The sequence below is a fragment of the Salvia miltiorrhiza genome, chromosome 6, assembly GCF_028751815.1.
Source record: "Salvia miltiorrhiza cultivar Shanhuang (shh) chromosome 6, IMPLAD_Smil_shh, whole genome shotgun sequence".
NCBI lineage: Eukaryota > Viridiplantae > Streptophyta > Magnoliopsida > Lamiales > Lamiaceae > Salvia > Salvia miltiorrhiza.
In genome coordinates, this window is record NC_080392.1 from 37310211 (window position 1) to 37376090 (window position 65880).

Here is a 65880-nt window from a genome sequence, read left to right on the forward strand (position 1 = left end):
CACACTCAACTACTTTATTAAAACTCGTGCCTAGGGATGTCAATCGGGCCAGCCCACTCGGTTTCGGGTCAGCCCATTCAGTTTTGGGTTATTTTCGATTCGGACTAATCGATTTTTTTATTTTTCGGCTAAAATTTTTCGACCCTAACCCTAACCCACTCAGTTTCGAGCTAACCCGTTCGGGCCTGCAAGTTTACGATTTTTCTATATGTTTAATTTTTTTATAGATAATCATATTCTTATAATAAAAAATATGTCGTATTTTTTAAATCAAGACACTTCGCCTTGTTTTAGATATAAAAATAAGTATTATTTTAACGTAAGTTTATATAATATATAATGTTAACTTCATTTCCGATAAGAATTCGATATACATTTAACATAAATGACTATATTTCTTTGACTTTTATGTCATTTAGCCGTTAGAAAAAATCAAAAACACATTCTACAAGCATCAAAATGTTATTATCACATTAAAATGTAAAGTACTCCATCCGTCCACGAAAGAACTTCCTATCTTTCCTTTTTGGGACGTCCACAAAAAAACTTCCTATCTATTTTTGGACTATACACCACCACTTATAATTACTCTTACTTTTCACTTTTCACCACTCTCAATATTAATTATTGTTAGGTCCGAAGGGTCTCGAATAGGTGTATGGGAGGGGGAATACACCTATAGGCTATTTTTACTCAAAAACCAGAGGGATCTCAAGATAGAGATCAAAACGGAACTTTACACGCAAACTTAGACACCTGTTAACTGAAAGGAGTTTTGACCAAACAGGGTTGACGACTGATACTGAAATACTCTTCAGTAAAGAGTTATCAGTTAAGTCACTGGAACTTAACTGATGCACGTTAAGGCTTCAGTCGAGTTTGCTAAAACAGAGATGTTACAAGTCTTGCTGACTATCAGAGGATAGATCAATCAGATTGATAACATACGCAACAAAAATAACTTTATTTCGAAATAGCCTTTGTTGAGCACGTTGTTAGTCTTAGGTTTCTCTTTGCATTTAATCAGTATTCAGTTTATCAATTGAAAGAGCACAAGTAAGAATGTAAAACTAAAAGTTGTAAATAACACAAAGATTTTTACGTAGTTCGGAAAACACTGCCTACATCCACGGTCGGTTGATCAGACCAACAACTTTACTCCGCAAGTGCTTTTACTGGTGCACTGTAAACCTATCTGTGTGCTTAGCCGGGTGCACACAACAGAATCAACTGAAGATCCAATCTTCAGTACCAACACTTCACTCGCGTTGGATTTTCCACTCCTAGCATGAACCTGCACTAGGATCTCACGCAGTCAGAGTACCTTCCTGAACTCATTTTCAACTCGAACACTCGATTCTATCTATTGAATGGAGGTTTGAAATCTTGCCAACTAAACTTCAAAGAACAAGTTCTTTGGAGTTAGTTTTGACCTAGGCTTTGGGTAAACAGAGGTTTGCCTAAGGTCTAAGAGAATGTATGTAATCAGCAGTGACTGATTTTTGGCTTTGGTATTCTCTTCTTCGATTCAAGCTTTGGAGAGATTTAAGCTTTTGGCTGAGAAACAATTTTGGCAGAGTTTCATCTTATGTTGTTGAATCGGTGAAGATTGAAGTGATCCTCGAGCGCTATTTATAGGAGAGGTCTTGAATAGATTCGTTGGCGGAGAACGTCTTCAAGATTTCTTCCGTTGGAGAGCTTTCCGAATTTGGGCTGAGGCTTCAATCTTCGAGGTTCCTTGTTTGGTGAGAACGGCTATGTTGAAGAGCAGGAAATGTGACGTCTCTGATAAAGTAGCCACCAAATAGGAATGACCTCTGCAGAGAGGGATGATCCTGAGATCTCTGCATTTAATGCGGCTGTACTTTTGGAGTACGTGGCTTCCTTTGAACGTTGGAGGTTCAGTCCGAGGAAGAATGTTTAACTGATACTTGACTTTAGTATCAGTCCGCTGAATCTACGTGGCACACATTTAAGTAATCAGTTTCAGACTGATTCTTCAACTGATACTTCAGTTGGTATCTTCAGTCTTCAGTCCTCAGTCCTTCGTCCTTCAGTCTTCAGTCTTCAGAACAGCAAACTAAACTAGAAAAGAACTCTAACACTTGAGTTCGAACAGTTCTAGTCTATTACAATTAAAGCCTATGGATTTTGGTATCATCAAAACAAGGATTAGGATATTTCAATAAGTTCCCAACAATTATAACACCTTTTCACCACTCACAATACACCCAACTATTTTTTTTCCACTCTCAATACACTCAACAATATTTTTTCTTAAAACTCGTGCCACTCCCTCCTAGGAAGTTCTTTCATGGACGGAGAGACTATTAAAGTTTAAAAATTTATAATTAAGAAAGTAAAAAAAAAAAGTGTTTGGTTAATAGGGCCAACCCACTCGCTTTTCGGGCCAATCCTATCGGGCTATTTTCGGTTCAGGCCATTCGGGCTAAATTTTTTTTGGGTTAAAAATTTTCAGCAGTAATCCTCTTTGTTATCGGTCTATTAGGACCGACCCGTCGATTTCGAGCTTTTTTGACATCCCTACTCGTGCCACTCTCAAATGGATAGTTAAGATTGGTACGGAGGGAGTATAATAATAATATCCAGTTTTATTTAAGAGAGAAAGAAATGAAAAAAAAATTCGAAAGGGGACCTAGAAAAAACCTTTGAGAACACAGATAGCAAATTAAGGGTCAGGCCTCATTAAAATATTTTTAATGAAAACCCGAAGAGATTCTCAAAAAAAAAAAAAAAAGCCCCCAAAAAAAATTAAGAAGAAAAAGAATAACTATCTAAAGAAGAGGAAAAGCAAAAAGTCAGATGAATACGTTTCATGAGCTTCAGATTAACCATCACCCTAAAAAGACACTGAAGCACCAATAATCCAATAAAAAAAATTACAAACAACTAGCACCAACATAAATCTTCTCCTAAAACAACACTTTTCTCAATTTACATTTATTAAATATATTTCAAGTATACGTATCCGTACACTGAGCTCGTGGCCGTTAATTGCACCAAAGAAAATCTTTAACTGGCTTCCACTTTCTATATATAGAAATAATTCATTTGTCTTAATCACAATTTGTCGACTAGTTTACATATCTACGTCACAAAAAGAAATTATTTAACTGGCTACCACTTTCCATACATAGAAACACATTTGTCTAAGCTCTCTATGCCCACCACTTTGTCGAGTTCATGTGATTATTTTTCTACTTGTTTGTATTCAAAAAAATAAAATAAAAAAAATTTACTTGTTTGCTCATGAAGTCAAACCTTTTGCTTTCTTTAGTAATGGAGTAATGAATTAAATCTAGTTTATTAGAGCACTAATTTTTTTTAAACAAAATATTGTCAAATGAATACTTTATCTAAATACAAAAGTTATACTAGTAATTAAGTTGACTCTCAAACAACAAATTCAGAGCATCTCACACTTGCATAAACTAGAATATCTACCTAATTAGAAGATGGGAAAACTCATTCGATATTATTAATTATCTTTTGGATAAATCTATTAGTACTGATTAGATATTTTTTTTGATAAGTAACATCATAACATGTACTTCCTCCGTCCCACGAATCTTGATACGTATTCATTTTTGGGCTGTCCCACGAATCTTGACACATTTTAAAGTAAGGTAATAATTATTATCTTATATCTCCTACTTTATCACTTTTATTATCTTATCTCTAATACTTTATCACTTTCATTACATTCTCTTTCCTACTTTATCACGTTTATACTTTATTAACTACACACTTAAAATATTAATTTACGACTCCTTAATTCTCGTGCCGAAATCAAACGTGTCAAGATTCGTGGGACGGAGGGAGAACCATTTATGTTAGTTGTATTGGTTATTAATTATATACATTTTTTTAATTTTGAAATAAAATCTCATAAATTATATCACTTCAGTTTCATTACACTTGGTCCACATATATATTTAATGTACGTAACGTAAAGTGATTACTAAAAAAATAAACATATCAATAAACAGCTCAAAAAGAAAAACAAATCAACTTTTTTTTTAATAAAAAAAAAAAACAAATCAAATTTAATGATACGAAACGAATAGTACTACATTAAGATTTTGGATTTTGTGGTTTGCAAGTCGCAGCCTTCATATCGTGGGCCCCAAATATTTGACAGGTCAACGGCTGATGAATGATGATATTTAGATGACCTTAAATCTATAAGAAAATATACAAATGTGTGGACAATAAAAAAATGCTAATATTATACTCCCTCCGTCCCAGCTTTTTGTATCCACTTTTAGTTGTATTTACAACTAAAAATACAACTAAAAGTGGATACAAAAAATTGGGAGTATTTACAACTAAAAATGGATACAAAAAGTTGGGACGGAGGGAGTAATTAACTATGGGCTTCCGAAATAAAGTATTGGTACTTACTTTAATACTTGTCTAAAGAAAGTGAAACCATAGTAGTTATTTTGAAATAAGTGCAAGTTCTTTTAGTTTAATAATTGTAAAATCATTATCATGTATGCATGTATAAACACTTGCATCATGAGCCCCTGTATATAGGCTAAATTTAGATAAATGATAAAGATGTTGATCGAGAATTAAATTAAGAAACAATGTAGTCAAATGACCATAATGAAGATTGAAAATCAATTTTTAGCCCTTAATCTTAAAACATCAAAATATGACCATTAATTAGGTGGTATGTCTAATTTGCCCTTTTTACTCGGCCGCTGGGGTGATTGCTCGGCCGCTGGGATGATTGCGCGGCCTCTGGAAGCTTATGGGTGAGTTGCGCGCTCGCGGGGAAAAGCCAGCGCCCGCTGCGCGTATGGCACTTATGGCACTAATAGTGTCATAAGTGCCATACGCATCATTTTATTAATTGATTTTATTTTGGATTTCCGTTGGCACTTATGGCACGAATAGTGCCATAAGTGCCAAAAGGACCATTTTAAACACTTCTCCGTAGGGTTTAGATGTTCCATTTATGGTTTAGATTATCCATTTAGGGTTTAGATGTTCGATTTAGGGTTTAGATTATCAATTTAGGGTTTAGATGATCCATTTATGATTTCTTGATTCTATTACTGTTGTTTCTGTTGCACGTATGATACTTATGGCACTATTAATGTCATAAGTGCCAAAATGACCATTTTACTTGATTTTATTTTGGATTTTCGTTGGCACTTATGGCACTAGTGCCATAAGTGCCAACGAAAATCCAAAATAAAACCAAAGTAAAATCTTGGCACTTAAGTGCCTAACCCAACCCGACACGCGACCCACGTGCCTGATCCTACCCGGTCCGCCTCATTAAACGTCCAAATCAATAAAAATGACCAAATTTTATGTTTTTTCAATGTGTGACCATAAATTGTGTTTTATGCTTCATTTTGGCTACTTCAAAATTTTACTCTTAAATTAATGCCTGAATTATTACAGGAATATAATACATATATATTTGATATTCTATATATTCTAGTTATATTAGGACGAAATTATGTATTGTTAATTGTAGAATCTGAATTTACATACTTTTGTATATATATTAAAGATTTGTGTACAGTTATGAGTGTTTGAGAAAATGAATTACGTGCATATGTGTGTGTGTTTTAATAATAATAATAATAATAATAATAATAATAATAATAATAATAATAATAAAAATAATATATTTCCCATTTAATAATATTATTATTAAATGATGGGGCACATAAATCTCAAGTGATCTGTCTGTGCATCATTCCACATGATTGCAACTTTTCTCAACTAGTATTTTGAGACACTTAATTGGGACTTGCACCTTTTTCCTTCTATTGTGCGTCAAGCATTTAAGTCTTTCGATTTTTGATTTTGAATTTTGTAACATACTACATATTTTTATATGAGAAGTTGCACCATCAATTAAATTATATAGGAATAATTGGGCTTAAATACGCAAGTTTTGATCTTATTATAATTTTATTTATGAACTAAAAATTATGTATTTTAAATATATGAATTTTTAATTATTTTAATTTTTCCCATAGTTATCAGTTGGCCTAAATAATACTGAAATGAACGCTTAAAATATCTATATATATGGCCAATGAGACCTAGTTCAAATGGCAAAACTTAGACACTTCAATCCCGCCTCCGTGCGGTGTAGTTTTATCACTTTTGTGTCGGTAGTGTTTCCACAGGTAGTGGTTCTGCCTACATGTAGTTATTTTTCACATTTATGTGGTGTAGAGATCTCGTCTGCGTGCAGATTGCTTATTTAATTATATTAGATGCCTCTTGTAATTCTAATTCAAATATATATATATATATATATATATATATATATATATATATATATATATATATATGGGGCCGCTCCAATGAGACCCCCTAATTTTAGTGAGATCTAGGGCACGATCTGATGCGTTTATTTTATTAATCCTATGGCTGATATTGTATCTGCAAGGTGATTTTTTTTTCGCAGGGTTCGAATCCTGGAAGGAACAGAATATTTTAAATTTTGTTATTTATCAGTATATACTGCATTGTTCATCAGTATATACGGCCATGTTCATCAGTATATATATCTTATTCATTACGAATTTTTAAAATTTTATTTTTCATCAGTAGATACATCTTGTTCATTATATATACGTTTTGTTCATTGTACTCATGTTACACGAAAAATAGGGGGTCTCACTGGAGCGCGCCCCTATACATACATATATATATAGAGAGAGAGAGAAGGGTTCAACAAAGAAGCTAAATATTGTGGAGAATAGAGAATTCGTAAAATCAAAACGAACAGATCTATAATTTTAATGAACAGATCAATGTACCGCATGAACAACAATTTGCCCCGGGTTTGAATTCTGCTGGTGGCGAGTTTTTCTATATTTTTACTAAATACGTCTGTTCATTAGTTATGTTGATCTGTTCGTAAAATATATAAATTTGTTCATGATGAATAAAAAGATAATTCTCTGTTGAACTCAACCCTATATATATATATATATATATATATATATATAGGCTAAGGTTCAATGAAGAAGTTCTAAATGTAAGAGAGAAGAGAGAAGTAATCTCATCCGTTGATCTTATCTAATCTAACGGACATGATTTACTCACGCCATGTTCAACGGATTTTCTCGTTGAACATATGGGGGGTCGAACCCCAGAACCCCCAAAAATATTGTATATGTTCAATATATTTGATGAATGTTCAACAAAAAAATCTGTTGAACATGGCGTGAATAAATCATGTCCGTTAGATTAGCTAAGATCAACAGATGAGATTACTTCTCTCTTCTCTCTTACATTTAGGCCTTCTTCATTGAACCTAACCCTATATATATATATATATATATACATGGCTCAAACATCCAGTGTATAAAACGACGTACTTGAACCTCCCCATAACATTCCCCTAAATTTGCCACTGTCCATAGCCCATTTTGTACTATTTAGATCTAAGTAAGAGGAGATCTCAAGAAGGTGCAAAAGCACAACATTAGGTGAAGATGACACTATTATACAAATACTAGTTACATGAAAAATTTGTATAAATTGTGTAAGCATGTAATGACATATTTCATCCGTTCTTAAATATTTATGCATATTTTCTTTTGACCCGATTTTTAATAAAAATTTATCTAAAGTATTGATAGTGGAAACAGAATCACATATTAAGGATATTGTTAAGTAGATTGCGGGTAAATAAGTATAGTTATAAGGATAAAATTGTTCAAATTATGTGTGAGGTTAGTGTCTAGAAATATGGTGTGCATAAATTTAGAGGACATACCAAAAAATAAATGTATGCATAAATATGAGAGATGTAGTGAGTAATAGTAAAAAAAGACTACTATTTCAAGTTTTTTTTTAATCTATATTGATAGAATTTCCTTTTGCTATATGAATAATGTTAGAATTGGATATTTTATTCTTCTTCTTCTTCTTTTATAAGTGTAAGATACGGTCAATTTAGCAGTATATTGCAACAATAGAAGATACAAGTTGTAATTGCAACTTTCTAAAAATCTATACTATATAAAAAAGGGAGTTTTCAATTTCAAATTGATTTCAAATTAATTTCAAAATTAAGTGACAATTTTGTAGTTATAATAAAATTGAAGGTTTATTTATAAGTTATACATCTTTTTTTTCTTTTCCTTTAACTTCTTATTTTTCTATTTTTTTTAAATTGTGAAATTCAACTAATTATAAAATATTTGATATGCATATCAAATTAAAGTTCATGACAAGAGCTTTAATTTTATATATGTTATGTAAATATCGGATTTAAAATATAAAATTATATTTATTTAAAGATTAAAACTTAAGAAAATTCTCTCTCCTCTCTCCTCTTTTTTTTAAATAAATTTATTTTTTTCCCATTATCTTTTAACTTATATATATATATATATATATATATATTTACAGTATCAATTTTTATTAATATGAATTATTCTTCATTATTTTTATACTAAACTAAAATATATTTATCTTAAATTATAGTATTTTTAATTATATTTAATTTTTTTATATAATAATCAAATTAATATCAATTTTACATATAATAAAATATAAATATATTTTTTATGCGTTGCACGAGTGCAAATGGTAGTCGCGTGAAAAGTGCAATTTAAAGTAAACGTTGTGTTATTTGCGGCAATTAAATATCCTTACTTTCCAGAGTTATACTATAATTCTTGAAGCGCGTAGTGAACTGGATTGAATATTGATTGATTTAAACGAATAAGGCATATTAATCGATAAATTTGGGACAATTAAAATGGTTTTGGAAAGATAATTATGCTTTTCTTGTTTTTAAGTCTTTCTAGCGTGCACTCAATTTATTTTTTTCTTTGTATTTACAAGTTATTAAGTGACTTTTTCATCACGCGGATTTGCATTAATCTTTTGACTCCAAATATGGTTAGAGTGAGAAAGCGTGTTGTATATTAATAATGTAGTGTTATATGACTTCTGTCACAATTAGGTATGCTTTAATATAATTATCATTTAGTCATTTCCTTATTTATATTGGTATGTTTTCTCTTACTTTGTATAGTTTGTGAATATATATATATATATATATATATATATATATATATATATATATTATACAGAAACGATCATCTACCCACCGTGAAAGACTCAAACCTATGATATTTGGCTACATGCATAGATGCACTAACACTCTGCCACTAGGCCAACATAAGTTTGTGAATAATTTTAGGTCAATAAATCAATATATATATATATATATATATATATAGAGAGAGAGAGAGAGAGAGAGAGAGAGAGAGAGAGAGATAAGTTTCATTGACAATAATAAATATATTGAGAATTGAGAATTTGTCCAAACAATTGTGAACATGTCATTTCATTTTGATGAACAAGTCAATAATTTTATGAACAAATATTTTGATTTGGGGTTCGAATCCTGTAGGTGGCAAAATTTTCAATATATTAAATAGGTGCATCTGTTCACCAATCATATTAATTTAATTCGTAGAATTGAATTTATTTATTTTGTTTATTATTCTCATTTCTAACAAAAAATCAAAATTCTCGATAGAACCTAATTATATATATATATATATATATATATATATATATATATATATATATATATATAGATAGATATAGGGTTAGGTTCAATGAAAAAGGCCTAAATGTAAGAGAGAAGAGAGAAGAAATCTCATCCGTTGATCTTATATAATCTAACGGACATGATTTATTCACGCCATGTTCAACAGATTTTTTCGTTGAACATTCTTGAACATATACAATATTTTTGGGGGTTTTGGGGTTCGACCCCCCATACGTTCAACAGAAAAATTCGTTGAACATGACGTGAATAAATCATGTCCGTTAGATTAGATAAGATCAACGGATGAGATTACTTCTCTCTTCTTTCTTATATTTAGGCCTTCTTCATTGAACCTTGGATATATATATATATGGGTGCATTCGATGACAACCACTCCTCTAAATAGAGAATAAAGACCAAATCAAGGTCATTCATTGAATCCCAATCAACGATTCTGATTGCATCCGGATGTAATTTTTCATGTAATTAAAAATAGGTGATTAGCATTTATTTAACAAATCCCGAAAATTCCTCTCTTCTCTTTCTAGGACCTGATCTATTTCCAGGAACGTATCGATGAACATTAGTATGTTCATTTGTTTTTATACGAACAAATCGACGAACATTAGTATGTTCATTTATTTTTATATGTTCATTTGTTTTTATAGGAAAATATCGACGAAAATTAGTATGGTCATTTATTTTTATACGAACATATCGACGAACATTAGTATGTTCATTTGTTTTTATACAAACATATCGATGAACATTAGTATGTTCATTTGTTCTGTGAATGCATTATTTACGTAACAAATGGATATTTCATAAATATAAGATGTTATTAGATATATTTAGTGCAATAATTACATACCTACCTTTATTAAATAAAATAACCAAAAATTGATAATCTTAATCAATTGAATGATCATCATTAGATTAAGCAAAATCGATGCATAGGATTTGGTTTTTATTCTTTATCAAAGGGAGTGGTCTCCATTGAACTCTCCCTTATATATATATATATATATATATATATATATATATATATATATATATAGGAGTGCTAGGGTAAAAACAACTCTTACAGTATAAGATAGGAATAGATCTACACCATTGATCTACCAATAATCTAATGGTTGAGATTTAATCTTAAATAAATCGTATGTAGATGTATGTGTAAAACTTGTATGAATTCGATGTGTAATCGTATCAATTGCGAAAATTAAATTTTTGCTACCTATGAGATTCGAACTCAGAACCATGAATTCATCCAACAAGGTGATGAATCAACCGTAAATCTTGATGATCTAAGGGTTGAAAATGGTTCCTATTTTATATTTTAAGAATTGTTTTTATTTTAGTCCACTCCTATATATATGTGTGTGTGTATATATATCGGGGTAGGTTCTAGTGAGATTGCTATTTTTTCGTGAGATGTGAGACTAATGAAGCTAGTATGTAGTGATGAATAAGACAATATATAATATTGAATAATGATATTCAAAAAATTAGTAAAATTTTCGCTCCCTCCAGGATTCGAACTAAGTAAAAATTTTCCCTCTCCAAATAAATATGAGTCATATGATACATTAAATCAGCACCTACATTCTATATATATATATATATATATATATATATATATATATGAAGTGATTCAAATAAGTCCATGTATTTACAGTATAAAATAAAATTATTTTTAGGCCTTAAATCATGAAGATCTACGGTAAACTCATGATTTTGATTAATGCATTTATAATCTAGGTTCAAATCTCGCAGATGGTTAAAATTCTATTCTTTTTTAATTAATACGCCATATGTCCCATAAAAACATGCATAGTATGGGACGACACAAGTTTTAAGAAATCCTGTAAAGTATAATGTGAGTGGAGAAAGGGTCTCATATTGATTGTGATGTATAGAGGGAGAATTATTACTATAAATAGAATATGCGTGTTTTTATAGGACGTACGAGAAAGGAAAATTATGCATGTTTTTGTAGAACGAAATGAGTAATTTTTTACATCGAAGTCATAATCTTTATGTTGAGTCGGGTTTGATCCTCGATAGAAAAATATTGAGCACGAGAATTGAGAATATTTGAATTTGAATAAGTATTAATGTAAAGAAAACCAAAGAGTTTTCCATTCTAGGTTAGGAAATAATGAATAATCTAATAATTTGAACATAAAGTGCATATTTATAGGCTACAAATTAAACCTAACACCAACTCTAATTAGCAAAGAAACTTTGTTTAAGTCTTATTAAAACGTACTATCTACGTCCACAATGAGTATTTAACTTTAGGTTTGACACGAATTTTAATAAAATAGTTGATGGATATGTGTCTAGTGGATAAAGGGTCACACCATGTAAATATGAGTTGTTGCGATTGAATTGAGTGTGGACCGGTGATGGTTTTATGGTAAAATAAAGAGTATTTGTAAGGATTAAATATTGAAAAAGAAAGTGAAGTCGTGTCCAAAAAAGAAAAATAGTATTCTCTTCGTGAACGCCACATATGATAATTGTTGTGTACACTTTGTGGACGGGGGTAGTATAAGTCAAAAATTCAATAAAAAAAAATTCATTTTAGAAAAGAATTACTTTGTCTAAATAATAATATAAATACAATTCAGTCTACATTCATTAATTTTTTGTCTTTTAGAGTTGAGTTTGGTAGTCGGAAGTTCAACTTTTGTCTTCTTTAGTGATGAGGATAAAATATGCATTCCAGAAATATCGGAGGAAAACAACAATGAAAGAGAGAGATTCCCGGAAGACACCGCTGTTTAGCCTAAAACAGCACTGCCAGACCCCAAACAGCGCTGCTGACAACGGAATGAGCCTGATTTCACGGAAAAGACATTATCTCAAAGAGTCCAACGCCCACAATAAACCAAGTCCGAAGTTAAGATTATAATGGATATATAAAGATCAACATGAGGAAGCATAATCCGATTATAACGCAAATATGAGTCATTTTCCTACTAGAATTTATAGTTATTCACCTATAAATACGTGTAAAACCCAAGTGTAAAATCATTGACTATCATTGTTCACTTACTTTCAAAGTCTTACGCTAAAGTAATATAAAGTTCAACGTTTCAATGCATTTTTTCGTGTTTTTGTTACTTTCTGTTACAAAGGTGTTATTTTTTGGCACAACAATTGGCGTCATCTGTGGGAAGTCGTTACCCGAGTTAGACATTAGACTACTTTCCACTATTACCGTTACTTTTGACGATCAACACCAATTAAAGCCATGGAGAAGGAAAACGACAACCTCGACATCAAGCGCGACCTTAATGCCGATTTCAACGAATAAAACGCTAGCCATCATCGAATAATGGATTTAGCAGCTGGAGCAATCAATAACGAAACCACCGAACGAGTTCCTGTTAACACCACCGTTAATAGTGCTGCCATCACCAGACCAACTGGAGACAGCTCTGCCCCAAATTCTACTGACGCCATGTCGCAAACCCTTGGTTTGCTCCTGATGAAACAACTCATGAACATGGCGGGGACATCAAATACCCTGTTTGCTACACCAGAGACATAAACCAATGCCCCAGGAAAGGATCTTCAGACACAACAAACCAATGAAGGAAGTAAAAGAACCAAATCCACCCGTGCTGGAAGAACAAAAGAAGGAGGGCACCTTATTATGCAGAACAACCCTGCCAACGGAGGAGATATTGATCCCCAAGATCGGGTGATAATAGATGATGAAGAAGAATCAACACCAGAGGCAACAGAAAACTTGCGTCCTAATAATAGGGCTTAAACAGACCTACTCGCTCGATTGGAAGAGATGCAAAAACAAGTGAAAGACTTACAAGCAGCGCTGCAAAACCAAAAAGAGCCAGGGTATGAGGTAGAAAACTTGGAAATCCTTATAATCCCGCCCAAGGAACGTATGACATGTAATAGGAAGCAAGAAACCAGGGAGAAACAACCGTTCAAGAGGCTTGCAAACAGTGCCTTTACAAGATAATGCGAGGCACGAAGTCCATTCTCTGATGAGATCTTAGTAGATGTATTACCCGCCCACTACAAGTCCGTAACATTAGATTATAATGGGAAGGAGGATCCCGAAGTTCATATGTCCCGTCTGAAGGGCTAATGACATTGCACCAATACAGTGAAGATATTCGGTGTAGGCTATTTTCGACGACCCTGTTTGGTTTAGCCCAACAATGATTTCGTAAGCTAAAGCCTGGATGCATTCACAACTTCGACGAATTGTATGATTTATTCATGCATCAGTTCGCTAGTTCAAAGAGAACAGAGAAAACGGCGATATCGTTGATGGATATACAGCAAGAGCCACATGAGACTTTCTGAGAATACGCTGGCCAATTCAACATGGCCTCATTGGAAGTCCCTGAAGCCGAGTCAATGATCAAAGGATACGCTTTCATTCGAGGACTCAAACCAGGACCCCTTTTTGATGAGCTGCAGATTGCACCTCCAAAAGACTTCGATGACTTACTATCTCGATTACCAAGATACATACAATTAGAAGGAGCTAAAACAGCTAGAAAGGCTAAGGCCGACATGAGTAAAAGTAAAAAAATAGACCGAGGAGAAGAACGAAGGAAAACTTGGTATCTTGACAGATCTGTAGCCAGAGCACCTTGACGCGACCGTACTTCGGGTTTTAAGCGAAGCTGTCGTATTGGTCAACGTACAAATAAATTTATAACCTTGCCCAAAACAGGCGTAGTGCCTAATGGTAAGCAAAGGTCGATCCCTCATGGAGTTGGTGCAGCTTATCTCTTGTCACAAACAAAAATAAGAAAATGGTGGGATGAACTATCGTCCTGGTCATGAGACACCTCTCGAGACTAACCTCAGTTTGACTCGAAATAATGAAAATAACTGAAAATACTTAAACATAAATATCAGATATAAAAGGCAATCTGGTCAAGATGTCGAATCCGTTGATAATCTCTTACACTCGCTCCTTGGTCAAGACGTTCATTACAATATTGTGTCTACCGGTTATAACATACCAATGGCCTGTGCCCTCATTCTCACTTGTCACGTGCACATCCATTGTCTAAGAAAATCTATTCTTAAGTGTGTTTAAGATAAAGGACTCCCTGTACCATTAAATCATCTCGACCTAACCATGCAATAGGACACCTTAGAGCATGCAATTAAACCGAGAAACATTTAGCCCTAGATAGACCCAATATTGAACTTAGGCAGACCGTGGTCTACCTCAACCTCTCGTGCCCGTAAATACTCTCAAGACGCACAGTCATCTCACACACGCTATAATCTTAATTTATTGGTGATCTAAGTCTACTCAATTAATTAATGGTCTGTTAACTAATCAAGTCGATTTAAGACACTTGGTTATAATGCCCAGTACTTTGGGAACACAACATGCAATAGGACACCTTAGAGCATGCAATTAAACCGAGAAACATTTAGCCCTAGATAGACCCAATATTGAACTTAGGCAGACCGTGGTCTACCTCAACCTCTCGTGCCCGTAAATACTCTCAAGACGCACAGTCATCCCACACACGCTATAATCTTAATTTATTGGTGATCTAAGTCTACTCAATTAATTAATGGCCTGTTAACTAATCAAGTCGATTTAAGACACTTGGTTATAATGCCCAGTACTTTGGGAACACAACATGCAATAACTTAAGCACACAATTAGACCTCACAAGTTTATAAGTTCATATCCACATCATCTATGCTTTGTCCAGATCGATAAACTTAGCTAGACATAATATAAATTGCGTAAATAAAAGATAAATAAGACATGAAAATAAAATAAAATAACTTACTTTAATACGGGAAAATAGGCAGGATGCTACACTACCAACATAAAGCATAAACTAAACGTCTTGCCCAAACGGGACTTTAACTACTAAAATGTAGAAAAGTAAATATTATTTTTGGTACTCGCCATACTCCTTACACCCTACGTACTGCTCACAAAATCCAACCCTAAAAATGAAAGGAGAACAAGTATTTATAGGATTCCAAGCGTGGGCCGAAGGCCAACACACAGCTAGGGTTTTGGAGAGTCCAACTCCGGTTGGAGTATTCTTCTTCTGCCCAAGATAGAGTCCACATGTGTAAGGACTCTACCTTTGATAAACTCCAGCCTTTGATCGGTGCATATCTTCAAGCTTTCATCCATATCTGCTCAGCGCATGGGAAAATGAATATTCTCGCGCATCTTCTTCTTGCATCGGATCTGCCACGTCAGCGTCTAGCCCTGGACGCCTAGTCATGATGGATCCTTCACTATTCACCATTCCTACTTTAGTCTTGCCATTCCTCATGCCCTCTCGTCATGCTCTAGGTACCTAGGTGCTGGTCTCCGAGCGTAAGTTAGGCCAACCTCTTGGTCAGTGGCATATAGCCTTTGCTGCAACACTTTCTCCCGAAGACTGCTCCAAATGCCCAGGGTCATTAGTTCTTTCTCCTCCGAGCGGTACTATATGCTTGGTCAACATCATGCCCTTGGTCTAGCAATAGTAACTACCGCTCTCGGTAATTCATCTAGACCAGGGCGCCGTTAGACTTGACCGTTGAGGCGACTTCCTAGATCCCTTTGGAGTACTCCCATAATGCCCATTTCGGCTTCCACAAGGTCTTGTTCCTACAAGTGTCCTCCCAGACACAAAAGAAACAAAAATCGCACACAAAGACTCGATCTAGACATAGACACAACAAAGAAAAAGAGCACAAAACTTGGGCTCATCACACGCACACACTTTAACCATGATTGTCCTCAAGCATGCACGCGCAACTTGCCCGAAAGGACAAGACAATGAAATTCGTAGGCCCTCCGTGTATGCAACTTATACGCCGTTGAATCAAAGCCAGGAAAACATCTTTCATGATGTTAAGCACAATGACTGGTTTCATCCCCCAAGATCATATCAAGAAGGACCACCCCAGCCGGGACCTAATGAACTATTGTGCGAGTTCCACTATAGATTTGGTCAGACCACCAAAGAATGCTCATACTTGAAAAATAAGATTGAATTATTGATACGCAAGGGCAGGTTGTATTAATACATACGAGCGGAATGAGCAGCGAAACCAAGGGAACAAAGAGAACATGGACTGCTACCCTCACCGCTGAGGTTACCTAATCGAGAGATACGAATGATCACTAGAGGAGAAGTGGACGTGACATCCAACAGGGCCAGAAAAGCTGTAATCACGGCTGTAAGGGCCAAAGCAAGGCAAGTAATGGCGATTACTAATGCCAACAAGGATGCTGAAATTTCTTTCAGACCAACCGATGAGAGACCTTTAATAAGACCACACAACGATGCATTGGTGTGTACAGTAGAGCTAGCCAGATGTCTAGTGCACAGGGTCCTCGTGGATATAGAGAGCTCAGTCAACATACTGTATCGAGAATGCCTGCATGCGATGAACATAGATGCTCAGCTGAAATCAACGACAGATCCTCTTTATTGGTTTGCAGGGGAGATGGTGATGCTTGTAGGACAGATTGAGCTTCCTCTCACATTAGGAAGTCCATCGGCATGGAAAATCAAGATGGTGGAATTTCTGATTGTAGAACAAAGAAAGCCTGCATATAATGCCTTCAGAGCAGTAATATCAATGTACTATCTAAAAATGAAGTTCCCAATCGAAGGCGTAGTGGGAGAATTATATGGCAATCAAGTCGCAGCCAAGGAATGTTATGTCCGTACACTAAGCCAACAAACGGATAGGGTCGAAGAGGCAACACTAAAAATAAAGAAACAAAAAACAGGGGCAATATCAGGGTCCAAAGAGGACTTCTTGGAACTAAATGAGCATTGTTACAATCCGAAACAACCCCTTATCACACCTGGAGGACAATGTATCAGCATCGAACTCATACCAGGAAAGACAAGGTTCAATACGAAGATTGGAATGGACATGAGTCCCGAGGTACAGAAAGAAGTTATAAACTGCCTAAGAAGAAACGCGGATATGTTTGTATTCAGCACTACTAATCTGAAAGGAATCGATCGAAGCTTAGCAGAGCACAAACTTAATGTGGATCCGACGGTGAAACCAGTAAACCAAAAATTACGTTCATTCGGGGTCGAAAAAGATGCTGCCATCAAAGAACAAGTCCAAGCACTTCTCAAAGCAGGACACATAATCGAAGTACAATATCCTTCTTTGATATCTAATGTAGTGTTAGTAGCTAAGAAGGAGAAAACATGGAGAATGTGTATTGTTTTCAGGGATCTCAATGCTATCTATCCAAATGAACATTACCCGTTGTGACGCCTCAATTTCCTTATCAAATAATAAAAGGTACTTTGAATAAAATATTAAGGTTCGAACATTTAAAATAACCCAAATCTCATTTGCAATGGAAAATATTATTTAATTAATGATCAATTGTTCAAAAGCTCCTTTACCAGCCCCTATCTCAAATGTTTGGGACCCGAGAAAACAGAGTACGACTTGATAGAAATACATCAAGGTTGTTGTGGTAATCATGCAGGGTACAAAGATCTAATAAGGAAAATCATCAGAGCAGAGTTTTACTGGCCTCAGATAGGTAAAGATGCCCAGAATTTCGTGAAAAAATGCGTGAGCTGTAAGAAACACACACCAAGGATAAACGTACCAGGAGAGGAAATGAGAATCATGCACTCTGCATGCCCTTTTGACAAATGGGAAATAGACATCGTAGGTAAATTGCCAACAATGTTAGGAGGAAAGTACTACTTGATAGTAGTCGAGCACTACTTCTCTATGTAGGCAGAGGCGGAGGCTGTTATGAAAATTGATGATATAACGGTGGAAAAATTCATCTGGAAAAACATATGCTACAGATATAGAGCGCCAAGGATACTGATCTCAGACAATGGAACACAGTTCACAAGCAAAAGGATACAGGACTTCTGTTCCCGCATGGAAATAGAACAACGCTTTGTGTCTGTAGCACAACCACAGGCCAACGGACAAGTAGAATTAACCTATCGCACAATTTGCGATGGAATCAAGAAAAGGTTGGAAAAGTGCAGAGTCAAATGGGCAGAGGAATTGGATACAGTCTAGTAGGCATATAGGACAAGTCCTAGGACAGCAACAGGGCAAGCCCCATTCACATTGGTATACAGCTCTAATGTCCCTCTCATCGAATTTAAACGTCCAAGGAAGATCAAAACGAAGAGCTAAGAAAAGCAGAGCTAGACATGATTGACATGGAGCAACATTCAGCTCAAATTAGGGCTGCCAAGTACAAAAGCATCATCAAAGCAGGGTATGACAAAAGGGTAAACCCTAGAAAATTCAAAAAAATGGATCTAGTCCTAAAAAAGGCAGACGCGTTGAAGCCCGTCGAAAAATTCGAGCAAAATTGGGAAGTGCCCTACATTGTTACAGAGGCACTCAAAGGAGGAGCCTATAAACTCATAAACAAAATGGGATTTCCCCTACCACGCCCTTGGAACATTGTTATGCTCAAAAAGTTCTTCGCATGAGGAACCCCGAAGTCGCAGTCCCAACGGGTAAGATCCAACAAACTTAACAAACCTGCCTGCTTTACTTTCACTGTTTCCTTTTCATAGCAAAGTTTTAAATTTCTTTGTTGTGTTAGACCGGACACTCTTTTTTTGAAAGGCTTTAATAAGGTCCGGGCCAGGATGTTTTCTTCCATAAATAAAATACTCTGGTTTAAGTGCAAAGTTCTAAACTCTTTGTCTTGCTCATGGGTAACATGTTCGTCCAAACACTGCACATGTCACCAAAAAAGGGGTAGGTGAGAAGAATACACATAAACCCTATTTTCACAGGACCAACGGGAGCACTGCCAAAACCTAAATAGCGCTATCAAAAACCCAAATGGCTACACAGTATTCAAAGTACAAAAACCCGAATGGGTACAAAGTATTCAAAGTATAAAACCCCGATTGGATACAAAGTATTCAAAGTACAATAATCCGAATGGGTACAAAGTATACAAAGTATTCAAAATATAAAAATCCGAAAGGGTACAAAGTATACAAAGTACTCAAAGTATTCAAAGTACAAAACCCCGAATAGATACACTCACACACAACATTCAAAGCATACAAGGTACTTAAGGTACTAAAAGTATCCTAGGACTAAAGAGGATCAAACGAGTAAAATTTCAACCCAAAGAATAAACAATGCCCTAAAATAAATACGAACGTCTGCTTTTGCAGAACTAAGAAGCCAAGAACAAGAATAAACTATAGTCAAGGCAAAAACGACGTTGTTAAGTTCCAAACAACTTGCTAGGTCCTAAAAAACTAGCAAAATCTTGAACAACGCTATTGTACTCAGGAAAACCTAACATGATCAAAATGACTAAGGCAAAACACACTACACCTATCAGGCGCAAATCTGCAGTAGCAAAACAAAAGCATAGGAACAAAATAAGGCCAATGATCTAATAAACACATGATAACCAAATGATACAAAAAAATAACAAAGCAATAGTTATCGATATCAAAAGGCGAAAAAATGCATAGTCGTCAAGTTAAGAAATGGTGGTAAAATTAGAGTTTACAAAGCAAAAATAGATCTAAATATCATGGAGCTGGGTTTGAAACAGCCTGATCCTCAGCACCGCTCCCCACTACAGACTTCTCCGGAGCATCATCTGTCACGGCTTGGTCCTTGGTCACTTAGGCAGTATTCTCATTGGAAGTCTCAGAAGTAAGGACGACTATATCCACCGCCTAAAGAACAGGAGCCCCAGCAGAACCAACCCCAGGTCCTACAAAGTACCAAGAGAAAAAGAAAATTAATAGGACAAAGCTAAAGAACAGAGAATAAAAAATCTTATACTCAAAGAAATACCTTCAGCCGCTGGCGACAGCACTTCCTCCGCAAACTGCAAGGCCTGCTCATGAGAGACCTCAGTAGAGGTAGACTTGGGAGCAGACTCAGAGGCTGGCTCGAGAACAGCCTCGGGAGCAATCGGCTCATCAGAGGAAGCTATAAACAAGTACGAAGTCAGAAACAAACATAATATAAACAATTAATCATCAATGAAACTAAGACGTACTAGCTAGAAATGCAGGGCTAACATCAGTCAAGAAGGACAGACAGAAACGGGGCATGGACCTAAGGGACGCTGAACTGAGGTGTTTGGTCGAGACAACATCCAATTCATCGAGGAAAGAAGTCTGGAATATGGCCTTCTCCGGCAAAGGCACAAAGTCATCCCCATCAACTAATCCTTGCTGATTTATGCCTAATTGTTCTTATTTTCGGGGGTTTGTTTGTGCTATTCTGAGCTTATTTGTTCTAGAATCTAGTGCGTTTATGAGTCTGTTGATGTTTTGCAGGAGATTCTGATAAAATAGGAGAAAGAATGCTATGTTGGAGATTTGGATCAGAAAATTGCTTATTTGGGCTCAAAGTGGTGCTCAACGCTGGCAATCCCTCGCCAGCGCTGACAACACTCCCCAGAGCGGTCGAGGCATCCAGAGCTAAACAAGCTCGACAGAGCTGAACTTCATTAGCCAGAGTAGACTTCCAATGCCAAAGCTGACCAAACTCGACAGAGCTGAATTTCATTTGCCAGAGCTGACCAAACTCCACAGAGCTGCTTACGTCTTCAAAGCTGACTACTACTCCAGAGCTGCCTACGTCTTCAGAGCTTACCATATCTAGAGCTGACAATAGCCAGAGCTGATCGCATCTAGACCTCACCGTATCCAGAGCTAGCAATCACGTGTCCAGAGCTGGCAATCACGCGCAAGGCCGCCAACACTAATCCAGAGCTGGCAATCACTCACCAGCGCTGCCGTGACTTGCCGAGCACTTTTTCCCAACCTACACTCTCCTGTGCGCGCATGACTCTATCTTTTAAGCCCAAATTTGATGGGCCCTCTTGATTGACGTTAGGGTTTGATGAAAGGCAGTCTATAAAAAGGGCTTATTTGCGCTTAATCAGAATCATCTCAGCCTCCGGCACCAAAATAGTTTAGGGTTTTTTTGGTTTTCAAAGTTCTTTAAGTTTTCCGAGAGTTTGTTCTAGTTAGCTTCCCGTTTCTGTTTTGATTTAATTTTCCGTTTCGAAGTTGTAATCAGTGACAGTGATTCAATTCTCGCGACGATATTGGTATTTTTATTTACGTTAATCTTTTTGAATCTGCATGAGTTATGTTTCACTTTCAATTTGCAATTTCTTTTATGTCAAATTAGATTAGAAGTTTTTATTTACAGTTATTTAAATTCATAGCGTAGTAGCTTTTAATTCTTAGTAGTCTTGACTTTATCGCTTTTAATTCTGCCTAGGGTTTAATAGTTTACTAAGTTGAGTTTTAATTACAAGCATCAGTTTAATTTTAATAATCAAAGTTAATTTTTACTGCTTGCGTTGTGATACAATTAGGACCCTGTTGAATCTTCCTTGAGAGACGACTTGGGTTAGCTTACACACTGTAATAGATCTCGTTCGATTGCGAGTCAATCTAGCATAGTGTTTAGGTTTAGTCAAATTTTGGTGCCGTTGCCGGGGAAGGTTTTAGGCGTTCTAATTGTGTCACTTTGTTTTATGTTTTTATTTGCTTTGTTTTTTTATTTTTCTTGTTTTTGTCACTCTCTCTGGCCGGTGCGTTTGATCCGTTTGTTAGTGTTGTGCATGCAGGGTCGCCGAAGCTTAAAACACGAATTGGTGCCCTACGTGGATAACATTAATCGAACCAGTGGTGTGTTTAGAAAGAACATCAAGGAATTATTTCCTAACGAACGAGAGGAAGGATTTGAGTCTGACTCTGCAGGAAAGGAGCGCGACAGAGCAGACACGGGATCTGAGTCTGACTTTGAAGGAAAGGAGTGTGCCAGAGCAGACGCTTGCTACTCTGACACTAGTCTGGAGGATACAGCGGACTCTGATTCTGACCATTCAGAGCAGTCCCTAGAAAAGGAGCAAGAAGAGATGGCGTAGAATATGCAGTATATGGGAGACTTCACCCGGCCCGTCATAGGGAACACTAATACCTCGGCTATTGTGCTTCCTACCGCCGTAAGAAATTACAACTTGAAGCCAAATAATTCAAGTTTGCTCCCTCTTTTCTACGGGATGCCAAATGAAGACGCCCTGCAGTTCATTCGTCACTTTTGCACTCAAGTGCAAACCATCCCACTGCTGAATCTTACGGAAGATCAGTTAAAGCTCAAGTGCTTGCCTTATGCACTTAAGGATAGGGCGAGGACGTGGCTGCTATCTCTACCGCCCAATTCCATAACACTTGGGGGGAGGCGTGTGAGAAGTTCATGCTGAAGTATTACCCGAATCACGAGACACGGGAGATCAGAGCTCAAATCATGAACTTCATCCAAAGAACGGATGAGCCTTTTCATGAGGCCTGGGACAGATTTCAAGAACTCCTCCGCCAGTGCCCGCAGCATCAATTGACTAATGTAATGTTGATGCAATTTTTCTATGACGGGCTGGTGCAGACTGCCCAATTCATGGTGGACAGCACTGCAGGAGGGAACATTGCTAGGAAGACTGCAGACGAGCTAAAAGAAATATTCAAAACCTTAGCTGAGAGCTCCCAGCAGAAATCAGTCTGTGGAAAGAAGGTTGAGGCCAGTGCAGTGGCACCCCAGTATGAGCTGCAGAAGTAAGTAGCCGAAATATGAGAGAAATGCAGCAGATGAAGATGGGTAGGGTAGAACCACCTCGTACCCATGAGCCTTATGTAGAGAGTTGTGGCATATGCGGTGAGTTTGGTCATGGAGTTAATGAATGCCACGGGATGGGTGAGTACACACCGAGGGGGAGGCTGAGGTGTATGCTGCCCAGGGGTACCAGGGAAGACCACCATTTGAGCAACGCCCTATATACAATCAAGGGCAACAGGGCTCAAGTATGGGATGGAGGAGTTAGCAGAACTCGGGATGGAGGAACCAAGCTCCTGGCCAAGGGCCAGGATCCAATCTAAACAACCAGTTCCGCCGGACTCCACAGCAGATGGGCTATCAGAGTCAACAACAGTTTTACCCACCTCAGCCGCAACACCTTCCTCAGCAATATCAGCAGCAGTACCCCCAGCAGTACTCCATGCCACAAGGGAACTTTCAGCAACCGCAGCAGTTTCAGACTGCTCCCCAGCAATTTCAGAAACAGGTTCAGCCCCAGAAGTCATCCTTACAGGACACTATGCAGTCTTTCATGGAGATGACCAAGCAAAACATGGAGTCTCAGTCCGCTACTATCAAGCGCCTTGAAACGACGATTAGATATCCTCGTGGGATAGTAGAGGATATTTTGGTGAGTGTTGCGGGATTGATTGTCCCCGTTGATTTTGTGGTTCTTGAGATTGGGGAGGTGCACGAGAATGGTAGAGAGCACAAACTACTGTTAGGAAGACCATTTATGGCGATCACTAACACATTGATTGATGTTAAGGACGGAACTATTAAAATGACTGTGTTAGGGGAGTCTGTGTCTTTTTCTGTGCATAGTTGTCGTGCAATGCCATCTGCAAATTTTATTAACAAATGCTCATATATAGATGCTACTGATGGCTTGGTTGAGACGGTATTTGTGCAGGAACAGGAGTGTGTGGAAGTTTTTGCAGGATCAGCCGATATGGAGGAGTTAGCTCGAGAAGCCGAAGAGATGGAAAAGGCTACACTGCCTCTTGATGAACCAGTGGGATCCAAGAAACCTGAGTTAGAGCTGAAGGAACTCCCTGCAAATCTCAAGTACGTGTTCTTAGAAGAAGGAGATGAGAAGCCGGTGATCGTATCAGTTGCGCTGTCTCAGGAGCAAGAAGGCGCGTTGCTAGAGGTGTTGAAGAGAAACAAGGCAGCGTTTGGATGGAGTTTGGTGGATATTCGTGGTATCAATCCAGCCACGTGCATGCATAGAATCAACCTCGAGAAGGAAGCTACGCCAAAACGAGATGGCCAACAAAGATTGAATCCTGTTCTTATGGAGGTGGTGCGCAAAGAGCTTCTTAAGTTGTTGGTGGAGGGGATTATCTATCCCGTCGCTGACAGTGAGTGGGTGAGCCCGGTGAATGTAGTGCCGAAGAAAGGAGGTATCATGGTCATTCGCAATGACAAAAGGGAGTTGGTGCCGACTCGTCCTATCACGGGATGGCGGATGTGCATTGACTATAGGAAATTAAATGCTGTCACGAAAAAGGATCACTTTCCCCTCCCTTTTGTTTATCAGTTGTTAGATCGTTTAGCTGGTCATGATTTTTATTATTTTCTTGATGGTTTGTCAGGATACTACCAGATGGCGATCGCACCGGAAGATCAAGTCAAAACAGCCTTCACCACTCCATTTGGGACTTTTGCATGGCGGAGGATGCCTTTTGGGCTATGCAATGCACCCGGGACGTTTCAGAGGTGCATGATGTCTATCTTCGCGGAGATGATTGGTAATTTTGTGGAGATTTTTATGGACGATTTTTCTATGTTTGGTCAGTCTTTCAAAGATTGTCTAATTAAGATTGATTTAGTCCTACAGAGGTGTGTTGAAAGTGACCTAACTTTGAGTTGAGAAAATAGTCATTTTATGGTGACTAATGGTATCGTTTTGGGTCACGTAGTGTCTAAACACGGAATTGAGGTTGATAGAGCTAAGGTTGAGGTAATTCAAAAATTGCCTCCTCCTGTTGATGTGAAAGGCATTAGAATTTTTTTGGGTCATGTTGGGTTTTATCGGCGTTTCATAAAAGATTTTTCTAAGATTAGTCAACCGTTTTGTAAACTACTAGCTCAGGATGTACCTTTGCATTTTGATGATTCTTGCATGTCTTCCTTTGAATTGCTTAAATTGAAGTTGAGTACTGCACCTGTGGTGATTGCGCCTGATTGGTCTTTACCTTTTAAGATCATGTGTGATGCTTCGAATTCTGCTGTAGGAGCTGTGTTAGGTCAGCGTGTGGACAAAATGTTGCATGTGATTTATTATGCCAGTTTAACTTTGAACAGTGCACAAATAAATTACACCACAACTGAAAAAGAGCTGCTTGCTGTGGTATTTGCTTTAGATAAATTTTGTGCTTACATTATTGGATCTAAAGTAATTGTTCACAGTGACCATGCTGCTTTGAGATATCTGATGACTAAAACACAAGCTAAACCGCGTCTGATTCGTTGGATTTTATTACTGCAAGAATTTGATGTAGAAATAAAGGATAGAAAAGGGAGTGAGAATTATGTGGCAGATCATCTATCACGCTTGGAACATAATGTAATAGAATCTGGTCACAAAACTATTCCTGAATCTTTTCATTTTGAGCATGCTTATGAATTAACTTTTGTGCCTTGGTATGCGGATATTGTGAATTATTTGGCATGTGGAGAATTAAGGCCAGATCTGACATCCCAGGAAAGGAAAAGGTTTCTTGCTTTGTGCAAGCACTATTATTGGGAAGTTCCACAGCTATTCAAGCTTGGAAAAGATGAAGTCATTAGAAGGTGTGTCCCGGCAGAAGAGCAGTCGAAGGTTCTGAGTATGTGCCATGAAGTTCATTGTGGTGGACATTTTGGGGGACAGAAGACAGCGCACAAAGTCCTGCAATCTGGTTTATTCTGGCCCTCTCTGTTCAAAGATGCACACACGTTTTATTTGGCTTGTGATAGGTGTCAGAGAGTAGGAAATCTTGGACGTAAGAATGAAATGCCTCTCCATAATATTTTGGTTGTGGAAATTTTTGATGTGTGGGGCATAGATTTCATAGGTCCTTTTCCTGTCTCTTATGGTTTTGAATACATTCTGCTTGCGGTAGATTATGTGTCCAAGTGGGTTGAGGCTATCCCCACACGGACATGTGATGCTAATGTGGTGCTTAAGTTTGTTCAGGAAAACATTATCTGCAGATTTGGATTTCCCAGAGCTATTATTAGTGATGGAAGGAAGCACTTCTATAACAAGCTGTTTGCAAAGCTCATAAGGTGGGCAAACCTTATCACCCGCAGACATCTGGGCAAGCTAAGACAAGTAACAGGCAGATTAAAGGCATTCTGGAAAAGACCATCGCGCAAGGATTGGTCTGCCAAACTTAATGATGCACTCTGGGCGTACAGAACTGCCTTCAAAGGTGTGCTCGGAATGAGCCAGTACCGCCTCATTTATGGCAAGGCGTGTCATCTGCCGGTAGAGATTGAGCACAAGGCATACCGGGCAATTAAAGCAGCAAATTGCGATCTGGACACTAGAGTGAAGCAGTACATGCTGCAAATGAAGAAATTGGATGAGCTGCGCAATGAGACGTATGAGAACGCCCGGATTTACAAAGACAAAGTGAAGCGGCTGCATGATCGCCGTATTTCTCACAAGAAACTGTGCCCAGGAATGAAGGTGCTATTGTTTAATTCAAGATTGAAGTTGTTTCCTGGCAAGTTGAAATCTAGATGGAGCGGTCTTTTTCTGCTAAGAGAGGTGTTTGAACATGGTGCAGTAGAGCTGTACAACGAGAATACGAATGAAAGTTTCACAGTCAATGGTCATCGCGTGAAGCCGTATTATGAGCACCAGAGCTCTCCGATGGTGGTGGAGTCTCAAGCTCTTCACAATCCTGACTGTTGAATAAATGTAGATGTCGAGCTCTAGACTTTAATCAGAGCGCTTTGTGGGAGGCAACCCGTAGTTTTTTTTATTTCCTTTCTGCTTGTTCTTTGCTTTTCTTTTGTGTGTTTCTTGTTTTGGTGCCCGTCTGGTTGGTTTGAATTTATGTTCTTGCTTGTGCTGCAGAGGATGGGAATTACAGCGCTGCTGCGTTTTGCAGAAGAGTTTATTCGCCAGAGCTGCCAAGGCCGCCAGCGCTAACGACGGCTACAGAGCTGACAAACCACTTCGTCGCTTCTCACGGTGGTTTTGTTTTTCATTGCCAATATTCAGGGACGTTCTTCTAACTCTTTATATCTTTTGCCCTGAGAATATGGCTTTCTTTTTGTGAGGGGGGTGTCTTGTTTTGATGAGTGCATGATGTTGATTTTGGGCGTTTGGTCCCCTTGTGCTTGCATGTTTTTGATTGGGCGATTGGTCTCCCTGTTCTTAGCTTGTTCTTGGTTGCTTGCTAATTTTTATGAATCTGTGGAAGAGATGGTTTTTTATGTGAATTTCGGGTTTGTGTTGATTGGTGGTTATTCTGGTTTTACTTTTTGATATATGTCTCTTGTTTGTGCAAAGAATTATGAGTTTTGTTGCAACACTGTTGTAAGTAAGTGAAACGTGATTTGTCCGGTAGATGCTAGAGCAAGTGTTGTCATTGTGATTGCCTACGATCGTATCCTTATATGTGTGAAAAGTTGAATGCTGAAAAGTTTGACAGCTCTGAGTCTCTGCTCCTCTAGTTTATCTATGAGCATGGGAAACCACGTGAGAAGACTTTGGATTACATCCAAATGGCTTTATTTCACGAATTATGGCTTAACTGTTGAAATCTAAGTGAATAAGTCTTAAGCACACAAAGTGTGAGAAAGGAAAAGTTGTGAAAATGAGATATTGACTATAAAGGCGATCACATTAGGGAATTCACCTCTAGCGGAGAATTGGGTCTAATCGAATTAATTGCATTACTGTTGTGTTGCTTCTTAAACTTTAAGTTACTTGCATGATTTGAGAGACATGTGTTGATTGGAAAATTTTGAATTAGCTTGCTGAATGTTTGGTGAAAATAAACATCGTGAAACGCTCTCTTCCTTGGATTTGTATTGATTTTGCTTGAGCACAAGTTAAAGGCTAAGTGTGGGGGGGTTGATTTATGCTTAATTGTTCTTATTTTTGGGGGTTTGTTTGTGCTATTCTGAGCTTATTTGTTCTGGAATCTGGTGCGTTTATGAGTCTGTTGACGTTTTGCAGGAGATTCTAATAAAATAGGAGAAAGAATGCTATGTTGGAGATTTGGATCAAAAAATTGCTTATTTGGGCTCACAGTGGTGCTCAGCGCTGGAAATCCCTCGCCAGCGCTGACAACACTCCCCAGAGCGGTCGAGGCAGTCAGAGCTGAACAAGCTCGACAGAGCTGAACTTCATTAGCCAGAGTAGACTTCCAATGCCAGAGCTGACCAAACTCGACAGAGCTGAATTTCATTTTCCAGAGCTGACCAAACTCCAAAGAGCTGCTTACGTCTTCAGAGCTGACTACTTGTCCAGAGTTGCCTACGTCTTCAGAGCTCACCATATCCAGAGCTGACAATAGCCAGAGCTGATCGCATTCAGAGCTCACCGTATCTAGAGCTGACCATAGCCAGAGCTGATTGCATCCAGAGCTCACCTTATCCAGAGCTGACTGCATCCAGAGTTGGCAATCACGTGTCCAGAGCTGGCAATCATGCGCAAGGCCGCCAACACTGATCCAAAGCTAGCAATCACTCTCCAGCGCTGCTGTGACTTGCCGAGCACTTTTTCCCAACCTACACTCTCCTGTGCGCGCACGACTCTATCTTTTAAGTCCAGATTTGATGGGCCCTCTTGATTGACAATAGGGTTTGATGAAAGGCAGTCTATAAAAGGGCTTATTTGCACTTAATCAGAATCATCTCAGCCTCCGGCACCAAAACAGTTTAGGGTTTTTCTAATTTTCAAAGTTCTTTAAGTTTTTCGAGAGTTTGTTCTAGTTAGCTTCCCGTTTCTGTTTTGATTTAATTTTTCGTTTCGAAGTTGTAATCAGTGACAGTGAGTCAATTCTCGCGACGATATTGGTATTTTTATTTACGTTAATCTTTTTGAATCTGCATGAGTTATGTTTCGCTTTCAATTTGCAATTTCTTTTATGTCAAATTAGATTAGAAGTTTTTTTTTACAGTTATTTAAATTCTTAGTGTAGTAGCTTTTAATTCTTAGTAGTCTTTACTTTATCGCTTTTAATTCTGCCTAGGGTTTAATAGTTTATTAAGTTGAGTTTTAATTAATAGCATTAGTTTAATTTTAATAATCAAAGTTAATTTTTACTGCTTACGTTGTGATACAATTAGGAGCCCTGTTGAATCTTCCTTGAGAGACGACTTGGGTTAGCTTACACACTATAATAGATCTCGTTCGATTGTGAGTCATTCTAGCATAGTGTTTAGGTTGAGTCACTCGCAATGCTCTATCGATCACGGGAATCATCCATTCCTCATAATCCTCAGGGATAGTAGTGTCTATCCCCGCCACACGACAAAGCTCTCCAAAGTATCGACCAACTTGGCAACATCAAATTTAGCCCGCTGCTCTGGAGTAGCTTCTACCTGATCCAAGGCCTTTTGGCCTGAGTCCTCGACAAGGAAATAAATTCCCTCATCAAAGTCAGACGGGAACTGGGAAGTACGCCAGTAGGCCTCCAATATGCCATGGATCAAAGTAGCGAGGAATTGTTGACCCTGCGGAGACAGCAATACTTCCCTCCGTTGATCTCGAGCCCCAGCCAGATAGACCTGTTTTCTTTCCAAGTCAACCCCTCTCTACAATCGCTCCGCCTGAGCATGGAGCTGCTTGGTATGTTCCTCCTGCAGTCTTGAAAGGGCTGCTTCTTGTTCTGCTTGCAACCTCTACATGGTTGTCTCTCGCTTCCCGCAATCGTTGTAGCTCAGATTCATACGACTGTGGGCGAACACTCAAGTCAATGTTCTTTGCCTCCGTAATCTCGATCGAGCTCCATCTCGAGATCACTTAGTCATTTCCCCACCTTGACCAAATCTTGGTCACGTTGTTCTAAATTAGCCTCAGCCGTAGCCAAGGCCTCCTTCAGTTTTTGCCCCTCTTGGGCTCGTTCGAACAGCTCACTGAATTGATCCTCTTCCTGCAAAGGTTAAAACATGTAAATTTTAATCAAGGCAATATCACTATTAAATCCAAATTACACAGAATTCAGGGAGTGAACTCAATCCATATCTACTCACGAAGTCGGGCGATGCTCGAGCAAAGTCCAGTGTTGCTCGCAGCTTTTAACAACGAGCTTCTGCTTTTCTTACTCCGGCTTAACAAATGCCGGAGTGAATCATCTTTATCGGCTTTGCTTGAGCCAGTCGTGCCTTCTCGAAGCTCTTGTCCTATCGTCGCAGACGAAGGCTGGCTCCTCAAAGCGTACCGTCGAGCCTTTCCTGATGGCTGCTCTGAAGAACCCGCAAGATCTGCAGAGGCTTTCCTCTTGCCAGAGGGATCCACCTTCACCACTCATCACGGAGAGATCAGAAAACGTTCTACCCAATCTGGGGCATAGACGTAAACAAGATCCCGGGCTGAACGCCACCCGGGGTCACCGGTGTCTCTACACCCCTGCTCTGCGTAGGGGTAGACGAATCGAATCGAGTCGAATATCATAATTTCGTATTCGTATTTGAATACTAACCGAATCAAATCGAATCGAATATTTATATTTCGAATCGAATATTTATCGAATACGAATATCAAAATTCGAATATCGAATCGAATACGAATTATTTGATTAGTTTACAATCGCAATGACGAAGCGCGACTTGTGATGGAAGAATGACTTCAATTTAAAATTTTGATTTTATGAATTGTAAAGTTTTACTTTTTAAATTGTGGAAAATTACTTTAATGCATGTATATTATGATTCTTTGCATTTTTCATTTTTAAAATTGTCAATTATTATATAATATTATAATTCTTATATATATAATTAGATATTGATGAATATAAAATTAAATTCATCCAATAAAGTGATAAATCCACTATAAAATTTACAATCAAATGGTGAAAATTAGTTCATAATTTATTTTAGCCCCTCCACACACACACATATATACATATATATATATATATACATATATATATATATAATATTTAAATATTTAATCATGTATCTATGCGAATATCGAATCGAATCGAATATCATAATTTCATATAAGTATTTGAATACTAATCGAATCGAATCGAATATTTGTTATCGAATACGAATCGAATAATTTTGAATACGAATAACACAATTTCGAATCGAATCTCGAATCGAGCAAAAATATTCGATTCATTTACAGCCCTAGGTAGATTGGGGAACAAATGAGATAGGAGTGGCACTGATTGCCCCCCTGCAGCCGAATCAACCCCTGGAGGTGTAGACCCTAAGCTAGTAGAGTCGCTGGCAGTCTTTGCCACTCCCTCGGGTGAACTCGCAGCAGCCAACACCTTCAACTTGAGTTTCATTTGGCAGTTCATATCTGAACAATGACAACAAAGATAACACTAATTAAACGAATTGAAATCCAACAGAGCAAATCAGAGCAAAACACAAAGATAGGGCAAAACCATAGGTGATAACGTTATAATGCAAAAAATATATTTTGAAAAAATTACCAATGGATTCAGGGGAAAAATAACCAAATAGCCCCGAGGCTGCCAGAGCATAATTATTTTGACCAATTTTCTTGAGTGCAAAGGGCTCCTTCGTCTCAAGATCTTTGAGTTCTTGAAAAAGTTTTCTAACCCATAAGGAGGCACGATATTAGGGACTGTGTGACTCTCTTTTTCTATTCCCATCGAGTTTGGTAAATACCAATGTTTCGCCTCCAATCCCCGGAGTTCACTTCAACAAAAAAATATTGGGATTTGAAGTCCCGATCGTAGGTATTGAAGTAGTCCAGGAAATGGATGCCATATTTAGACAGGGAAGAAAAATAATAGAAAACTCCAGATTTCTTCAACAATTGAGTCTCATTGAACACACAAGTTGTGTCCTCGACCCCATAGAAATTTAGAACGACATGGAAAGCAAGAGCGCGACGGATAGCCAAAGGAGAAAGTTGGAAGAATGGAATATTGAAGTTTTGCATACATCAATTAGAAATTTTGGGGGAGGCAGACACAACCCACATCTAATTTGGGATTTCAACAATGGATAATGTAGGGGGAAGGTCTTCGCTATCAGGCTTTTTTAAATCCCTAAACTGGGTATGAAGAGTAAAATCATTAGAAGAAAGGCGAAGAATTTCAGCAAAGGTTGGGAGCTCGGTTTCATGAACAGTGGACGAAGGCAAACTAGCACAGTGCATTCTGAGGTCGGAAACCTTCGGAGCCATAATTTAAAAATAAAGTCGGGGAAGAAGGAGGTACCTGAAATCTAAGGCTTGCAGCAAAAAGACTGTTTCTAACGACGATAACAGCAAAGGGAAGTGCGAAGAAGACGAAGACGCAAGGAAGACGAAGGGTAAAAAGTAAAAATTCAAATGGAAGGTAAAAGGGTTTTGAGCGAAACCGCGTTAAAATTAATGGCTAAGAATATAGCAATGGTGAGTACAATTAAATGCGAGTCTAAAATTATGCGCGTGAGAAGGCGAATAGTTCCCACGCGCGGGAACGTAGCGAGACATGCGGCACAATCATAGACGTGGTTTGACTTCGTTAAGAAGACTGTCAAAAAGCCTTGCATTGCAAATTTGAGGGAAAGAAATCACTGTTGTCATTTAAAAATCAGCTTTGTATCTGGCGAGACATCCCATTTTATGAAGGAACATTCCCTAGAAGCTGCAAGATATAAAAACTAAGCTCAAGAACACCCCCATGATGATTCCAACCGCGCTATTTGAACTCTCTAGTCCAACCAAAACACCTAACTTATTGCATTTTGACTAGACAATAGGGGAGGAGCTTATGAGGATAAAAATATTCGTTCCAGAAATATCGGAGAAAACATCGATGAAAGAGAGAGATTCCCGGAAGACAGCGCTGTTTAGCCTAAAACAGCGCTGCCAGACCCCAAACAGCGCTACTGACAATGGAATGAGCCTGATTTCACGGAGAAGACCTTATCTCAAAAGAGTCCAACACTCACAATAAACCAAGTCTGAAGTCAAGATTACAGCGGATCTATGAAGATCAGCATGAGGAAGCATAGTCCGATTATAGCTCAAATATGAGTTTTTTTCCTACTAGAATTCATAGTTATTCACCTATAAATACGTGTAGAACCCTAGTGTAAAATAATCGACTATCATTGTTCACTTACTTTCAAAGCCTTACACTAAAGTAATACAAAGTTCAACGTTTCAACGCCTTTTTGTGTTTTTGTTTCTTTCTGTTACAAATATTTTTTTTTTGGCACAACATTTAGGTCAAACTTTTGTAACATATTTTTCAACTTTGACGAGCCTTTTAGGTCTACACTTCATGTTTAACCTTTATCACTTCTGAAATGATTCATAGATATTTTGGTTGTTAGTTTAGGCTAAAAAATGGAATGCATTAAATCGTTAAAGTCAATTTCATCACAAATTCATAATGGATTCATTTTATATGATAAGTGTGATTTGTATGATAACCACTTTCGCTATACATAAATATACATATATTTTAATGAGTAGATCTTATGCGAACATCTACACAGGAAGATACTTACAAGTATCTTATTTGAGTATGTAAGTGTTCTATTAAAATATTATGTCCGTCCACGAAAGAACTTTTTATTTTTTCTTTCTGGAACGTCTACAAAAGAATTGCCTACCTATTTTTGCACTACACCCCATCACTTATAAATATTTCATTTATCCTTACTTTTCACAATGCTCAATTAAAATATTTTTTTCATAATTTTTAATGCACTCAATAATTTTTTTTCACTATCAATATACTTAATAATTTTTTTCTTAATATCCGCGTCATTTCCTCTTAAAAAGCTTTTTCGTAAGTGAAAGAAGTAGCTAGATCAGTGATCAGCACCGTGTACTGACATACGCACACTCATAAAAATTTATTAAGTATCTTTTTATTATGAATTTTTCGAAAAGAACAATTAGTATATGTCCTCACTCGCTTTTAATGTAGGGTTGTCAATCGTTATATTATCTTGAATTGATAAATATAGTAAAATGTAAAATATAACAAGAAATTTCGTACAAAAAATTGGGAGAGGGCGAAGGGAAAGGCTTATCGTGACCGGTCCATTATTTAATTTCCCATCTATATATGTGTGTGGAAAATCTGTGCATATGCATGGCGTCGACAGTTGGGATTAAAAGGAGGATAAGTTACCATAATTTCAATACAAGACATCTAAGTTAGTCAAATCATTGGGAGTTCGATTTGACATCTATACATCCATAATTTATCCCTCCAAATTTCTTGTACGAGTAATTAACTATTTGGTACATCTTTCATTATTTCTTTTGGTACATCTTTCATTATTTCTTTTTTATCTTTTGATGATAAAAGATTGCCATTTATAGCTTAAGAGTTGATCTTCTGTGAAATTAACTGCATAAATGAAATTGATTCTGACCCAATTCGACCGAAGTGCGGCACGAAGTTGAGGATACGGGAGGGGGTTGAGGGAGCAGCGGAGGATATGCGGGCACAGGACTGGCAAAGCAACGGGGGTACAGGCGCAGAGCTGAGGAGGCCGGTGGCTGGCAAAGTATCGGAGGATACAGGCGCGGAGCGAAGGACGCAACAACGGTGTACTTATTTTGATCAAGTAATTATTGTTGTTAGAAAAAGTAATTATTGATATAAAAAAATGTTTTCAAAAATATTATTTTTCTTCATGTCGATTATTATTTTTCATTACAATAATAATTACTTTGAATAATTCATATTTTTCAATCAGTTCTGATTGGTAGAGCAACGGAGGGTGCGGAGGCTGTGTACGTATTTTGGTCAAGTAATTATTATTGTAACAAGAAGTAATTAATGATATAAAGAAATATAATATTTCAAAATATTACTTTTCTTCATATCGATTATTACTTTTCATCACAACAATAATTACTTTGACTTATTAGGCCACGATGTGCGCTAAAATCCGCCTCGACCCGCGCCCAAATCCACGTGAGCTATTCGACGTTTGACTCGATAAAAGCTCGATTGGTAATTTAATGAACAACTCGTTTAGCTAAACAAGTCAAGCTTGAGCATGACGATACTCAGCTCGTTAGCTCGTGAACAAGCTCGTTAAGTGATTTATCTTAAAAACAGAAGATTATTCATTAAATGTCTTACTACTATAATTAGTAATATTTGGATTAAATATCTAATTAACATCATTTATTTATAAGAAAATGGTAAATATATTATATTTTTGTGAATAAAATAACCAATATATTTGAAAATTAACTTATGTATTAGGAAAATAAAATTTTAAATAAAAATTTAAATTTAAAAAGCTCGATTAGGCTCAGCACTTTATTCGACTCGATTAAAGCCCGATCGATAATTAAGCAAACAGCTCGATTAGCTAAACAAGCTAAGCTTAAGCAAGACACTATTCGACTCGACTCGACTCAATTATACCCCTAGCGACTAGACCCGCGCCCCAACTTTGACACAACCCATCTCATCCATACACTCAATCTCATAGGAGATTTTGCAATAGTTGAAATATTGTTTCTCTGCACAATCGAATACATATATATAAATAAACTAATACTAGGTGATAAAAATTAATAAATTAATTTATATGTAAATTAGATTAAATATTTAAAACCTTAAGCAAAGTCATAGAAATCGAATATAATTCACCTTATAAATAATTTGTTAAAAACATTACTTCTATTCATATCGATCATTACTTTTCATCAAAATAATAATTATTTTGAATTATTCAGTCCAGATCTGCCCCGATCCGCTCCCAGACCTGCGTCCAACTCCACTCTCCAGCCTCGACCCGACCTGTCTCATCTATACATGCTATCTGACAGGAAAATTTGTGATTAATTATTCCTTAGAGCATTCACAATTATGATATCCAATTCTTAGTTAGGTACCAGCTTGTCACGTTACCTCAATCTTTATTTTGGGACGAATGGAGTATTATTATAGATTTTCATTATTATGACCATTGTACATAGGCCATAAAATATTTGGTAATATCTATTGTCTATTTTATACACATATGCTAATATTTGTTGAAGTTGATAATTAATAATTAAAAATAGTATAATATTTATTTATTTTGTATAATTATTATTTTTTGAGAAATAAATCATGTGAAATAAGATGTTAGACGTGTAACGCGCATGCTTTCTGCTAATACATCTAAACTAACCTAATGTTCGAATTTAATTAATTAATTAATTCGAATGTGTGATGATATATAGGCATAAATATTAGTGACTTCTTCCTCTCTCTCTCTCTTTAAAGATATTTTCCTTTTTCTGAAATCACATTTTTAACTTCTTCAGAACCGCCAACACTCGCGTACCTGCCACATGTTTGTAATAAATTGCGGTGGAATATAAAATTAAATATATAGAAAAAAATATATACTATATAACAAGATATAAAGTTAAAATCGAAGATGTACTATCTCTAAATTTAGAAATGGAAGGGTATACATAGTATTTTCGAAAGACTACATTAGTTCTATAAATGAACTTAATTAATAAGTGCCTGTATAGAAATGGCTCGAGATATTTTATTGTAACTCGGTAGCTATACTTCAATCTAGCTAGCTAATAGCCTATTAGCTTAGATATAAGAAATAATTTAGATTTAGGGTTTTATAAGTGACACGTGTGAGGCAGATGGAAAAACGTATCCTCGTACCATTTAATTGACTAGTACGATGTAAATACTCTCTTTTAAGAGAAAAAGAGATTTCATTACTTATGTAAATCACAATATACAAATATCTCTCGTATATACTCCCTCCGTCCACTAATTGTTGGCCTAGGGCAAGTGTAATTTACACTTGCCCTAGGCCAACAATTAGTGGACGGAGGGAGTATATGATTATTGAACCCCTTAAATTTGGCTAGTGGTTATGGGATGTGTGATCACTAGTCAATCACGTGATCAATATTTAATTACGATTAATAAATAGAGTATTAATACAATTACATGATCGTCATATGTAATTAGGGATTAATATAGTTAGTTACTCTCTCAATGGTTTATTCATAAGAATATATGAGACCCTAATAGTAAATAATGTTTTATAACTATAACCAAAATAATTAAAAAAACAAATTATTCGCAAATATCATCAAAATATATAGTACTCCCTTCATCCGTCAAAAGTGGGGCACAATTACTATATCGGGCGTCCGCAAAGAGTGTACCACTTTCCTTTTAAGGGAATGGTCCCACCATCCACTTTAATCTTTTAACCTTCCAAACACTCTTTATTTACAAAAAAATTCACTACAAATTCAATCTCAACCACATATCTCATAAAGTGGTGGAACCCTTACTCCACTACATCAAAATCATCACTAATTTTATTAAATCCTGTGCCCACCTAAAGTGCCCCACTTTTGGCGGACGGAGGGAGTAGTAAGTTTCTTGTGTGTAGTCAATGAGGCCTATCTTAAGTGATAAAACTAAGCTACCTAAAGACTTTCCCGCCTACGTGCGGGTAGTTTTCCATTTTTGTGTAGATAGTAATCTCATCTTTGTGTGGGTAGTGGTCCCGCCTATGTGCAGTAGTTTCTCACTTTTGTGTGGTGTAGAGATCTCGTCTACTTGCGGGTTGCTTATTTGATTATATATTAGATACCTCTTATACAAATTATAAAGACATGTTTGCTACCTAAGATTCGAACTCTTAACCATAAATTTATACAATAAAGTCATGATCATAAATCTTCCCGATTTAAACCACTCTCTACACACATAAAAGTCTTCTTATTTTATACGATAAATACCTAGATTCATTTGAACCACTCTCTCCCTCTCTACACACACACACACACACACACACACACACACACATATATATATATAGGGGCGCGCTCCAGTGAGACCCCCTATTTTTCGTGTAACATGAGTACAATGAATAAGACATATAATACTAATGAACAAAACGTATATCTAATGAACAAGATGTATATACTGATGAAAAATAAAATTTAAAAAATTCGTAATGAATAAGACATATATACTGATGAACAAGGCCGTATATACTGATGAACAATGCAGTATATACTAATGAATAACAAAATTTAAAATATTTTGCTCCCTCCAGGATTCGAACCCTGCGAAAAAAAATCACCATCCAGATACAATATCAGCCATAGGATTGATAAAATAAACGCACCAGATCGTGCCCTAGATCTCACTAAAATTAGGGGGTCTCATTGGAGCGGCCCCCTATATATATATATATATATATATAGAGAGAGAGAGAGAGGTTCAAATAAGAACCACTAAATAAAATTAAAACAGAGAACCATTTTAAACCAGTCGATCATCAAGATCTACGGTGGATGCATCATCTTGGTGGATGAATGCAGATCATGGGTTCGAATCCTGAAGGGAGCAAAAAATTTATTATTTTCGGATGTATTAAATTTAATAGCGAATGCATTAATTTATATAGTAGATGCATTGATTTTAATGGTTCTTATGTTCTCACGATAAGTGTGGTTCTCACTATAACCGCACCCTATATATATATATATATATATATATATATATATATATATATATATATATATATTATGTCGATGTATAATATTTTTCAATTTCTTACTTTTACCGGTACCCCCGTATGCTCTTCAACCATATTTAAGGTTGCGTGATCACAAAAATGTGTTTTGATCAACAAAGTCAAATTGGTAATTAGTTAATTGAAATGTTCATTTTTAATTAAATATTTTCTTAATCTATATAATGCTCAACCATAATTCAATTAGGAAGAAATTGAGCTATATATATGTTCGGTGCCATGCAAACATTTAAATGTACTACTAGGGCTGTCTAATTGGTTATCGGGTTTTGGATAATCCGTTAACCGAACCGAAATTTCCGGGTTTGGGTATTCAATAACCGAATTTTTTGGGTATCGGTTCGGTTTCGGGTATCATTTTTAGAAAAATTTCGGGTATCGGTTAACCCAATAACCATAACGGGTTAACCAAAATAACCGAAAATTATTTAATAAATTATTTAATATATATATTATATATATTTTAATTATTAATTCATTAATTTATTTATTTTTTATTTAAAAATCGAGTCTTAGCTAAAATAAAATTATAATATGTTTAAAGTTTAAGAATAAGCTTTAGTCCAGTGGATAAGTTGCTTTGTGTATTTTCTAGAGACTAAAGTTCAAATCCTCTATCTAAAAAATTATTTGAATTTGAATTTTTTAAAATGGGTATTTCGGATACCCAAATAACCGAATCGGGTAACCGAAGCGGTTATTGGGTAACCGAACACCTTTAACGGTTCGGGAACGGTTAGTGAAATATGGCAATTTCGGGTTCGGGTAACCGAAAATTTGGGTATGGGTAACCGAACCCGAACCGATCGACAGCCCTATGTACTACTACCAACGATTATGTGTCTTAATATGTAAAAAAGAATTAATGATCCTAATAGTATATATATAGGGTTGGGTTTTAATAATTTTTTATCATGAAAATTTTGAGAACTTTTCACTGAACGCATAGAGTAAATTTACTGCAATAATGGAGTTCAAAATTTTTTTAGGTTACTAATTTAGGCCGCTTTGCAAAATTAGGCCATATTTTTTCGGGCTTGCAAATTTGGACAATTTATTAATAATTTCGGTGTAAGTGAGACACATATGGGCCCGCTCGGGCTATTTTGCACGTTAGATGTGCGTGACTTCACAGCTGGAGCGCTGTTGTGGAATTTTATTTCATTATTTTATTTGACATATTTATACACATGTAAAATTAAATCATAAAATAATACATAATTAAAAAATACAAATAAAAAATGAATTAAAAAATATTTAAAAATTAATACACAAATAATTGCCTTTGTTCAATGACACATCGGAGGGTCGAACCAAACCCAGAATTGACATAGATTGGTTTGAAAATATAAAATGTGTTTTATATGATTTCTCTTCACTCACGTATGACATCGAATTCAGATTGACGGTTATAATTTGGGGAATATGGGGAAATAGGGTTCATGAGGTAGATTCAAATGTGTTTTCAATTCATGTATTATTTCTCTTCACTTATGTATATTTTTTTAATTCATTTTTATTTGTGTTTTTTATTATTTTATGATTTATTTTTATATGTGTATAAATATGCCAAATAAAAGAATGAAATAAAATTTCACATCAACGTTTAGGCCCCAGTTGTGAAGTCACGCACGTCTCACGTGTAAAATAGCCCGATCGGGCCCAGATGTAGCTTACTTATGCCGAAATTAATAATAAATGGTCCAAATTTGCAAGCCCAAAAAAATATGGTCTAATTTTGCAAAACGCTCTAACTTATTGACCTACAAAAATTTTGAACTCGCAATAATGTACTATATGTATAATGTTATCATACAGTGCAATTACTTTATACATTAACTTTATTTTCTTTTTACATTCAGTGTAGTGTTTTCAAGTATTTATATTTAAATTCTTACTGCGTGCTCGGCTTTGTGCACACACTTATATACGAACTAGTTAAAATGTATTAATTTTATGTAGAACACGTGTGAATTCGCTGTGTAATTGCATGAATTGCGAAAAATAAATTTTTTGCTACTTATGAGATTCAAACTCGGGACCATGAATTCATACAACAAGATGATGAATCAATAGTAGATCTTGATTATCTAAGGGTTGAAAATGGTTCATATTTTATATTCTAAGAGGTGTTTTTATTTTAGCTCACCCGTATATAATATATATATATATATATACGGGAAGAGTTAAAATAAGAGCATTTTAAGATATAAAATAAGAATCATTTTCAGCCCTTAGATCATCAAGATCTACGGTTGATTCGTAATCCTGTTGGATGGATTTATGGTCCTGAGTTCGAATCCCAAAGGTAGCAAAAATGTATTTTTCACAATTTATACCTTTATACAGCGAATTCATACGTGTTCTACATAAAATTCATACATTAAAAATTGCTCTTATTTCTTATTTTAAGATGTGCTCTCACGGTAGCGCACCCCTATATATACAATATATATGTATATGATTTAGACCCTAATTAGTAATTACGAGTGTTGAAACAAAGTTAGGTTAAAAGATCTCCATTATTATGTTGTTAATTAATAGCTCATTTAACTGGAAAATCTTTATTATACAACCTCTATAAATTGAGCACCACCTCCATTATTTTTCTTCAGATATCTACAATACGTATCCCCCCCTCTCTCCCTCTCTGTCTCTTACTCTCTCTCTCTCTCTCTCTCTCTAAAGATATGGATAAGAAACCATGCAAATCTATAGATGTTGAAGTGAGGAAAGGACCATGGACTATGGAAGAGGATCTTATTCTCATGAACTACATTGCTAATCATGGAGAAGGCGTTTGGAATTCTCTAGCTCGATCTGCAGGTAAATTACACACACACGTGTGTGTGTGCGTGTTTTTAAAGTTTACAATTCTTTATACACAAAGAAAACCCTAATGAGAAAAAAGAAGAAGGCAATCTTTTCCTTCTACCTTTTTACTTTGATATTAATTTGAAGGAAATACCTAAATAACTTTTATGTATTTTTGTGTGTTTTATTAATAGGGCTGAAGCGCACCGGCAAAAGCTGTCGTCTCCGGTGGCTTAATTATCTCCGGCCGGATGTTCGACGGGGAAACATTACGCCGGAGGAGCAGCTTCTGATTATGGAGCTGCATGCTAAGTGGGGAAACAGGTATGTTACTATTTATGTTTCCCATAGGGTTTTTATTTTTAAGGGGTAGTATAATTTAATTTTTAAATAAAACAATATATATGTATATACAACTTTAAAAAATGGATTTTTTTTTTGTAGTTTATTTGTTTGTTTTTTTCGTCTAAGAACTTGATCATCCACTGTCTCGTTTCTTTTTATTATCGTGCAGCCACTTTTTGTTGTGTTACAATTTGGACTCATGTGATTCGTACTGAAAATATAACTAGATTTTAGAGAGAGAGAGAAACCACCAAGTTGTAAAGGCGAGGGATTCAAGTACTCCGCCGCAAAAAGATTGAAGAAACATGCGATTTCGTAGTTTATGGCAACCAAAATATTCTCCAACCCATATCTTTCTTGAACAACTTTTATTGAATATTACACACACACATATACATATATATATGTGTGTGTGTGTGTGTAAATATATTGAGGAAATCAAAGCCGTCACCTAATCCAGTAGGTCAGCCTTATTATTCCCATAATTATCGAGGTTTAACTAATAGTTATCATAGTTATTTTTAGTAATTTTCTTACATAAAATCATCGATTACTCATTCCTTTTCATTTTTTATTTTTCTATAAAGGGTCTTAATTAAAAAAAAGAGAGATAAAATTGGGCAAGTTATTTTGGAAAAAAAAAAAAAAAAAAGAAGGTTGCAAAGAGAAACACGTTGTGAGAGGAGAGGCCAAAGAGATTGGGGCTATGGAATTTTTTCCCATATTTAGGAGAACCCACAGCAATAAATCACATGTTTACACCTCCAATCACTTGAAAGAGAAGCTCCCAATTGCTGCCTACCTATCTTGAAATTGACATCTGCCATATTGTTTTGTCTTTTTTCCAACAAAAGGGCCCCTTCCAAAATTTCATAATATTTTCTATTTTCACTTTTTATTGTAAATTTTTGCATCTTTTGTGAATGGGATATTTCCTATTTATTATTATCCATCAAATTTAGAGGACCATGACCGTTTGATAATAAGGTGAACGCAGAGAGAGAGAGAGACCGTTTGATAATAAGGTGAACGAGGGTGTGTGTGTGTGTGTTGGGGGGGGGGGGGGGGTGGAGCTTTTAGCCCTTAAAAATGGAAATTAAAGGACCCATGCATGTCCTTGATTTTCTTAATTTCAGAATTTTTGCAATATATTCCTATAAATGAAGCTTAAATCAATAGTGATATGATGCATGATTATGGAAAATGGGAATTTCTTAGTGTGTCTTCATTGAGGGTAAGGGGAAAAAAAAAAAAGAATTTTCGAGCCACCGGAGATAAGATTAATCTGTAGATTGAAAATTTTCATTTGGAGAAGATGACAACATGCAAAAACCTGATCAGAAGAAGAAGAAAAAAAAAAAAGAATTTCCCCAAAAAGTAAATAGAAAACTTAGAATGATTGTACTTTTTTCTTTAAAAAAATTTCCAATTTAGAGATGGTGATCAGTGAATGCAAAGATTTACCAACCTGTGAGGAGAATCAAATGATGAGATGCCACACTTTCTTCGTTTTCGTCGAATTGAAATAAAGAAATCATTTTCTAAAAAAAGAAAGAGAGAGAGAAAAAGAATAGTTTTGAAATATTATTTTCTTTGGAAAATGGATCTCAGGCCATGCCTAAGAGTATCAAGCGATAGGGAGCTGTTGATACACACACACACATAATACTTTGTATTTATTTTTCCTCAAAAAATACATACTATATATTTTTTCAATTCGGAGAGACTCTTCAATTTGCCTTCAACTTTGCTTTAAATAAATTGGGAATGCCAAAAAACTATGAATTTCAGCCGTAGAACATGGCTTGCCAATAAAACCATTGTTTTGATGCAAAAAATTGAAATATCGTCTATTAATATAGTGGCCCATGATGGAAATTATTTTGGCTCGTTTTACACGTGTTACTAATTAAAACAATAGTTAAAAAGAATTATAGATTTTCTTTTCATACGATAAAATGCTCAAAGGTGTAATCTTGGAATAACGATGAAAGTGGCAGCCGTCCCATCAACTTTATAAAAAATCATAGTATTATAAATTGTTAATAGAAAGAAATATATTTTTGTGCATCATTTCTATGGCTATATATATATATATATATATATATATATATATATATATGAGTTATATCTTGGAAAAGAAAATTGCAAGTGGCAAGAGAAATTGTATTCTCCAGCAAAGAAGTGGCCCACGATCGATATCATTTTGACCTATCTTACGACATGTATATTAACTCTTGTCACGGTAACAAATTTTTAGATTGCACGTTGTTTTGTACTTTATATGTATATTATATAATTACAATTCTTGAAAACAAATAGATATTATCTAGGAAAAAGGACATGTCAATAAGGGGATGGAAGTGGTAGCTAGACATCATCCCATCAATTAAATATATATATATATACTCCCTCCGTCCACCAATTCAAAGCCTACTTGCCTTTTTGGTCCGTCCACAAAAACAAGACCTACCTATTTTTTATAAGTTTTTATTCATTATTTAATCAAAAAAGTCAAAGATTCTTTACAAAAAAATGGGACCCTTTCTCCACTCAACTAATAAAAATACACTTTTTTCTTAAAACTCTTGTTTTTTCATATAGACCTTTAATTGGTGGACGGAGGGAGTATATTTTAGTGATAACTTTTTATTCTTGGTGTGGAAACTAGGAATATTTTGTCCAATCATTATATAGGGATGATCTAACATTTGATAAAATATTGAAAAAAAATAATTTTATGAATAAGTAGCTCAAATAAGCACCAAAATTATAGTAGAGACCTCCAAATGTGGAGGCGTTATTCTTGGAATTGAAAAGTAGTCGGTCGCTATCCACTGTACCCCAGTATTGCTTATATAGTTATAGACCAGTAATAAATATTGTTATAATTTTTTTTAAAAAAGTACAAGGATTTTAGTGAAAAGTCATTATTTTTGTATTTTTCTATATAATTTGTTGATTAAATTTGACATAGATACAGTTTTAATCTTGCTTGTCGTGGTTAATTAATTTACTCTCCAAAAGTTGGGTACTAGATACCAACATTCAAATGCATATATATACTTACGACCAATTAGTGTATATATATGAGAAACTTAATATACTCCAAAATTAGTTAGGTAGCAATTACATATCAATTAATTTTGAATATAGGTGGTCAAAAATCGCAAAACATCTGCCTGGAAGAACAGATAACGAGATAAAGAATTATTGGAGGACTCGAATTCAGAAGCACATCAAACAAGCAGAGAACTGTACAGGTCAAACCGCAGAAAACTCCAACGATCAAGCTAGCACTAGCCAAGTCTCCAGTTCCTGCCCTGCGGATCATACAGTCGAATCCTACTCTCCACCTTCCTTCACCGGCAATAATATGGAGCCCTTTCATGGCCCTTTTCCGACCGAATCAAATGAAAACCTTTGGAGTATGGAGGATCTTTGGTCCCTACAGTTACTCAACGGGGACTGAGTTCATCCCCGTTGACTAACTGCCCTGCAACGGGGCCCGCTATCACCTCCGTATATAAACTAGTTAAATTTCCTCCCTAGTACTACTGCCTTCAATTTTATATAGTTTTTCAGTTAAGGGTCCACGTGTAATATGGAGTTACATGTATTTATATAATATAATATAATATAATATAATATATAAAGGACGAGGAACGGTTACATATGTTGTACATTAAAGTATGATGGGATTTGGTGAGTAAAGGGTTTTTCCTTTTCAATTTTTTTTCTCACACTTTATATATATAAATGCTATTATAGAAACAAGTGTTGTTTATATTTAGATTAGGACAATTAGTACTTTTGGTACGTACTTAGTTTTCTCCAAACAATGATTAATCCTGTTGTTATAATGATTGATGGTTGGTTAGTTTATTTTATTTTATTTTATTTTATGTGTATGTCTCTTTTCGAACTTGTTTTTCATTTGACTGAGATTTTACTTTAATTATGAACTCCCCACCTTAACGTGTTGTCTTAATCAACTTTGGAAGCTGACCTTTTCTTGTCGATCTTATCCTTTCTAACCAATTAGGGTTTCCTTCTCAAACACGGTCTTTTTTTACTGTTCACTGTGTGTCTGTGTGTTCTCTCCACACACAGAGTGGAGTGTATATATAGATATGTGTGTGTGGGTGGTGTTTTTGTATAGTGTAACTAAATACGTACATGCACATGCATATATGTATATATATATCACGCACATGCACACACACTGGAGAGTGCTTTTGTGTGTGTGAAGCTAGATGATATTTCCAACTCTAAAGGTGTGGTCTGTGTTTATATGATATAATATGATAGAGGTAGAAAGAGTGGTGGTGGGAATAAGATGTGTGCAGTGGGTGTGTGTGAGAGGAGAGATATGTATGTGTGTGTGTGAATACATATATATGTGAGTGTGTGTGTGTGTGTGCATGGTAAGAAAGTGGAATGATAATGAAATGCATTTATGAAATTATGGGTGAAGTGAATCATGCGGGAAACAAATGCCGAACTGAAGTGAGGAGAAATAGGCACGTGGAAAGGTGGCGTAGCTATTTATGGCAAAATTGAATATCTACTTTCTATATAGGACTATATATGTTCATTGCCATCCCATTTTGAAGTATGACTTCTGCCTAACTCTTTACCTCTTTTTCGGAAATCTTCACGTGCTCCCTTTTTATTCACACCTATTATTATTATTATTATTATTATTATTATTATTATTATTATTATTATTATTATTATTATTAAAACACAAACGAATGTCGCATGTAATTTGGTTTCGGGACGTGAGTTTTAATAAATAGTTGAGAGAGAGAAGTGTGTATAAAGTGAAGAGATGACTCACCAAAGTTGATATGCTAAATTATTGGACTTTTTATAAATGTTGAGTGTGAATGAGGGTTAAAATATAATAGATAGTTTCCAATAAAAGAAGTACTATACAATCTTCGTGGACATATAAAAATAGCAATAAGACTATAATTTCCGTAAACGGACAAAAGTATTATTAATAAACCTATAATTTTCGTGGACATAGGAGTATTATTTTTCGATAAAAATATCCATATTACTTTGTATCAGGCCATCTTATACATTACTTTGCATCTTAATTTAGCGTATGATGGCGTGTAGTTTACTATTGCCGTATGTAATAATAATAAAAAAATAGTAATAAAAAATTACTAATAATAATAATAAGTAAATTTAATCACGTGATAGTTTATTTGATAATTTTATATTATCAGATAAGAAGTTTCGAGAAGAGAATTTCAACATCTGTGTGAATAGACAAGCACAACTTGCGACATAGAAACTGCTAAATTGTACTTTTAAATTTGGAGTTATTTCTATCTTTAATTATATAGACAAAAAAAATTAAATTAAAAAAAATACAATCAATTTTAAATGATTAATCACTGCTCCATCGTGAACTAAGAGCGCAAGTCATGCAAGCAAAGAAATTTCGTTTTGGGCTTTCGAAACACCAAATTTAAACGCAAGAAATTCATAAAACGAGTTTTAAATCTTTAATCAACTAGGTCGCACATGAATAATTAAGTATAAAAAATATACATTGCATATTATGCTTGTATAAATTTGTTACTAATATTTTTCACCCACAAGCTTTTTTTTTTTTTTTCTTTTTTGTAACCTTTCACCCACAAGCTATTACTAATGTATCTGTCCAAAAACTTATCTTTCCTTGGAAAAAATTGAGTAAATAAAAAATAAAAATTGAGGCAGTAGCCTATTTTATTTATAGCCCACATGTTTGTAGTGTGAAATTGAAAGAAAGGTGGAAGGCACCACGTGAAGGATAAGTAACTGTCACATGGGGGGTCGGCAATAACTGCATGCAAAACAATTCTATTACCAATTAGCCTAGTCATCGTGATGAATTTTCCAAACCGAATAAAACTACAAATGCGTGAAAATAAAGTGACACGAGCATGATACAATCATAAAATATACGAGATATATACGTATTTGACTCCATATAAATATATATGGAGAAAAATACTACTCCATGTTAATTATACTAGTTTTCTTCTTTAATTTTTGACTAATTTTATAAAGGGTTATTAGCCTGTAAAAAATAAACAACCTTTTTTTATTTTCTGAAATTTAATATAATTTTTATTTTATGCACACGAATACATAAATTTAGTATTTTATTTTTATTTTTTATGCCAACAAAAAAGAAACTCTATTTACTGTTGACGTGGGGTCGGAATACATGATGTGTGGACTACGGAATATGCACTCGAATAGAGTAGTTGTATTCATTATTTTGATTGGAGAGTCGATGACATGGTATTTCGATCTTAACGTCAACAGTAAATTAGAGATTTTCTTTTTCAGTGTCAAAAATTAGAAAGAAAAAAAAGAAAAAAAAAAAAAAACAACAACGCTAAGTTCATGTATATTTGGGCAGAAATAAAGGTCATGTTAAATTTCAGAAAATGTAAAAAAAAAAAAAAGTGTATTTACAAGCTAATAACCCATTTATAAAAGTTTGATGGTTTTTTTGGACAATAACTTATTACTTATTTGGAAATTAGGACAAAATTTTTTGAACTTTTAAAAACATGGCACTATTCAATAACTAATGCACCCGTGGGACAATTCTAGGTCAATTTTAGATTTTCGAGCTTTACTTTGATTGTTGTAGGCATAGTCACGTACCCGGTCCTTGCAAGTAAGCCTGAAACTCTTAAAATGGCATGGGAATTGTACTGTATGTGCTTATTAATTAGTGTCTTACTTTTGTAAACTCATAAATTTTTGTCCTATTTTTCAAATCAGTCTAAGTTATTGTCCTAAAAACCCTCTAACTCCATTTTACAATGACATGAATTTTAAGAATTTAGTTGATTGTGTTGTGAGTAGAATTATAGTTGCATTTTTATCATAGTTTTATATTTTGGTTAAGTTTTATATTTTGGTTAAGTAATGGATTCAAAATGACAATATTTGAAAATAAAAGATAATAATGATGATTAAAATTACAGGGTTGTATAGGGTAAACTTACCTGAAATGAAAAGAGTTATGTTTTTGTTTGACGAATAAAAATAAAAATAAAACATGAATTGGTGGACGGAGGTATGTGAGCATTGCTCATGTTAGCCCATGTTACTGTCTGCTGGCTCAAAAAACTCAATTCTATTTTTTTTTTTTTCTGATGATGCGTTTGAAAAATGAACTTCATTGGCTGATTCAAAACACCTTAGTTATGTATGAACGTTCCAACAAAAATACTTGTATGCATCAAAAACCCCAGGTTTGGTGCCCCCCTCCCCATCGTTGGTGTCCCTATCGCCTATAGGACCCTATAGTCAAGGTCAGAGCTGTTTACTACCTCAGCGTAGCAAAATCGCATCAAATGCACCCCCTCCCCCCGCGTCACTTAACAGAGCTTAACACTGTTACAAAAAAATAACTTTTTTTTTGTTTTTAATAAAGGTAGGCCCCAACTCGCTTTCTCTCTCTCTCAATTCCTGCGAGGGTCACCACCGTCCGCCTCCCTGAATCATCGTCTGAAATACTTGTTCAGTCTACCCGGGGAATGACGACGGCGAGTCGATTTCTCATGCTGCTAGGTCCTCTCCTCTCTCCTTCCAATTTTTTCTCATATCTTCAATCTCGCTTCTTACCTTCTTCAATTTCGTGATTTCTGCTGTTTTGAGTTTTTGGAGAGTATATTGCTTTGAATTGGTTTGTTTTTTTTATTCGGATGGATGGCTGGTATGTGCTGTGATGTGCAGCTGACCTCGAGGTCCGCCAGGAAGAGGAGGATGGAAATCCATTTCAAGTTTGTCCCCATCGATTCCGTGGTGGCGCCGCCGCTCGACGGCTGTGGAAAGAGGAAGCGCCAGAAATTTGATGTCGTTGTTTTCAGTTTTGCCACCTAGAGAGTGTGAAGGCATCGCTCGGAGCTATGAGAAGTTGAATAAGCTCACCAGTGAGGTGGAGCCGGAGGCAAAGCACTTCCGTGTATCAGCGTCGGCTGTAGCAAGTGAGCCTGAGGTGGCTCCGGATTTTCCGAAGTTCAGGATGACCTTAGTTTGTGGACGGAGAAGAGATATAGAAGACGTTGTTGCAATTCACCCCTCTTTTAGCGGCCTAAGCCTTAATTTCCCCAACGGGATGCATTTGTTTGGTTGATTACTGAATCAGATTTGATTGATCTTGTGCTTCGTTCTGGAGAATGAGAAATCGACTCGCCGTCGTCATTCCCCGATTGGACTGAACAGGTATTTCAGACGGTGATTCAGGAAGGCGGACAGTGATGACCCTCGTCGAAATTAAAAGAGAGAAAAGGCGAGCTGGGGCCCACCTTAATTAAAATATATATATATTTTTTCTAACAATGTTAAGCTCCGTTAAGTGGCCGGGGGGAGGGGGGGGGGGAAGGGGGGCATTTGGTGCGGTTTTGCTACGTTGAGGTAGTAGACAGCTCTACCCTTACTATAGGGTCCTATTGGTGATAGGGAGGCGAACGAGAAGGGGAGGGATGGAGGGAGGGGGAGGGGGGAGGGAATTTGGTACTTAACCTTTTTATAAATTACATAAAAAAATCGAAGCTCGATTTGTTCTCTTCCATATAAAAATTGAACCCGTTTTGTTCATTTTTTCTATACATTGAAGCTCAATTTATTCTATCTCACCATATAATTTTTTCATCATATTTATTTTCCACGTTGTTGACAACTTCTTTAATGCGGATGTCATATCAATTTTAATTTGACCAAAAATAAAATTGTTTGTGTATTTTTAATAATTTTTATAATTCAATAAAAATTATAATAAGTTAAAAATTTGTGTATTTAAACACAAATATACTATATAAATACTCCTCTCGTCCCATTATAAGTATCCCAATTTCTATAGTGGGATATCTCATTACAAATGTTTCGTTCTTTTTTTGCCAAATAATTGATAGACTAATTGACTAATGTGCCCACCACCTACTCTCTCTTTATACCTACTTTTATAAATCTCAATTTATTTTTTTCTCTTCGCCAACTCACTTTGAGAGCATTTGGTTTGATGGATGAGATAGATAGGATTGATAAGATTGCTAGGATGGAAGAAGTGTGTAAATAATCCACCCAATTTTGGGGTGATAAATAATCACTCAATTAGATGATTAGATGCGGGCCGAATTATCAATCACGGGTTCAATCATGTAAACTAAATACTTGATTAAGATGGATTATTTAATCAATCATATCTTATCACTTAAATTAAATACTTCCTTAATCTATTAATTATACTTTCATTAATTTTTGTGCCAAAAAATAATGAGACATTTATAATAGGACTGAGAGACTAATAAACACCTTAGTACATATTTTGACGCCTGGGAGTTTGGGCTTTTCATTCGGCCCATTCTAATACAACATGATCCTGCTTTAATATGCTGGGAATATATTGTGTGAAGTGGGGCCCCAGTGGACCTTAGCTATAATATTAACTTACTCAACTAAGTATACAGTTTTTATTTTATTTGAAAACAATAAATTTATGCAATATGCGGGGCCACCCATACACTAGTATAATAAGAAAAATTTTAATTTATTTAATTTATTTTTAAAATAAAAATAGGATTTATTTATTTTACTAAATTCTCTATATTGTACTTTTTTTTAATTTTTTTGCATTTTTTATTTTTAATTTATTTTTTAATAAAAATAAAAAAATTACCAAAAAATTACAAAAAAATAATTACAATGTAGAGAATATGATAAAATAACTAAATCTTATTTTTATTTAAAAATAAATTAAATTATTTTTTATTTAAGTAAATTGTGGGTAGCCACAATGTGGCTGATTAGCATTACTCATTTCAAAATGCACAAATGACATGACAAGATATGACAAAAAATGATAGGTGGTGAAGTAAATGGAGTATAGTTAATTTCTAATATAATGCACACTTTACCTTATCCTTTTCTCTCTTCTTTCCTACGTCTTTTTCTCTTTCTTTTTTTTTTCTCTCTCCTCCCATCAATATTTTTCATAATTTTTATCTCTACTTTTTATAAAATTCAATTATTTTTAAAATATTATCAAATTTAATTTATAAATAAATACTTAATATGCATTTTATATATAAGTTCGTGACAAAATATTTAATATGGTATAAAATCATCAAAAATGAATTTTAAACAAATAAATTATGAAAATTTTAAAATATTTTATTTTCAATTTTTGTTTTTAGCAACTTTTTTATTTAAGTTTTTGTATGAAAATATTTATTTAATTATTTATTATGACGTGTAATACTCTATAATAATAATGTGTAATGTTAATTTTCATTATCAAATAAGTTAAAATTATTTAATAATTATAACTATCATTACAATTTATACAAAATTAAACATTTACGTTTTTAAATTTGAAAATTTATTGAGAAATTGGTGTGTTTAATTTATTTTATTTTTAAGATATATTTTACATTTTTTATAATTTAATTATATTTAATATTTATATTTATTTATTTAAACATGTCATTTAATTTCGATGTTCGTTGTGCATAGCACGAATAAGCATACAAAGATAGATCGCTACGAAAAAAAATACGAGATTAATTAATAATACCACTCTTTGTAAGCTATTCGTAACTTGTAAGTGTGACTTATGAGTAAGTAAGAGTCTCGAATTTAAATTCACGATCTCTCAAAGTTCGCCTGATCCATCGATTGAGCAATTATGTGAAAATAGGGGAGTATAAAAGAACTATAAATACACACGTAATATTATTTCTTTTAATATTTGAAATTTAGTATGATTTGAATGTGTGGAGATAAAAGTATATTGCATGAAAGTTGGATGAAGGTAATACTCCCTCTGTCTCCATAAATATGTATAGGTTCTTTTGACATGAATTTTAATAAAAAGTTATTTCATGCTTGTTTGATTCAAGTAGAGAAATGAAAATGAAATAAAATCAAATAAAATAAAGGAATGGGAACAATAACTATTGCTTTTATTGAGTATTTGATTCAACAATAGAAATGAATCACTAGTAAGAGATTTCATTTTCTTTTTATTTCTCCTCTATTTTGAGGATTAACAAATTGAGTAATTGGGTTACCCTCAAGTAGAAGTAATGGTTAACTCATTACCCAAACCAAACAACAAATAATGAATTTAATTAATTGAATCATTTTCCAAGCTCCAAAAAAATTCAATCAAACATGGAGTTATTGATAGTGGAAAAAGAGTTTGACATTAAAGATATTGTTAAGTAGATTATGAGTAAATAGTATAAGTTAATCCATCTGTCCACCAATTCATGTTCTACTTTCCTTTTTGGCTCGTCCTCCAATTCATGTCCTACCCATTTTTAGTAACTATTTATAAATTTTTTAATTGACGGGTCCCAATAAATAATATATTTTTTCTCCACTCAACTAATAAACAATACACTTAGTGGGTCCATTTTCCACTCAACTAATAAACAATATATATATTTTTTCTTAAATTAACTCGTATTTTCTTCCCTAGGTTATGAATTAATGGACGGAGGGAGTACAAGGTTAAAATTAAAAAATTATGTGTAAGATATTGTTTAAAAATAAGGTGTGAATAAATTTAGAGGACGTGCCAAAAAAAGAAAATATACATAAATTTAAGAGACGGAGAAAGTAACATATTTGTAATAAATTATAAACAATTTATATTTATCAGTATTGTGTCAGTGACTCAGTATTGAGGACTAAGGAAGTACTTTAAAAGTAAACTTAGTAAGAGCGTCAATGGTTGTTTGTGGGGTCGTTCTATCGTGCCGAAGCTTCAATGCCGCTCGCCGTTTTGATCTTGCCATGTGGCAAGTATTTTTTATTGGAGTAAAACTTTTTTTTTAATGCAGAAAATAGCTAAACCTTGGTTGCTTTTTCCAACCATTGTTACACGCTTATCAAGAACCGGTTTTCTCTCCTTGCATTTTACATTTCTACCCCTCCTACTATTGTTTTTTTAAGGCCGCAGGGGGTTGGCTTTGAGGGGGCTGAAGGGGTCGCTTGTGAGGGGTTTTGTAAAACAACGTAAAGCGGGTGAATGGTTTTCACGATTTCACATCCTACCCGATTTAATTGCATTTTAGTTTTCTACCCCCTCCTTTTTTTTAAACAATAATGGCTTTGATGGTTTTTTAATAATTACTCCCTCCTATTCAAAATATAAGTCTTCCTAAGCTTTGACACACATATTAATAAATAAAAAAATTACCTAATTTAACCCTAAATAATAACAGCTAATTAAGGTTAAATACATCTCACGAGAAAACAAACGGTGGAATTTAAAATGGATGCACTTATTATTGAGTTGTGTCTTTCTATATCCAATTAATATCTCCTTAATAAGTGAGGTTAATTGTGGTGTATTATAACAAAACGACTTATATTATAAAATTAATGTAAATCACCAAAACGACATATAATTAGAATATAGAAGGGAGTACTACATAAAGCGTGTGAATGGTTTTAACGATTTGACATTCTACACTATTTAATGCTCCCCGTCTTCTTTATTTAGAGCCGATCATGAATTTGCTCTGCAACATGGTGGCCGTCCAAGGAAAATTTTGGTCTTGGGCGGCTACATGTTACCGTCCATTTTTCCGATCGGTCACGCCTCAGTGGCTCACACAGCACCTTTTAAAATTTTTCGTGGACCATTTAATGAAGCAGTTTTATTTGGTTCAAAATAAAATATGATTTTGCTAGTTTTTTTGGTTTCTTTATATTAATACTTTTTTGTAATATTCTAACAATCTTTTTAATTATTTATAAAGTACATGCACAAACTACAAATAAAATATCCCAAAAAAAAATTGTTAAAAAATTGCGAAAAACTAAAACTAACTAAATCCTTTTAAACTTGAATCAAATTTTGTCCAAATAGCACTTTCAATCAATGGACGCCTTTTGGTTCCAAAAATTAAAAATTAATGGACGCGTCTTTTGTAACGTGTCAAATTCTTCCGATTTTAGTACATTCATTTGTAACGTGTGAGTCTAATCGACGAGATCATTTATGTCCATTAGTGGTAGTGGGCATAACCCTCTGACTCTGAGAAGATGTGTCTATTTAATAGCCTATCAACAGAACTATTTGCTTACTTCTCTATCTTAACACACCGTCTATCTAGTAATGGCGATGCAAAATGGACGAGCATGGACCAAGCACGAAGAAGAAGAGTTGTTAAGTATACTCCACTATGTTGCAACAGATTACGACCCAAATATGGGGAATCCCTCTTTCATGAGCGGCGTCATTGATGAAATCGAAGGTGCCATTGGCTGGTTGGTTCAACAGCGTCTGCGAGCAACTCGGGCGGATATCATCTCTAAGGTGCGATTCCACATAGAACGATGGACCAGCTTCCAAAGGTACCTTGCCCGTGAGTACATCCTTAGATACGACAAAGAAAGCAACGAAGTCATTGTGTGCCCAATGAAATTCACGATGGAAACTGTAAGTAATGTTATTTTCATATTAGTGGTGATATTTTCTTATTATTGAAATGTATTTTTATTTGTTTGTATATACAGGAGACGGCGGAGGAAGCAGGTTTCAGGCTGGATGGGTTTCCGGACTATGCACGCATGGAGCAGATCATGGAAGCTCATGGAATCGAATCTGTGCCATGGGACCTAGTGGTTTGAACGACTGTTATTCGTAGTTTATGAACTATTTATGTTTTTCTCTAAATGATGGACAATTTAATTATGTTATATTCTTAAATACTTTATGTATGTATTAATTAAAATAGTCGTATTGTAATATATTCCCTCCTATTCAAATTGTTGGGAACCTTAACATTTTTATGAACGTATTCTCTTCTACTCCATGCCTATAGCTCCCAACACAAATTAATTTTCCTGTAGAAGAGAATACGTTCATAAAAATGAAAAAGTCAAAAAAATTAAACTAAATTAATAGAGCCAAAATTAAACTAAATTAATTCAAAACATATGATTTCGATAGAGCCAAAAAATTCATATGAAAACTACATAGTAGTTGTATATATGACGTTTTTGTTTCATGGGTATGCAACATTATATTTAACAAACATATTGTGTAGTGTTATTAAAGTGAAATTTCTTAGTAAGGCTGCCAAATTGATTAGATTTCATGAAGTGAAGTTGCTTCTTGTAGCTCACAAAAAAGGAAACAAAATATCCAACACAAAAAACATATATTATGCTAAATTTGGCAGAACAATATGCTCCTTTATTTGATGTGGTATAATGGTTGCTTTGAGTTAATTTTTTTGTAGCACTCAAAAAAATAAAAAAAATTATTTAAACCAAAATAACATCGAATTTAATTTTGTGGAAGAATATGCAGATTTTTTTTTTTAATGGAAGATCTTTAAATATGCAATCTTGTCAATCTAATCTAATTAATAAATACATTAAGTTAAAGGCGCATCACTTCAACAACGTCTGTAAGTTAAAGGCGCATCACTTCAATCAAAATAAAGGTTTTTTTTTTAACCCTACGTCCGGACTCTTGCATTAATTTCTTGAAGTTGATAGTCATGTAAAGTCACTTTTTCAAATTGCAGTGCAATTAATTTCGTAGAAGTGGATGATCTCCTCTCAAATGATGACTTTCTGCATGCATCATCGAGAGTTTATAGACATTTAATGCGAGAGTTAATAATTTTGAGAGGCTAATTTCAGCCGTATGTATTGATCGACCATGTACCATTTGAAAGTAGTAGATATATGGTGAGAACCGTCGGATATGGATCAGGAGTGCAATGTTTTCCTTTTTTGGGATGGATAATATAATCCATCTTTCAAGTAAGAACATGGAAGACACAAAATGTTGAAATCATCTTCAACTTATTGCAAATGAGATGCGAAATGAAGTACTTGAAGCGATCCTTGATGGTTGTCCACGCCTCGAATCACTGGACATCCGGCAATGCTGGCATCTCCATCTTGGAGGGGATTTAGGGAAAAGATGTCGTGAGCAGATACAAGAACTTGAATGGTATACATTGAAAATATTTAATTATAGTTGAAAAATATTTGCAAAATAATTGTTGCATATGAGATTATAAAAAAATAAATTGAGGTAAAGGAACTTATTGTTTGGGGACCTTATTCATTCTTGGGACGTATTTTTGAAACTTTTAAGCTGTTTGGGAACTTGTTTTACCAAACACTTTGGAGGAGCTTATAAGCTCATAAACTGGACTTATAAGCTGTTTTGAGGAGCTTCTAAGCTCAGCCAAACACCCTCTTAGGCTGCGTTTACTTTGATGGATAAATTTAGCAATAAAAAACGATATATGAAGGGAGTACTTTGATGGATAATTAGAACATATTTTCATAAACACAGATATAAGGAGTACTTTGAACATGTCCTTAGCTCAAGATTTATCGGAGTAGTAGTCGTAGTCGTAGTCGTCCTCGTCGTTAGCGCAAAAGTAGTTGTCGCAATAATAATCTCCATGAAAGCCATCTTCATCACTAAACAAGTCATCACATTCCCACTGAGCTGGTCTGCCAAACCATGGTAAATCACTAACCGAGTCATTAGGGAGTCTCAGATCTTGTATCTGCTCACGACATCTTTTCCCTAAATCCCCTCCAAGATGGAGATGCCAGCATTGCCGGATGTCCAGTGATTCGAGGCATGGACAACCATCAAGGATCGCTTCAAGTACTTCATTTCGCATCTCATTTGCAATAAGTTGAAGATGATGCAAATTAGGCATGCATGTTGCGATTGCTTCAGCACAACGAAAAGGATCTTCATAAAGCCCGCACTTTGAAGAGTTAAGTGAGAACGATCTCAATTTTGTGCAAGAATTGCCAATAGCTACAATGTCGTGAGAAGAAATTGATGGCATCATAATAAGGTGCAATTCTTCCAACTGTCCAAGCTTTGCAACTGCTTCAGTTAAAGCAGGAGGTGATATGTCGATGCAAGATACAAGTTTTAGGCGTTTCAGATTTGCAGCTGATCTATCAAAGAGCACAATATTGGATATTATTAAGCAAGCTCGAAAAGAATTCAAATGTAAAAGGAACACACTAATTATCACAAACACGCATGTCTTAACGCTTTCATCCAACATGATTACAAAGGAAGTTGTACAAATTAGTAGATCTTCAATGAAGCACAGTATCCCCAAACACGCATGGCTAACAGAAAAAAGAATGAACCCCACTATTGGTTGCAACGAGTAAGGTTCGAACGGTCGAACCTCTGAACCGACGGAGTTAGATTTATAAATTTTACCAACTCCACAAAATCACAACATTTTGCTATTTTGAGGCCTTGAACCCTTGTCTTGAAAAAATACCACAAAACTTATCCAATAAGCTAAGGCCCAATTCTTGAAATTTATATATAGCATAATTTTATTGTACCTAAAAAAGAACAACGCTGAATAATAATTCATAAACCACAAGTGAACCAATATGAATAAAAACACAATTTATCCCTAATTTTTAATTTCTATAATACAAAATTCCCTAAAAAAAAAAAATACCAACGACAAATCATTATTCTTCAAGTAATATCAAGAGCGCAGTAATATTTACCGATTGACGATGTAGTTGATCAGTTCGTTATGGCCGAATGAGTCTATGGTGAGTTCGACCAATTGCCCCTGACTCCGATCCACTGCGCGTTGGCACATGGCAGCGTAGCCCTCGTTCATCTTCCTAGAAGGGGGGTTGGACAAGTCGATCACTTGCCACATGATGGGATCCTTGCAAACATTCCACCAGGTACAACACACTTGTTGCGCGCTTAGCATCCCCTCCGCGCCCAACCTCATCAGAATGTTGTTCGTGACATTTCTGGGAAGTTCGATCCACGTCGACGGGGGAGAGGCCGAGGATGACCTTGATGGTGCCGGCGCCATCAAGGTCCTTTCAACCTTAGATTTTCGGTTTCTGCGCATTTCCTTCATAATGAGGATTGAAGTTTTTGGGAGACCAGGTCGACCGCTCAATCACCAAAAAGAAATAAGCCAAATGTAAGTACAATATTGGAGATATGTTCGAGCTTGATCTTCACAAGCAATCTAATATATAAAAGAGGAGTTTTTTTCCTCCATTCTTTCACCCTATTTTTTCTCTCTCTTCTTCCACCAAATTTTTCAGTATTTTCTCTTTTTTTTTTAGCAGATAATTTTAATTATTTTCTAAACATCACAAAATTTTATTTATGAAAAAAAATATTCAATATGCATCTTAAATTTAATTTTGTGACAAATTTTTTAATATGGTAAAAACAAACAAATCATCAAAAATGAATTTAAAACGAATAAGTTATGAAAATTTTAAGATATTTTATTTTCTCTCTCTTCGCTAAAATTTTATAATTTTTTTTTATTTATGTTAGTCCATGAGAATATACATTCATTTAATATGTCGTGTAATACTTTATAATAATAATGTACTAATGTTAATTTTTATTATCAAAACATTTGAGATTATTTAGTAACTATGATTATCATTAGACATTATACAAAGTTAAAATTTGTAATTGATGAGGTTTATCTTTAATTTATTTTTAAAATATATTTTGTATTTAATTATAATTTATCTAATATTTATATATTTTTATTTAAAACATGTGGTTAATTTCGATGTTCGTCGTGCATCGCACGAATGGTCATACTAGTATAATATATAAAGATGAGTTTTTTTTGTAAACATTAGCAAATTTGATTCTGCAAAAAATATCCTTAGATCATTAAAAGTCATTAAAAATTAATTAATTATGACAATTCTCAAATATTTCCTTTGCAAATTTTTAAAAAATGGGGCCGGAGCTTTTAAATACCCAAAATTAAAAAAGATAAGTTTTTTAGCCTCAACTTAAAAACAACTCTTTTGTATACCAAAAGGCCCTTACATTATATCATTAAAGAAAAGCAAAATAAAAATAAAAAAAGAGAAGTCACTTTCGGCCCTCCTCCCTCCTCCCTCCACCCCCAAATTCAAATTCTCTCTCTCTCACAACTCATGACACGCTCACGACCGGCGCCACCTCACGATCGAATTCCAGGCACGACGTCGAGATGGGCGACCGCGACCGGAACGACGACGACTCGGTGTCGGCGACAAGCTCCGAAGAGGAGGAGCGTCTCGCACATCCTACTCCTCCGGTGAGTGAGCCCTAATTTTCGCCCAATTCCGCCTCCCTTGAAAAATTGGAGCCTAAATGCATTGTTAAATGCATGTATATGAACTAAACATGCTCTGAGAATCATGTTTAGTTGGTAAATAGCTAGAGTTTGTTGAGATTTTGGTGTTTTTTGTGAACTTTTTGGCTGAAATTTTGGGAACGATCGTGGACACGACGGGGGTTGGGGCAAGGTGGGCACGACAGGGGCCTGAGGCGGGGTGGGCACGAAGGGGGCTTGGGGCGGGGTGGGCACGACGGGGGTCTCGTCGTCGGATTCACGATGACTGACTCCCATCGTGGGCACGATGGCGTCGTCGAGGTCACGACCATGGTCCACGATGGCGGATATCGTGGTCACGATGATAGCCTCCCATCGTGATCTCGACAGCCCGCCTCCCCCGCTTTGTTTTTTTTTAATTGTTGTATTATTTGTTTCAAATACATGATTATCTTTCTAATTTATTTTTAATACATTGATTTTGTAGATTAATTGTGATTGGAAAAGGCCTACATTGATGTACGTGACACGTGGAGTTAATCTTTATATGAGGGCCGAAATATTGAAGGAGGTCAAGAGTGTTTTACTTGATAAAGGCGGTCAGTTGGCTGTAGTGAGATTTAAAGAAGGCGTAGTAGGACGGTTGATTGATATCAAGAGAAACCATAGTGCAAGTAATGCTCTACATCACTTGCTAGCTCGTCAATTGAAAGGTAGTGATATACCATGTGACGAGTCTTGGTTTCAAGTTGGTGGACGGACCATTCAATTTAGGCCGACGGAGTATGCCCTTGTCACGGGGCTTCACTTTGGCAATAGTGATTTTGATCCATATGCAAAACACAAGCCTCCACGAAATGGTATATTCCATCGATTCTTCACTGGTGTATCCACGAAGGTGAATGTGTTACGCAAGAGATTCAATGAGAAGAGCCTTGGCGAGGATGTGGAAGACTATTTGAAGGCTGCCAATCTTTTGGTGTACTATCTATTCCTCCTATGTCGGGATAATCCAGTGATCGAGGATTGGGCATGGACATTAGTTGAGGATTTTGAGTGTTGGGATGCCTTTCCATGGGGCTCATACACGTATGGTGCATTGTCTTACTACATAGACACAGTTGGGATTGCCCCGGACCAAGCTGAAAAAGATTACCACTTTTATGGTCCGGTTTGGGCCTTACAAATTTGGTCGTACGAGGCCGTTCCAGATTTGGGAAGCTAATGTGGCTTTCGAGAGCGCGAGGAGATATTGCCTCGTTGTTTGAGATGGAGCAATCGACAGATGAGGAAGATTGATTTTGCAACTTTTTTAGAGAAGCGGGTACGTTTTATCTTTTTATTATATGATTTTTTATATTAAAATTCGAATTCTAATATTGTGCATGTTATATTGTTTTGTAGCGGGAGGTATATCCTGTGTTGGAAGCTACATCTAGTGAGTTAGATGAGTACTATATGATGAGCTTCGACAATGGGGATATGTTTGATGTTCGTTTCAAGCCTCCTGTATGCGTTGCCTCAAGATATGAGACAACATTGAAGGCTCCTGTACAGAAAGCACGACGCGGGACGAAGCGCCCCCGACAGAGCACTCAACTTCTCACTCCAACAGAGGGGGGAGAGAGAGCTAGAGTGTGCTGTGTGCACGGACGGCCTTGCCCAGACAACAAAGGGGGCACTGACAGGGGGCATGATATCGAGGACAGATTGAGGGCAGTTATCGATGATAGATTGAGGGCAGTTTTGACTGATGAGTCTGATACAGGCTTTGTTGCTGTATTAAGAGCAGTTATCGATGACAGATTGAGGGCAGTTTCCGGCCGGACGCGTTGTAGGAGTCCTCCACTCTTCCGGGAAAAGGATGTTATGTCCCGCCACTCTCATACTCGCTCCCGCCAGCCACAGCCTCAGCATGTCGCTGCCGATGAGGGCTTTTCTTTGCAGCCTCAGCACGTCCCCACCGAGGTCGGTACTTCTTTGCAGCCTCAGCATGCCCCCACCGAGAAGGCTACTGCTTTGCAGCCTCAGGACATACCCACCGAGGCCAGTGCTTCTTGGGAGCCTCAGCATGCCCCCACCGAGGAGGCTACTGCTGAGGTATTGAGGACTCAGTACAGAGTATTCAGAAGTAGTGGATCAGAATCCATTGCAGTTGTGACTGAGACAGAAGCTCGTTTAAATCAAGAGTTCTTCGATGATGTTGAGAATATTGACATGGACTTCACCCAAAATGTAAGTTTTAACGCATAATTTGTATTTTGTTACGTACATCCTTAACCAACCTCAAAGTTTATGCTTCACAGGTCATAGACCAATACGTGCTTTTTATTCGCACACGTCTTGGGATAGCCAGAGGAAAAAGCATGTCTACTACTTTAGTAGTAGGCACTGATTTTTATGTAAGTTTTACTACCTTCACCTTCTCATTTGTGATTCTTGTTTTCCTATCATTATTATTGAACTTGTATCTTGCAACTATTTGTAGGTTGTATTGCATTCCGAGCTTACCCGACTGCATCCAAAGGATCCCGATTTTGAGAAGGTGAAGGGAAAGCCTACATATCCCAAATGGACTTTACCTGAAGGACTCAAACGCTTGGTTAAAGGGCTAGATACGACAAATGCAACTCCGTGGTGGAATGTAGAATTCGTAAGTATAGTATACTAGTGTAATTTGCATTTGGTATTCTTATTGCTTTATTAAACTATAAGTTATATATTTTTTTTTGAACAGATTGTTGCAATTTGTCTTGTGGGCAAAAATCACTGGGTCACTGTGTGAATTCGACTTCTTGATTGGAAGGTCGAGTTGTATGACTCATTGTCACACCTGTTTGATGAAAGCAAGACTTCTGTGCGCGACGATCAGATGAAGCCCATTACTCGTCTCATGCCTCGTCTATTAGAGCTCTCCGGTTATTGGGAGAACACAACTCGGATAAAGAGAGAAGACGAGATGGAGCTTCGTAAGATGCCGAGTAGTGCCCAGTTCGCCCAGGTCGACAACCACAGTTGCGGCCCTTTCGCTTGCATGTATCTTGATCGTTTAGTTGCCACTCCTGACAAAACGCTGAGACATTCAGAGCAAATCGACGAAAATTATATCAAGAATTATAGGTGCATTATAGGATCTAGAATATTTTGTCTCACCCTTGAAACATATTGAGACTTATTTTGAGATTTATTGAGACATATTTCATGTTATTTGCTTTTAATTTGGTATGTTGTTCACTTTGTTTGATGTTGATTTTTGTATGTTGTCATCGTATGTTGTTGGTAATGGTGGCTACCGTGAAGGTGAGGTGACTGCCATGATCACGATGGGAGTTCCCATCATGATCACGATGTGAAGCTCCCATCGTGTCCTATCCTCCCGTCGTATCCTACCCTCTGTCGTGAACCTCCCGTCGTGTTCTTCCCTTCCCCTCCCCAAACTGCCGATGGCAACGTTCGTGGCCGACCATCGTGCCCACGATGGTTGCCCACGACGGCATCGTGTCCAACCGTCATGATCACGATGGTTGCCCACGAACGCGCCTACGATCATGCCCACGATTTCTTACTCACGACCATGCCCACGATGGCTTGTGGTAGTCATCGTGTGGTTATTAAAATCATTAAATTTCGAATTTAAGATAAGATTTTTGACTTGTTTAGTGTATTATATTATGTTTAAAATCATATTTTATCACACAACCTTTGTTTCTAATCAGTCTTAAACTATTTGAAGTTATATACATTGAGATATACAAATATATAGTTTGAAAATACTTACTATAAGATTTCATAGAATGTATTATAGTTTGATAACACATTTTACACAAACAATAGAATTATGTGTTTTACGATAAAATTTTCAATAAACTATGTATTAAAATGTTTTTGAGAAGATAGTTATCATGTTGAATGCTAAATAATCGAATATAACATCATAAATATCAAAAAAAAAAAAACATCACACGATAAAAAACGTTCGTGGCCGACCATCGTGCCCACGATGGTTGCCCACGATGGCATCGTGTCCAACCGTCATGATCACGATGGTTGCCCACGAACGCGCCTACCATCGTGCCCACGATTTATTACTCACGACCATGCCCACGATGGCTTGTGGTAGTCATCGTGTGGTTATTAAAATCATTAGATTTCGAATTTAAGATAAGATTTTTGACTTGTTTAGTGTATTATATTATGTTTAAAATCATATTTTATCACACAACCTTTGTTTCTAATCAGTCTTAAACTATTTGAAGTTATATACATTGAGATCTACAAATATATAGTTTGAAAATACTTACTATAAGATTTCATAGAATGTATTATAGTTTGATAACACATTTTACACAAACAATAGAATTATGTGTTTTACGATAAAATTTTCAATAAACTATGTATTAAAATGTTTTTGAGAAGATAGTTATCATGTTGAATGCTAAATAATCGAATATAACATCATAAATATCAAAAAAAAAAAAAACATCACACGATAAAAAACGTTCGTGGCCGACCATCGTGCCCACGATGGTTGCCCACGATGGCATCGTGTCCAACCGTCATGATCACGATGGTTGCCCACGAACGCGCCTACCATCGTGCCCACGATTTATTACTCACGACCATGCCCACGATGGCTTGTGGTAGTCATCGTGTGGTTATTAAAATCATTAAATTTTGAATTTAAGATAAGATTTTTGACTTGTTTAGTGTATTATATTATGTTTAAAATCATATTTTATCACACAACCTTTGTTTCTAATCAGTCTTAAACTATTTGAAGTTATATACATTGAGATCTACAAATATATAGTTTGAAAATACTTACTATAAGATTTCATAGAATGTATTATAGTTTGATAACACATTTTACACAAACAATAGAATTATGTGTTTTACGATAAAATTTTCAATAAACTATGTATTAAAATGTTTTTGAGAAGATAGTTATCATGTTGAATGCTAAATAATCGAATATAACATCATAAATATCAAAAAAAAAAAACATCACACGATAAAAAACGTTCGTGGCCGACCATCGTGCCCACGATGGTTGCCCACGATGGCATCGTGTCCAACCGTCATGATCACGATGGTTGCCCACGAACGCGCCTACCATCGTGCCCACGATTTCTTACTCACGACCATGCCCACGATGGCTTGTGGTAGTCATCGTGTGGTTATTAAAATCATTAAATTTCGAATTTAAGATAAGATTTTTGACTTGTTTAGTGTATTATATTATGTTTAAAATCATATTTTATCACACAACCTTTGTTTCTAATCAGTCTTAAACTATTTGAAGTTATATACATTGAGATCTACAAATATATAGTTTGAAAATACTTACTATAAGATTTCATAGAATGTATTATAGTTTGATAACACATTTTACACAAACAATAGAATTATGTGTTTTACGATAAAATTTTCAATAAACTATGTATTAAAATGTTTTTGAGAAGATAGTTATCATGTTGAATGCTAAATAATCGAATATAACATCATAAATATAAAAAAAAAACATCACACGATAAAAAAAGGTCGTGGCCACGTTCGTGGCCGACCATCGTGCCCACGATGGTTGCCCACGATGGCATCGTGTCCAACCGTCATGATCACGATGGTTGCCCACGAACG

General features: G+C 35.7%; 3 protein-coding genes across 4 annotated transcripts; 2 read left to right on the forward strand and 1 right to left on the reverse strand.

Moving 5' to 3' along the window:
• Window positions 1–26285: 26285 nt before the first annotated feature.
• On the forward strand, window positions 26286–45804 carry LOC130989439 (MYB-like transcription factor EOBII). 2 transcript variants are annotated; one of them, XM_057913445.1, is made up of 4 exons: window positions 26286–26290; window positions 41581–41740; window positions 41923–42052; window positions 45230–45804. In XM_057913445.1, exons 2-4 carry the CDS (start codon window positions 41605–41607, stop codon window positions 45543–45545), a joined length of 582 nt encoding a protein of 193 aa, XP_057769428.1. In that variant the 5' UTR covers window positions 26286–26290; window positions 41581–41604; the 3' UTR covers window positions 45546–45804. The 2 variants fall into 2 exon arrangements, with proteins under 2 accessions (XP_057769428.1, XP_057769427.1); XM_057913444.1 differs by lacking the exon at window positions 26286–26290 and having other exon boundaries at window positions 41520–41740.
• An 8859-nt stretch (window positions 45805–54663) lies between these two features.
• LOC130989449 (uncharacterized) lies at window positions 54664–55797 on the forward strand. The gene is made up of 2 exons (XM_057913462.1): window positions 54664–55556; window positions 55634–55797. Exons 1-2 carry the CDS (start codon window positions 55233–55235, stop codon window positions 55745–55747), a joined length of 438 nt encoding a protein of 145 aa, XP_057769445.1. The 5' UTR covers window positions 54664–55232; the 3' UTR covers window positions 55748–55797.
• A 1671-nt stretch (window positions 55798–57468) lies between these two features.
• LOC130990861 (putative F-box/LRR-repeat protein 23) lies at window positions 57469–58974 on the reverse strand. The gene is made up of 2 exons (XM_057915089.1): window positions 58649–58974; window positions 57469–58066 (listed from the first exon to the last, which is right to left on the reverse strand). Exons 1-2 carry the CDS (start codon window positions 58972–58974, stop codon window positions 57469–57471), a joined length of 924 nt encoding a protein of 307 aa, XP_057771072.1.
• Between the last annotated feature and the right edge of the window lie 6906 nt (window positions 58975–65880).

What these genes read in the sequence shown, in the direction of transcription:
- LOC130989439 (XM_057913445.1), top strand. Translation starts at nt 41,605, where the DNA reads ATGGATAAGAAACCATGCAAATCTATAGATGTTGAAGTGAGGAAAGGA. An exon ending in TTCTCTAGCTCGATCTGCAG is followed by an intron (nt 41,741 to 41,922) that starts GTAAATTACACA and finishes TTTTATTAATAG; the next exon opens with GGCTGAAGCGCACCGGCAAA. An exon ending in CATGCTAAGTGGGGAAACAG is followed by an intron (nt 42,053 to 45,229) that starts GTATGTTACTAT and finishes TTTTGAATATAG; the next exon opens with GTGGTCAAAAATCGCAAAAC.
- LOC130990861 (XM_057915089.1), bottom strand. Translation starts at nt 58,974, where the DNA reads ATGGCGCCGGCACCATCAAGGTCATCCTCGGCCTCTCCCCCGTCGACG. An exon ending in ATCAACTACATCGTCAATCG is followed by an intron (nt 58,067 to 58,648) that starts GTAAATATTACT and finishes GCTCTTTGATAG; the next exon opens with ATCAGCTGCAAATCTGAAAC.
- LOC130989449 (XM_057913462.1), top strand. Translation starts at nt 55,233, where the DNA reads ATGGCGATGCAAAATGGACGAGCATGGACCAAGCACGAAGAAGAAGAG. An exon ending in TGAAATTCACGATGGAAACT is followed by an intron (nt 55,557 to 55,633) that starts GTAAGTAATGTT and finishes TTGTATATACAG; the next exon opens with GAGACGGCGGAGGAAGCAGG.